Source organism: Mesoplodon densirostris, chromosome 5, assembly GCF_025265405.1.
Source record: "Mesoplodon densirostris isolate mMesDen1 chromosome 5, mMesDen1 primary haplotype, whole genome shotgun sequence".
NCBI lineage: Eukaryota > Metazoa > Chordata > Mammalia > Artiodactyla > Ziphiidae > Mesoplodon > Mesoplodon densirostris.
Window position 1 is genome coordinate 14,856,272 of NC_082665.1, and position 72,089 is coordinate 14,928,360.

General features: G+C 36.9%; 1 protein-coding gene and 2 pseudogenes across 1 annotated transcript; all 3 read left to right on the top strand.

The window, feature by feature from the left end:
* Positions 1-29,393: 29,393 nt before the first annotated feature.
* LOC132490408 (keratin-associated protein 13-2-like) lies at positions 29,394-29,966 on the top strand (annotated as a pseudogene).
* A 17,504-nt stretch (positions 29,967-47,470) lies between these two features.
* LOC132490409 (keratin-associated protein 13-1-like) lies at positions 47,471-49,207 on the top strand (annotated as a pseudogene).
* Positions 49,208-55,023: 5,816 nt separating this feature from the next.
* LOC132490410 (keratin-associated protein 27-1) lies at positions 55,024-55,642 on the top strand. The gene is given in 2 exon segments (XM_060098786.1): positions 55,024-55,457; positions 55,459-55,642. Coding segments are annotated over 2 exon segments (618 nt in total).
* The last annotated feature ends 16,447 nt before the right edge of the window (positions 55,643-72,089 follow it).

The window sequence follows — 72,089 nt, forward strand, 5'->3', positions numbered from 1 at the left end:
CTTGGTAGATCCCTACTTAAGTACATGATTCTGTCCCAGCTTTCTTACTAAAGGTGGGCCCAGGTTTTGAAAAGCTTGAAGTTTATAACTTCAGGGTCCTTTTTTAGCATAAAGAATACAACACTGTGAATATAATGGTAGAAATAAATATGAATACTACTTTAGAATAAAGATAATATTAACCAACAAAAACCTACAGGTTGACTAAAGACACAAATATTACAAAATCAAGACATTAATATATCATCTATAAACTTTCCCCAACATTTCTTGGCTGCACAGTCCTTGATCACCTGTACATAGGATGATGGTTTTATCAACATGATTTTATTTGGAAAGAATAGAAATATAATTCAGCTTTTCTCTAGAATTGTATATCACAAAACACTTAAATTATTTTTGATGACATGGAAAATTTTCTTTCAACATTGCCATTTGTTATTACTAATGCTGCACCTTTAACATCCTCCGTTACTTCTTCTTGGTCAGAGCTTCAAGCCTGGGGTTATGCTTACCTCTGCCAGGTGTCCTGGTTCACCTCCCCTCCAAGTCTTCTGGCCCTGGGGTTTGGGGGCTTCTGTGAGGATTAGCTTCAAAAGGCTGTGGACCCTAGGTTTTAGTGTCCTCCAAGCAGGTAGCAGAGCAGTATATTGGTTCAAATCCTTCTTCTTGAGGTCAAAGCTCCCTGAGGGCCTGAGGTCCATCAGGTTGACTAGAGGTAGCAGAGGCATCTCTCTGGATTCACCCACAGCTCCAGCACTACCACAAGGACACAGACGTGACACCCAGTCCATGGCAGCCCAGCTGGAGCAGCAGCTTTCTCCAAGCCTCCTTGGAGGAGTGCCAAGAGAGCTTTGGAAAAAGTTAGGTGAAAGAATCCTCAGGAGGACCCTCACACTTAAGCTTCATTAGGTTAAATCTGTCTCTGTCTTTGCCTTAGATGCCCTGCCCAAGATGTCTGAATATGCACTATTGATGTTCTCTTTGAGATATCAGGAACCTACGTGGAGTGCCCAGATCTCCCTCCAAGATACCTTCCATGGCAACGTCTCTCTCCAGTGCTCCAACCTAAGCTTTGATCATTTCATTGTTATAATTTATTGTTGTTTTTGTTATTTGTCTCTGATCTTCTTTAACTCCAAGTTAAAATACATAGGAACATGTCTGACAGATTTATCATATTCTTTGAGTATATTACTATATTTCTGACAATTTCAAGAGAAACGCACTGATATAACACACACCAGTGTTCAAATATGTGTTATCAGGAACTCAAGAAGTTAATGTTGTGGCTTATGGCACTGAATTGCAGGTTTATTTAATAAAAATACAATACAGCTTCCCTCGTAGCGCAGTGGTTGAGAGTCCGCCTGCCGATGCAGGGAACATGGGTTCGTGAGCCAGTCTGGGAAGATCCCACATGCCGTGGAGCGTCTGGGCCTGTGAGCCATGGCTGCTAAGCCTGCGCGTCCGGAGCCTTGCTCCAGAGCAGGAGAGGCCACAACAGTGAGAGGCCCATGTACCACAATAAATAAATAAATAAAATAAAAATACAATAAAATTATACTATATATGCTTAAATTATCAACTCTTCCTCAGTGTAAAAATATGTTTAATTGCCACTTAAAAAAATAAAGCACTATCTAGCATTTTTTTTTTTCGGTATGCGGGCCTCTCACTGTTGTGGCCTCTCCCATTGCGGAACACAGGCTCCGGATGCGCAGGCTCAAAGGCCATGGCTCACAGGCCTAGTCACTCTGCAGCACGTGGGATCTTCCCGGACCGGGGCACGAACCCATGTCCCCTGCATCGGGAGGCAGATTCTCAACAACTGTGCCACCAGGGAAGCCCTTATCCAGCATTTTTTATAAGTCAAAGAATGATGAAGTAGCTGCACCCACATCAAACAGCTACTTTTTAAAAGCTTATCTTATGATCTTTTAATTTTCTAATTTTTTGTATGAATTCCTAGCCAGTGGGGTAAAAATCCTAGCCCATGCAATGCTGTGAAGACCATGCCTTTCTCAAATCTCTGTTTCCTTTCTTGAAAATAGTTGCCTTATCACAAGTAAGAATGACTTTTTTACTGGCTCAAGGCAGGACCAGTGTTAAGTAAAATAATAAATTCAGCAAAATTTGTCTGTAGTAACACAACATTCTGGCCGCAATGATGCCCTTCTCTCCTCAGTACATCTCTAACCGTCCTTACATCAATGTGGTAATCAATGATACCAGTTGAAATAATACATCACAAACTCTCAGGTCCTCTATCAAATCCAACCTATATAGGTTTGTTTATTGTACAAGTGCGGGTCTCCATAGGCTTTTTATTAAACTCCAAATTGTTGCCTATATTTAAAAATCAAAAGAATCAACATAAAATGTGGATTTATGACTTCCAAAATTTCTGTCCCCAAAAGGGGACACCAGGCTCCCTTCCTTGTCATTACCTGGAACTGCATACAAGCTGCCCCATTCGTATGGGTGTGCTTCCCTCTAATTCTCAACAACTCTAACTACTCCGCTAATTTCAGTTACCATTAGTCATTGACCTGACACTACTATTTTTTTGTGTTAGTTAATGCCTCTATCATAAATAGGAGAATGAGAGATGAATTAGAAGCTTTGGGTGTTAAGACAATTTGTGAAATCCAACTCCCTTGTGCACTTGAAGGATATTCTTCCATGTTTAATAGGAAAATGCCATGTATCTGTGTTGATGGGCTGGAATATAAAACATCAGTTATGGAACAAATCACAAGCCAATTGGACCACCTCACTTAGGTTGATGATCCTCTGACTTAAATTCTTCAGATGCCAGCAGAATTTGAGTTGGTTTTTATATACTGGGCAAAGACTTAAATCAGTGGTGTCTTACTGCTGAATATGCAACAAACCATCCTGAAAAATACATAAACAATTAAAAATAACCGAGATGATTGAACTCCCTCCCAGGCCACTCCACATGTGATTCTGATTGTTAAATCAGAATTTAACTATTGTTAAACTAAAGGTTTAACATCTAGCTGGTAGCCCATAGGAGATGCTTATAGCTGTGTGAAATCATACTACATGCCTAACAAGGGTAACCACTTTTGTATAGGAATTGTCTTTCCAAGAATATAAAGCAGAACATTAAAAAGAGAGACAGGGAAATCTAATTTCTGTTTATAACATCATAATTCTATTGTAATGGGAGGTTTCTGATAATAATATGCAGTATTCCTTCTTCTTGTTACTGCTGAAATATAATAACTATTATGAACACTGTTGCTTGGAAATGTTGAAGATGGATTTAGTAACATTAATATCCATCCTGCAAGATGCGGCATCTTAGGGATTGAACAAAGGCTGCGTGTAACTACCCAGTGACACAGTGCAGATGGCCTCATGATGACTAATAATGACTGACTATAAATACAGGAGAGAAGAGCAATTTTGACAGACTATGATAGCTACAATTGGGAGGTGGAATAAACAGGGTTTTTTAGTTAAAAATCAGATGAATGGCATGTTGAATATACGAGTGGAACTGAAACGGTCCATGGCATATAGTAGACACTCCATAAATATATGTTGATTGACTGAAAAGGGAATTTAGATAGCAAATATCTTAAATGAAATAAAGCATGTAAGAAGGTTATGCAAATATTAGCTACTTTTTTTTTCTTTCTTTGATCAGGTAGCTGAGTGAAGGTTGAATATACCTATTAATAGATTTGGAAATTTTTCCCCTCAGAAGTCATGCTCAGACAAGACTCATAGGCTTGGCTTTATAGAGCTGGTATCAAGTCCTGAGCTAGTGGAAAGTAGTGAGATGGGGAAAGAGAAAATGCTACAAGACATGTGTGTGTGAGCACGTTTCTTCTCCTGCCACTTTGTGGAGGTTTGACCTCTTCCTGATCTGGGGTTGTCACCATCCCCTGCCTCATTTCTTTTTACTCAAAGTCTTTGCTGATTGAAGGCATGATGAGTGGCATACAGAAGGCAGACCCATATTTACTCTGTATTTAGTCATCTAACCTCTGGAAGGTAACATAGGATTGGATGAACTTCCTATTCATAAACTCTCTTCATCTCCAGAGGTAGGGGTAGGCGCATTGGGAGAATATGGGTGGGGAATACCTGGAAGGGAGAGCAGGAAAAAGGATGCTGAAGAGGAAAAGTTTATCCCAAGATGTTTCTGGATTTTCAGAGCCTTAAAAGTAGAGGATACTTGAGATTTCTTTGTTTCCTAGGCTGTTCACCCCTGTAATTAGGTGGAGCTCTAGACAGGAATGGAGCCCCATTTTCTCTTGAGCGGACTGGTTTTGTAGTGCTAGGTTGGCTGAACACAGCAGTGGTTGGATGATTGGAGATACAGACATAGCAGAGGCCATGGTTTCCCAATGTCTGTTGGAGACAACAGGAGAGAGCTCTGACACCCGAGAAACCTCTAATTTAGGGTCTTTGTTTTGGTTTTCTTGCTTAACTTGCAGAGTAAGCTGCTTAACTCTATTTATTTTCCCATTGCAGGGCTCAAATTCTATGATGCTAAAATTTGGTTCTGGCAACATCGCTCTTGCCCAAAGAGTTCTGTCCTAGATGAAGTAGACTAAGGTTTTGATAAGAGTGGTTAAAGGGCTGTAAAGCATAGTTTAGTCCATTTATTTATAGGGAAGTGTTATGCACAGGGTTCCTTCTTCGTTTCTTGTTATCTTTTTTGATATTGGATTTTAAACTTATCCTAAAACCACTATTTGATTTATTTCTAAAAACTTGGAATTTAAATAAAACAAACAAATATATAGGGCACTGTGGTATGAAGTATGTTTGATCACTCTGAATCTTATATTTTTAAATTGTTGAACTATAGTTGATTTACAATGTTGTGTTAGTTTCAGGTGTACAGCAAAGTGATTCAGTTGCATATAAATATTCTTTTTCAGATTCTTTTCCATTATAAGGTATTACAAGATATTGAATATAGTTCCCTGTGCTATATAGTAGGACTTTGATGTTTATCTATTTTTAAAAAATTTATAATGTTTTTATTGTGCTTTTCTTATTACAAAAGTATTTCATGCAGAAAATTTAAAAAGTATGGATAAGCAACAAATAAATATGTAAGAAACACTTGAATCTTATCACCTAAAAACATTCACTGATAACTTACTATTCTTTGCTCTTTTCATTTTTTATTTTTTAGATTTTTATTGAAGTATAGTTGATTTATAATGTTTCAGGTATACAACAAAATGATTATGTTATATATATTCCTTTCCAATTCTTTCTAATTATAGGTTATTACAAGATATTGAATATCATTCCCTGTGCTATATGGTAGGTCCTTGTTGGTTATCTATTTTATATATAGTAGTGTGTATCTGTTAATCCCAAACTCCCAATTTATCCCTCCCCCCATTTCCCTTTTGGTAGCCTTTAGTTTGTTTTCTATGTCTGTGAGTCTATTTCTGTTTTGTAAATAAGTTCATTTGTATTATTTCTTAGATCCCACATATAAGTGATATCATCACTTGATATCATCACATGATATTTGTCTTTCTTTGACTTACTTCACTTAGTATGATAATCTCTAGGTCCATCCATGTTGCAGCCAATGTCATTATTTCATTCTTTTCTATGGCTGAGTAATATTCCATTGTGTATATATACCACTCAGGATGTAAAACTCTGGTGAGATAAAACATAGATCTCAGAATCTCACCAGCACAGTGAGAAGCTCTGGGGAAGGAGCCTCGCATCCCAATTGATGGACAATGTAAGGTAGAAGCTAAAGCACAGGCTTTGTCATCAGAATCCCTGGGAGGCAAACCCTGGCACTGCCTTTTCTAGTACTGAGACCTTGTGCCACTGACTTGAGAATTTCATGTCCCACTTTCATCACCAGTGACATGCAAATAATAGTACCTCCCTCATTGGATCATTATAAGAATTAAAGGACATAATACACGTAAAATATCCAGAGTACTGCCTGGCAGTTAGTAAGGAATATATGTAAATCTTTGCTCAAATAAACAAAGGAAATGCTTCCCACGTGGTGTTGAGGAATCAAATTTAAGAATCACTGCTATAAATCTCTGAAGTACATTTTTATCATCTGAGTCATTCTTTAGCCACAGAGCCAAATGTCTCTGTTTTAATGAGAAACTTGGGATTTCAAAAAATACCCTTGTTTAAAACTAAGAGCATAACAAAGGCAACCCCATGCAGAAAGCACTGTTTTAAACCTATATGGGACTAATCAGCGGTTCACAACCAGTGATAAATGACTTCTTAACTGAATGATTTCAGGTTGTGCTCACATGATGTGATGCTTCTTTTATCCTTCCTTCTCCAGTTTTCCTTTCTTCCTCATCTCCATCCATCTCTTACTTTCCCCTTCTTTCCATTCTCTCTTTTTTCCCTTTCTTTTTATTTCATTTACCTTTCATCTTGGTTTAACTTTCTAAACTGGTAATACTCTCAAGGAAATGTTTCTATTTGTTTCATGGGTTGAATAGAATTGACGCTTCTTTATGTCACTTCCAAGAGTAGTTAAGCATTTCTACTCATTTCTCTTAGAATGCTTGAAATTTAATTAGTTTTATTGGTATTTTATTTAATTTTAGAATAGAAATATTTGAATGAAATCTTTCCTGTGTTATTTTAAATGTTGAAATCTCAGTGTAATAATGCCAATATTCCCAAAGTCAAACAATTTCAAGATGACTTGCAACTGTGGCCCTAATAAAACTGAGTTTATAACTGTACATATCTGGTTTACAGAGCATTAGTCTGTTTCTTACAGGGTGCTTTAGGAATATTCAGCTGTGCACGTCATGTCTTTTTTTTAGAATTTCATCATTTTTTTTTATTGAAGTATAGTTGATTTACAAAATTGTGTTACTTTGAGGTTTATAGCAAAGTCATAGTTATACACACAAATACATACATACATATACATATACATGTGTATATACACATATATATTCTCTTTCAGATTCTTTTTCATCATATATTATTACAAGATACTGAATATAGTTCCCTGTGCTATACAGCAGGTCCCTTTTGTTCATCTATTTTATATTTGGTAGCGTGTATATGTTAATCCCAAACTCCCAATTTATCCCTCCCCATTTTTCCCCTTTTATAACCATAAGTTTGTTTTCTAAGCCTGTGAGTCTATTTCTGTTTTGTAAATAAGTTCTTTTGTATCATATTTTTAGATTCCACATATAAACAATATCATATAATATTTGTCTTTCTCTGTCTAACTTACTTCACTTAATATGATATTCTCTGGGTCCATCCATGTCCCTGCAAATGCATTATTTCAATTGTTTTTATGGCTGAGTAATACCCCATAATATATATAAACCACATCTTCTTTATCCATTCATTTGTCGATGGACATTTAGGTGGCTTCCATGCCTTGGCTATTGTAAATAGAGTTGCTATGAACATTGGGGTACATGTATCTTTTCGAATTAGTTTTCTCTGGATATATGCCCAGGAGTGGGATCATTGGATCATATAGTAATTCTGTTTTTAGTTTTTAAAGGAACCTCCATACTGTTCTCCATAGTGGCTGCAGAAATTTACATTCCCACCAACAGTGTAGGAGGGTTCCTTTTTCTCCACACCCTTTCCAGCAATTATTATTTGTAGACTTTTTGATGTTGGCCATTCTGACTGGTGTGAGGTGCTACCTCATTGTAGTTTTGATCTGCATTTCTCTGATAATTAGTGATATTGAGCATCTTTCCTTGTGCTTGTTGCCCATCTGTATATCTTCTTTTGAGAAATATCTATTTAGGTTTTCTGCCCATATTTTGATTGGGGTTGTTTGTTTGTGTTTTTGATATTAATAATCCCTTGTCATCATGTCTTAATCTACCAGATTGGAAGGACATAGGTGAGAAGGATGCTGTCCTTTTCTCAGTTACTGGTTCACAATGGACTTTCAGTAATGTTTATTAAAAAGATGACTATCAGAACTCTCAGTATTGACTTTATTATTTTTACTTGTTGACAATTGAAAATACCTAATCATCGCTTCATGAACTGAGATTGTGCTGCCTTGTTCCTTAGGAAACAGAAATTAAAAAGCATGGTATCTTGTCAGTGTAAGATGGCAGAGAGTGGACAGTGAGCAGGGAGCGCTGCTTTGTTGCATGGTGATTATTGGATTATTGGCCATGAAAATAGCAACCTTCATTTTGTAAATGAGAAAAGAATGATTTATGTCTCTTAAGTAAGTGAATAAAACATATTTAGCCATGTCTGTGCAGGGGAAAATTAATTTCATTTTAATTATATAACTGATTAGGGAGACCCCAGAGGACTTTACCAGGATGTTTTCTGCATATACCATACCCGTTGTTAAAGGTCTATAAAGTTCTTTAGGAGAAAATTCACCCCAATTCCTCATTAAACCCAAAGAAAGCTGGAATTGGGAAACTGTATCTGATCAACCTTGTAAAGTGCCTCTTTTCCCATTTTTAATGACTGTCTCTTGTTATGAGTTGAATTGTGCCCCTGCAAAAATTCATAGGTTGAAGTCCTAAATCCTAATACCTCCTAACAAGACCTTGTTAGAAGATAGGACTTTACAGATGTAATCAAGTTATAGTGAGGACATTACTGTCAAAGAGGGAATCCTCCCTTCCCAGGAATTGAGTGAATGCAGTGACTTCCTATGCCCAGTGTCTACCAAGCTTTTTCTGACCACCAGGGAAACTTCCAGCCATCCTGTGACCATGTATGAGAGCTCGTCCACATCAGTGTGTCTGGAATATGAGACTGTGTGCTTGGGGCTGTGGACTCTGTGGTTTCCAGTCTCTGGGATATGGATCAGGGACTTCCTCACCTCTAGGGATGGACTGGAGTTCCTGGACAGTCCTACTGTTTCTCCAGGGAAGGTTGGTTGACCTTATTTCCAACCCATGTGTGTTCAGAAGTACACAGGTCATGTGACACATTTCCAAGATCTCAAAGAACTATTTTTAAAAAAATTTATGACTAAGGAAATTTCAGATCTGCTAACTCAGGAGCTGCCTATAAATTTCCAAGAAATTACACTTTTAAAATCCATTTTTAATCACTAACTCAAACTTTTTAATTCACCAATAATTCAAGCTACAACTAGGAATCTGAAAATTATTACTTTTGAAATTCTCTCTCTCATTCTCTTTCTTTCTGACTCCCCACCTTTCTCTCTCTCCCTTTCTCTTCCTCTCCCTTTGTAAGAACACATTTGTTATTTTAACATCTTTATTGGAGTATAATTGATTTACATGCTTGTGTTAGTTTCTGCTGTATAAAAAAGTGAATCAGCTATACATATAAATATATCCCCATAACATCTCTCTCTTGTGTCCCCTTCCCACCCTCCCAATCCCACCCCTCTAGGTGGTCACAAAGCACCAAGTTGATCTCCCTGTGCTTTGTGGGTGCTTCCCACTAGCTATCTATTTTACAGTTGGTAGTGTATATATGTCAATGCCACTCTCTCACTTCTTCCCAGCTTACCCTTCCCTCTCCCTGTGTCCTCAAGTCCATTCTCTACGTCTGCGTCTTTATTCATGTCCTGCACCTAGGTTCTTCAGAATCATTAAAAAAAAATTTTTTTTAGATTCCATATATATGTGTTAGCATACAGTATTTTTCTCTTTCTGACTTACTTCACTCTATATGACAGGCTCTAAGTCCATCCACCTCACTACAAATAACTCAATTTCATTTCTTTATATGACTGAGTAATATTCCATTGTATATATGTGCCACATCTTCTTTATCCATTCATCTATCAGTGCACACTTGGGTTGCTTCCATGTCCTGGTTATTGTAAATAGTGCTGCAATGAACATTGTGGCACATGACACTTTTTGAATTACGGTTTTCTTAGAGTATAGGCCCAGTAGTGGGATTGCTGGGTCATATGGTAGTTCTATTTTTAGTTTCTTAAGGAAACTACATACTGTTCTGCAGATTGGCTGTATCAATTTACATTCCCACCAACAGTGCAAGAGGGTTCCCTTTTCTCCACACCCTCTCCAGCATTTATTGCTTGTAGATTTTTTGATGATGGCCATTCTGAAAGGTATGAGGTGATACCTCAGTGTAGATTTGCTTTGCATTTCTCTAATGTTTAGTGATGTTGAGAGTCCTTTCATGTATTTTTGTGCAATGTGGATATCTTCTTTGGAGAAATATCTATTTAGGTCTTCTGTCCATATTTGAATTGGACTGTTTGTTTTTTTGATATTTAGCTGCAGAACCTGCTTGTAAATTTTGGAGATTAAACCTTTGTCAGCTGCTTCATTGGCAAATATTTTCTCCCATCCTGAGGGTTGTCTTTTTGTCTTCTTTATAGTTTCCTTGGCTGTGCAATAGCTTTTAAGTTTCATTAGGTCTCATTTGTTTATTTTTGTTTTTATTTCCATTTCTCTAGGAGATGGGTCCAAAAGGATCTTACTGTGATTTATATCATAGAGTCTTCTGCTTATGTTTTTCTCTAAGAGTTTTATAGTATCTGCCCTTACATTTAGGTCTTTAATCCATTTTGAGTTTATTTTTGTGTATGGTGTTATGGAGTGTTTTAATTTTTTTGTTTTACATGTAGCTGTCCAGTTTTCTCTGGACCACTTACTAAAGAGGCTGTATTTTCTCCATTACATATTCTTGCCTCCTTTATCAATGATAAGATGACCATATGTGTGTGGGTTTATCTCTGGGCTTTCTATCCTGTTCCACTGATCTATATTCCTGTTTTTGTGCCAGTACCATATTGTCTTGATTACCGTAGCTTTGTAGTATAGTCTGAAATCAGGGAGCCTCTTCCCTCCAACTCCATTTTTCTTTTTCAAGATTGCTTTGGGGTCTTTTGTGTTTCCATACAAATTGTGAAATTTTTGTTCTAGCTCTGTAAAAAATGCCAGTGGTAGTTTGATAGGGATTGCATTGAATCTTTAGATTGCTTTGGGTAGTAGAGTTATTTTCACAATGTTGATTCTTCCAGTCCAAGGACATGGTATATCTCTCCACCTGTTTGTATCATTTTTAATTACTTTTATCTGTGTCTTATCATTTTCTGCATACAGGTCTTTTGTCTCCTTAGGTAAGTTTATTCCTAGGTATTTTATTCTTTTTGTTGCAGTAGTAAATGGGAGTGTTTCCTTAATTTATCTTTCAGGTTGTTCATCATTAGTGTATAGGAATTCAATAAATTTCTGTGCATTAATTTTGTATCTTGCTACTTTACCAAATTCATTGATTAGCTCTAGTAGTTTTCTGGTAGCATCTTTAGGATTCTCTATGTATAGTATCATGTCATCAGCAAACAGTAACAGTTTTAATTCTTCTTTTCCGATTTGTATGATTTTTGTTTCTTTTTCGTCTGATAGCTGTGGCTAAAACTTCCAAAACTATGTTGAATAATAGTGGTGAGAGTGGCCAACCTTGTCTTTTTACTGATCTTAGTGGAAATGGTTTCAGTTTTTCACCATTGAGGACGATGTTAGCTGTGGGTTTGTCATATATGGACTTTATTATGTTGAGGTACGTTCCCTCTATGCCTACTTTCTAGAGGTTTTTTATCATAAATGGGTATTGGATTTTGTTGAAATCTTTTTCTGCATCTGTTGAGAACATCATATGTTTTTTCTCCTTCAGTTTAGTAATAAGGTGTACCACATTGACTGATTAGCCTATATTGAAGAATCCTTGCATTCCTGGGATAAAACCCACTTGATCATGGTGTATGATTCTTTTAATGTGCTGTTGGATTCTGTTTGCTAGTATTTTGTTGAGGATTTTTGCATCTATGTCATCAGTGATATTAGTCTGTAGTTTTCTTCTTTGTGACTTCTTTGTCTGGTTTTGGTATGAGGGGGATGGTGGCCTTGTAGAATGAGTTTGGGAGTGCTCCTCCCTCTGCTATAGTTTGGAAGAATTTCAGAAGGGTAGGTGTTAGGTCTTCTCTAAATATTTGGTAGAATTCTACCGTGAAGCCATGTGGTCTTGGGCTTTTGTTTGTTGGAAGTTTTTAAATCACAGTTTCAATTTCAGTGCTTGTGGCTCGTCCGTTTATATTTTCTATTTCTTCCTGGTTCAGTCTCAGAAGGTTGTGCTTTTCTAAGAATTTGTCCATTTCTTCCAGATTGTCCATTTTATTGGCATATATTTGTTTGTAGTAATCTCTCATTCTTCTTTGTATTTCTTCAGTGTCAGTTGTTACTTCTTTTTCATTTCTAATTCTGTTGATTTGAGTCTTCTCCCTTTTTTTCTTGATGAGTCTGGCTAACGGTTTATCAATTTTGTTTATCTTCTCAAAGAACTAGCTTTTAGTTTTATTGATCTTTACTATCATTTCCTTTATTTTTTTTGTATTTACTTCTGATCTGATCTTTATGATTACTTTCCTTCTGCTAACTTTGTGGGTTTTTTTTTTCTCTAATTACTTTAGGTATAAGGTTAGGTTTTTTATTTGAGATTTGTCTCAGTTCTTGAAGTAGGATTGTATTGTTATAAACTTCCCTCTTAGAATTGCTTTTGTTGCATCCCATAGGTTTTGGGCCATCACATTTTCATTGTCATTTGTTTTTAGGTATGTTTTAATTTCCTCTTTGATTTTTTCAGTGATCTCTTGGTTATTTAATACTCTAGAGTTTAGCCTCAATGTGTTTATATATTTTACATGTTTTTTTCTGTAATTGATATCTAGACTCATAGCACTGTGGTCTCAAAAGATACTTGATACAATTTCAATTTTGTTAAATTTACCAAGGCTTGATTTGTGACCCAAGATGTGATCTATCCTGGAGAATATTCCATGAGTCCTTGAGAAGAAAGTGTATTCTGGTGTTTGTGGATGGAATTTCCTATAAATATCAATGAAGTCCATCAAGTTTAATGTGTCATTTAAACTTGTGTTTCCTTATTCATTTTCATTTTGGTTGATATGTCCATTGGTGAGTGGGGTGTTAAAGTCCCCTACTATGATTGTGTTTCTCCTTTTATGGCTGTTAACATTTGTCTTATGTATTGAGGTGCTCCTATGTTGGGTGCATAAATTTTTACAATTGTTATATCTTCTTCTTAGATTGATCCCTTGATCATTTTATAGTGTCCACCTTTGTGTCTTGTAATAGTCTTTATTTTAAAGTATATATTGTCTGATATGAGAATTGCTACTCCAGCTTTCTTTTGATTTCCATTTGCATAGAATATCTCTTTCCATCCTCTAACTTTCAGTCTGTATGTGTCCCTATGTACTGAAGAGGGTCTCTTGTAGACAGTATATATATATATATATATATATATATATATATTATCCATTCAGCCAGTCTATGTCTTTTGGATGGAGCATTTAATCCATTTACATTTAAGGTAATTATTGATATGTATGTTCTTATTACTATTTTCTTAATTGTTTTGGGTTTGTTATTGTAGGTCTTTTCCTTCTCTTGTGTTTCCTGCCTAGAGAAGTTCCTTTAGCACTTGTTGTAAAGCTGGTTTGGTGGTGCTGAATTCTCTTAGCTTTTTCTTTTCTGTAAAGGTTTTAATTTCTCCATCAAATCTGAATGAGATCCTTGCTGGTTAGGTTAATCTTGGTTGTAGGCATTTTCCCTTTCATTACTTTAAATATTTCCTGCCACTCTCTTCTGGCTTTCAGAGTTTCTGCTGAAAGATCAGCTGTTAACCTTAGGGATTCCCTTGTATGATATTTGTTGTTTTTCCCTTGCTGCTTTTAATATTTTTTCTTTGTATTTAATTTTTGATAGTTTGATTAATATGTGTCTTGCCATGTTTCTCCTTGGATTTATCCTGTATGGGACTCTCTTTGCTTCCTGGACTTGATTGACTATTTCCTTTCCCGTATTAGGGAAGTTTTCAACTATAATCTCTTCAAATATTTTCTCAGTCCCTTTCTTTTTCTCTTCTTCTTCTGGGACCCCTACAATTTGAATGTTGCTGCATTTAACATTGTCCCAGACATCTCTGAGAATGTCCTCAATTCTTTTCATTCTTTTTTCTTTATTCTGTTCTGTGGTAGTTATTACCATTATTTTATCTTCCAGCTCACTCATCCATTCTTCTGCCTCAGTTATTCTGCTACTGCTTCTTTCTAGAGAATTTTTACTTTCATTTATTGTGTTGTTCATCATTGTTTGTTTGCTCTTTAGTTCTTCTAGGTCCTTGTTAAAAGTTTCTTGTATTTTCTTCGTTCTATTTCCAAGATTTTGGGTTACCTTTATTATCATTACTCTGAATTCCTTTTCAGGTAGACTGCCGATTTCCTCTTCATTTGCTTAGTCTGGTGGGTTTTTAGTTTGTTCCTTCTTCTGCTGCGCATTTCTCTGTCTTCTCATTTTTCATAACTTACTCTGATTGAGGTGTTCTTTACACAGCCTTCAGATTCACAGTTCCCATTGTTTTTGTTTTCTGCCCCCAGTGAATACAGTTGATTTAGTGGGCTTTGTAGGTTTCCTGGTGGAGGGATTGATGCCTGTGTTTTGGTGGATGAGGCTGTATCTTGTCTTTCTGCTGGGCAGGACTGAGTCTAGTGGTGTGTTTTGGGGTGTCTGTGAACTTATTATTATTTTAGTCAGCTTCTCTGCTAATGGCTGGTTTTGTTTTCCTATCTTGCTATTTTGGCATGGGGTTTCCACCACTGGAGAATGCTGGTCATTGAGTGGATCTGGGTCTTAGTGTTGAGACAGAGATCTCTGTGAGAGCTCTCACTGACTGATATTACATGGGGCCAGGACGTCTCTGGTGGTCCAATGTCCTGAACTTGGAACTTGGCTCTCCCACCTCCGAGGATCAAGCCTGACATCCAGCCAAAGCACCAAGACACTGTCAGCTACATGGCTCAGAAGAAAGCGAAGAAAAATAGAAAGGAATAAAAAAAATAAAATTAGTTATTAAAAATAAAAATAATAAAATATATTATTAAAACTTAAAAGTAATTTTTTAAAAAAGAAGAGAGCAACCAGACTGATAACCAAATCCACCAATGATAACAAGCACTAAAACCTAAACTAAGAAAAATATATAAATCCAAAACGATTCAGTTACATACAGCAAACCCCAAGTCTACAGTTGCTCCCAAAGTCCACTGCCTCAATTTTGGGATGATTCATTGTCTACTCAGGTATTCCACAGAGAAAGGGTATATCAAGTTGACTGTGGAAATTTAGTCCACTGTTCCTAAGGCTGCACAGAGTGATTTCCCTTTCTCTTCTTTGCTTGCACAGCTCCTGAGGTTCAGCTTTGGATTTGGCCCCGCCTCTGCATGTAGGTCACACTCTGGTGTCTGTTCTTCACCCAGACAGTAGGGCATTAAAGGAGTGGCTGATTAAGAGGCTCTGGCTCTCTCAGTCCAGTGGGATGGAGGGCTATGGAATGCAGGGTGAGCCTGCAGCAGCAGAGGCCTATGTGACGTTGCAACAGCCTGAGGTGCACTGTGTGTTCTCTCTGGGAAGTTATCCCTGGATCACAGGATCCTGGCAGTAGTGGGCTGCACAGGCTCCTGGGGAGGGGTGGATACTGACCTGTGCTTGTACACAGGATTCTTGGTGGATTTAGCAGCAGCCTTAGCATCTCATGCCCATCTCTGGAGCTTGTTTAGGTGGTGCTCTGAATCCCCTCTCCTCACACATCCTGAAATAATGGTCTCTTGCCTCTTAGGCAGTTCCAGACTTTTTCCCGGACTCCTTCCCAGCTAGCTGTGGTGCACTAGCCACCTTCAGGCTGTGTTCATGCAGCCAACCCCAGTCCTCTCCCTGGGATCTGACCTCCAAAGCCCAAGCCTCAGCTCCCAGCCCCCACCAGCCCTGGCGGTTTAGCAGACAAGCCTTTCAGGCTGCTAAGTGTTGGTCGGCACCAATACCCTATGTGAGAATCTCTGTGCTTTTCCCTCTGCACTCCTATTGCTGAGCTCTCCTCTGTGGCTCTGAAGCTTCCCCCATGCCCACCCCCCGTTTCTGCCAGTGAAGGGACTTCTTAGTGTGTGGAAACTGTTCCTCCCCAACAGCTCCCTCCCAGAGGTGCAGGTCCCATCCCTATTCTTTTGTCTCTGTTTTTTCTTTTGCCCCACCCAGGTACGTGGGGAGCTTCTTGCCTTTTGGGAAGTGTGAGGTCTTCTGTCAGCGTTCAGTAGTTGTTCTGTAGCAGTTGTTCCACATGTTGATTCATTTTTGATGTATTTGTGGGGCAGAAGGTTATCTCCATGTCTTACTCTTCTGCCATATTGAAGGTCCTCTCCTCCAGAACACATTTTATTTTCCCTACTTTCTGGATCATCTCTTTCTAGGATGTCACAAAATAATAGAAAAATTCCAGCTTATTTTACAATAATTTGCTTAACTTAGAATAAAATGTCAGGTTTATGTTTCTATTTATGTATTTCAGTGTGTTCTGTGTGCCTCTGGTCAGTCTTCTTTGGCATGAACATACATTGGTACTGCTTCCCCTAAGCAATACCATGTAACTGAAAGGTATAGAGTTTCTGGAGAATATGGAAGCCAGGTACCCCAGATATTGAAGTCATTGTTATAGTTAGATTCTTAATCATCTCTCCTTTTTCTCTATTTTCCTCTCTTGGTCTCTATCCAAACTTGGAGCCCGAAGCAAGATATTTTTTAAAAGTCCAAACAATAATTAGTGGCTCCCAATCTCTTGTGAGGTAAAGCAATGAGTAGAACTTAAGAAATGTGCTGAGGAAAGATCTTTCTTTCATGCTTGCTCCATTTGAGACCTAAGTGTTATCTCAAAGAAGCAGAATCCAAATTCAAACTAAGTTTAGAATACAGTTTTTTTTAATCCAGAAATATATTGCAGGCTCCTAACAAAGTCAGAGTTTGGGAGAATGTGGGAATGGATTTGCTACTAATAAGTCAGACTTTCTTCATTTTCTCTATTGTTTGTGTATCTATATATCAATTCATCTGTTCAAAGTTAATAAAATACCTATTCTGTGTAAGAAACCCATACTTATCAGAGCAAATTAAATGAATAGAAAGAGTAAATTAATGAATGAATGAAAAGAATGGAATTTGGAGTAAAATAAACCTGAACTTGAATCTTAATTCTATCACTTATAAGAAATGACTTTACATAAGTTGCTAAATTTTGTTTGTCTCTGCTTCTACATCTGGAAAATGTGAGTGATAATGACATGTATTTCTTAAGAGAATTAAATTAGTTTGTATATGTTAAATTCCTGTATGTAGTTGCTTTTTTGTTGTTTATTTGTTTGCTTAATACATATTGAATCTTCTACTTTCTTTCCTTTCCATCTAACCTCTATGCTACTCCATATCCCCTTTTTTTTAATCTCTCTGTACCCAGAAAGACTTTCTGGATTAAATTTTCCCAACTTCTTATTATTTGTGTCTATGCTTTCTCCTGTATGAGCTTGCTTCTGATTATTAGTAGTCCTGAACTTGTCTTTTTTATGATTTTTGTATGCTTATAATCTATGGCATGTAAACTGGAAACTAAAGTTTTCAGAGTTGACAAAAAAGGGTGATGCTGATGAATATATTTGAGCCAAGGGGATCTTGTCAGAGCAAAGCTAGAAAGTCCTCATGAGTACCATTCTTTTAGGTGGATCTAAAGTTCAACTCTTTGAATCAAAAGTTGAATCAGGGCTTCCCTGGTGGTGCAGTGGTTGAGAGTCCACCTGCCAATGTGTGTTCATGCTCCAGTCCGGGAGGATGCCATGGAGTGGCTGGTCCTGTGGGCCATGGCCACTGGGCCAGCGTGTCCGGAGCCTGTGCTCTGTAGTGGGAGAGGCCATGGTGGTGAGAGACCCACATACTGCAAAAAAAAAAAAAAAAAAAAAAAAAAAAAAAAAAAAAGTTGAATCAAAAGAAGGTGAAGATATTCAGGAAAGATTCAAGAATTTGTAATAAGTAGAGAATCAGGATGGAAGATTTTTTTTTCTATTAAGGAATATAGAACATTTTTGGTGTCATTGAAGCCTAGGGTTGCATGAAGTTGTAGTATTTAGATCTTAGGTATTGGTTTTTCTGGTTTGGTTCAATCATACACAGAGTACAGTCTGTACTGTACTCTGTGTATGATAATAATAAATTAAAACTTACTTTCAACAGAATTGGGTAACTGCAACCAAAATAGATCCTAAGCATTCCTCAACCCTAATTATTCCAATATTTCTCACTTTGTTCTTCTAATATTTTCTCATTCTTTAGCCTGCCTCCAATCTTTTACTCTTGACCCTCCCCACCATCCTTATCCATCTTCCTTGTTACTGAGACAGTATGCAGTTAAGAGTGTAGACTCAGATAAATCTATAATGGTATATAGTCTGTGCTCATCTGTGAGAAGATATAAATCATTATAGAACTACCGTGAGTAAAATAGGATTCCTTATTCACCATGTATAATGCTTAGCACAATATCTGGCCCATACAAAACACTCATTAAATATTATTCACTAATGTTATTTTATTAAGAGAGAAAATTGAGATTAGGCATTGTGTTAAAAAATTAGTCATTAGACCATCCAATCTATTTTACTTGCTTTTCTATTTTTAAGAACTAAGAATGCTTTCCTATATGTTTCTAGTTTCAAAGATCTCTCCAGGGCTTTCCCACTGTTTACACGAGTTAATGATAATTAATTCAGTAATGTCAGTTAAAGTGTTAATAATCACAAGTATAGTGAGGGAAAATTCACATCCTACATCAAATGGCAACTATAGTTTACAACTTTAAGTGAATAAATATATCTTAACAAATGTGTCTTACTATATAACAAAGATTTAGAGTCTCATGTTTCAAAGTCAAGAGTTCTTAAAACTATTATAATAAACATTTCAATATTATGGGAAATTAATTTATACTTTTTGGTAAATAAATACACAAGCCTCAACTTTATGATGAGGTTTAGAGTATATATAGATTTAGTTTACATTTAATAGCACTGGTATATGAATATTCTGAAACATTCTTTCTTATATATGTAAGCAAGATGAATTCGTCTTTCCCAGATGGTGCTTTACTTTTACAAAACACTTGTATCAAACGCTTCTTCTTATTTTTTTTAAGTGCTGTTGAGGTTTTAAAGCCTGTAACTTGAAATATAACTTCATCCTGATGACTCAAAGATATTGAGATTTCCACAAGTTCTATAGTATCAATATTATTGAAACAAACAAATAAATACTAAATCAACAAAAGGAGAACATGGTACAGCAACAAATAATTACATTTTTCTGATGAAAGCATTGTTTGCTAACACTTTAATTCCTGATAATACTTGATTTTCAGGTATTGTTTAAAGCCTTAATAACCATCTCTAGCGGTTAACTTTAATGTTTCCACTTGCCTAGGATATGGTGTCCAGTTGTTTGCCATACACCAATCCAGACGTTGCTGTGATTAACATATAAATCAGTAGGTCCTGAGTAAGGCAGACTACCTTTTGTAATGTGGGTGAGCCTCAACCAATGAATTGAAGGCCTCAAGAGCAAACACTGAGGTTTCTTTCAGAAGGAATTATCAAGGTTGCAACATAAAACCCTGCCTGAGCTTCCAGCCTGCTGTGTTATAGAATTCAGACTTGACTTCCTCATCAGTCTGAATTTCTAACTCATTTGTCTGTTTTGTAGGTTTCAGACTCAATCACATGAGCCAATTTTTAAGAATAAATCCCTCCCTCTGTCTCCACATGCACTCACATATATGTACACACTACAGATAAGTGTGTATACTGTATACATATCTTGTATAAAGACACATATTTTATATATATATATATATACACACACACACACACACACACACACACATATATATATATATACACACACATACACTCATATATATATTATATACATGCATCATACACATAGTTCTTTTGCTCTGGAGAACTCTAATACACACTTCAAGAAATAGATGATTTCCTTAATGTTTGTTATCCTTATCCTCTCTAATCAAATTGACCATGTGCTTCTCAAATCTTGCTTGAACTTCACTAGGGAGGGAATGTACCCTTTCTTCACAGTCAGAATAGGGAATAAAACCAATATTTCAAAACTTGAAATACAGTATAATTTATAAAAATTTTGAACCTTTATTGGGTATAACTAAAACAAATATAACATTGTACATCAACTACACTTCAATTAAAAAAATAAAAACGGGAAAAAATACAGAACAAAACATAGTCATAAGAAAACTGGTGTAGATTGAATTATCAGAACATGAATTTTGCCTTAAAGTCATAGAATTTTACCATTGTCAGGACCTTCAAAAGCCATCTAGTCCTGCCTCTGATGTATGTAATAGCCAGTGTTGTAACTCAATGTTGTTCCCATCACAATACACTAAAACTTATCTTTGTCAGTGTAAGAAATTAGACTTTATAATCCATGGTTTCACACACTAGCATTTCCTTGGTAGGTTCAGTAATATCTAATTCTGTGAAATATGTTTGTGTTTTGCTCAATTCCTAGTTAGGCACTTTTCTGTTTTGTCCACGACGCTGAATTCAAACAAACAAAACAATAAAATAAAAAAAAAAAAACTTAGAGTTGAATATGATACTGGACTCACTTTCTGGTCCCTTAACAATTTTTTCCAGATTATGCACATCTTTAAAAATTTTCAAGATGGAGATTTGAAAACTAAGTTTTGGAAATAGGAGTTAGATATTTTTCATTCCTCTCAGAAGAGTCAGAAGTGTTTATTAACTGACCAGCAAACTGGAGATTGAGGACTTCCACTAACCTCTGCCAGTTAAATGATCCATCCAGCCCCCAGGAAAGGATCTTCACTTCAAACGCAAGGTGAAACCTATCACCACTTTCTGTCCCTTAGTAACACACCACTAAATGTGACAGCAAGAGCAAATGAGGTAGAAAAGTGGCCAGGCATGTCCATAAAAATTATGGCAATAAGACAACTGAGGCATCTATTCAGCTGGAGTGTGTATTCTATTTTGAAGCAATAAAATTTAATAGGATTTAAAAGATGTTTGGTTTCTTTAAAAAACTTTTAATAAAGATAAGCAATAAAATTTGATTTGAATGAACATCTGAAAGAGGGCAGGTATATTAGTATTATGTTATTTTTTAAAGACGGTTTCCATTTTTCGATGGGTAAATGCAAGTGTAAGATCAGAGAGGCCTGTAAGGAGAACACTTTAGAAGTCAGCTATTCTGGCCTTTTCACTTCAAATAAAAGTTATGGATGATGCAGTTCTGCAGATGTAAAATGGGTCAATTTGAAGGAGGAAAAAGCTGCAGTCATGCAAGTGGAGTACCAGTATCAAGAAAAATCTCTAACAGTGAAGCAGGATGACCTCTGGAAAAGCAGCAGCCAAGAGCAGACTTCCATGAGTGCCTGGGAGAGAGGCCAGAGCAGAGAGATCAAGTGGTTTATCTCAAGTCCCTTACAGAAAAAATGATCTTTCAACACATACCTAGCAATAATGTTAACAGATGGATCAACTACTGAGTAAGAAAATTTGGAAAGTAAAAATGTTAGTGAAGGGACTTCCCCAGCAGTCCAGTGGTTAAGACTCCACACTTTCACTGCAGGGGGCTAAAGTTTGATCCCTGGTTGGGGAGCTAAGATCCCACATGCTGTGTGATCTGGCCAAAACATAATAAAATATATAAAAAAATAAGATGAGTAAAAAACGGGAAACAAAGAAATAAAAATAAAACTTTATAAAAATTTTTTTAATCTTAGTGAAGAATAGTTGTTATGAAGAAGAGCCTTTGGGGAAGGGCAATACAAGGGTTTTGTAGGTCTAAACAAGGAAGTTTTGAGGACACAGGAGAAAAGTGAACAGGAAGGGAAAAAGTTCTAGGTTGGAGCATATGGATTTCTACTCTTTCTATTACTGTCTAGTATTTGCCTAATTAGAAAGGTTTCAAAAATCTCTGAAAACTCGTTGCAAAGGAGATTGTCATCTTTAAGACCGAGCTACATTAATATGGTGACCCAGAAAAAACATCACTATTCAAGTCATTCAGATCATAAGCTACTTATGACTAGTAGGTATTCTAATATTTATTCTATTGTATGTAATGTTGGTATTCCTCTATTTCTCAAAAAAAAAAAAAAAGTTTTCCAGTATTGCATTTTTCCTCTGACTTATCCAGATAGTAATATTTTTTTTCTCTTAAACACTTTGCCTGTGTGTACAGAGCACACAGAGTATTTTATTAGTTCCAGGATGTACTTCTGAACTATTATAACTACTTTAGTTTGTTTTGTTTTTTCTTCCTTTCAGAGGGACATATTTATTAGCATTCATGAGTTATTAATTAGCATTTGTACAAAGTGCACAAAAGACTAATGAAAAGTTTTCACCTATTAGGAATAGGCTGGGGGGAATGTTAATTGGAATTGACTTATTCCTGAATTATTTTAATATTAATTCCCAGACACGGAGAGCTGGTCTGGAAAAGCAAGGACTTCTTCATATTAGAACATCTTTCTTTTTTTAAGCAGAAGCCAATTATTAATAGGAAGAGATAAATATTATCCATTCTAAAGGAGTTAAAAGCTGGCACTATAAGGAATCCCCTGTGTTGGGGGTGACACATACATCTTTAGTAAACTTAATAGGTATCCATTCATAAAGCATAGCTTATTTTACTTCAGTGAATCAGAATGATGGTTTAAATATTGCACAAGGGCACTTCATGTGATGCATGCCACACTTTGGATTCTGCATGAGAAAGATAATCATAAAACAAAGTCACTAAGTGCTCTGAAGCAACGTGCTTTGGAATAAAGCAACTTAATTTTCAGGTAGTTAAGGACCTCTCTTTCCAATGACAATTGTGAATGCCATTTCACTTAGTTAAACCAAATAAAATGTTAGATTTAAAAGAAGACAGATGGCAACAAAACCAGATTTAGAGAGCCCCTTTTCATCTTCATTTTTTCCCATTAATCTAAGTATGGATTATACAGGATCTTTTCTCTTTCTTGGACTAGAAAGTAAAATATACTTTAAACGTATAAAGACCAGTGATGCATGGAATCATGGAATTCTACTCTGGAACACTATTCAATGCAAATATTCTGAGATGTAAATAAAGATTTATTAGGCATTTGTATCTTAGTATAAATAAGCTTAAGATTCATTTCTGAGACAAGTTAAAGTTAAATTTGCTTTTTTTCTTTGCAGAGTATTTGAATCTTGACTGCATAAGGAAATCATAGCTCAAGCTTCAATTTTGTTTCAATCTTACTGAACAATTAAAGGAAATTTATTAAAATTCTCTGGGACTTTTTTTTTAATGTGTAGCTTGGTCAGAGGATGGTAAATACCCGTGTAGATCTAATACTTCAAGTAAGCTGTTTCAGAAACTGTTAACCATTTCTGAAAATTTACTTAAGCTATAAATTAATAATTGCTACTAAGACTCTGTCTTTCCATCAAAAAATAAAACAAAACAAACTATGAGTTGATTTAGGGCATAAGCAGAGAATAATGCCTACTACAAGACAGACGTATCAGAAAATACATGAAGATATTCAAATCTAGCAAACACTTCTATTCAAAATCTTTCTCAAAGAGGTATATTTATTGTTTCTTAAAAGAACATCCTCCAAGGAAACATTTTAGGCTTCCACTCTTTTTAAGGCAATCCATTGACCTGAAGTCCAGGATGCTATCTGCATCCCTTAATTCTGATCATGAGCTCAGACATGAGAAAGCCAAGTGTATCACAGAAGAGTCAGGATGAGTGCTTTGCCAATGAATCCACAATTTAATTAAACTAACTTAATGGAAATCAAGAATTATATGGATTTTATAACCAGGAGATCATTGAAGAAATCAAAGACAGAATAAAAAAATACATAGAAACAAATGACAATGAAAAAATTATGACCCAAAACTTGTGGGATGCAGCAAAAGCAGTTAGTTCTAAGGGGGAAGTTTACAGCAATACAATCCTACCTCAAGAAACAACAAACATCTCAAACAAACAACCTAACCTTATACCTAAAGTAATTAGAGAAAGAAAAACAAAAAAACCCAAAAGTTAGCAGAAGGAAAGAGACCATAAATATCAGATCAGAAATAAATCAAAAAAGAAATGAATGAAAGGATAGCAAAGATCAATAAAACAAAAAGCTGTTTTTTTGAGAAGATAAACAAAATTGATAAACAGCCAGACTCATCAAGAAAAAAAGGGAGAAGACTCAAATCAACAGAATTAGAAATGAAAAAGAAGTAGCAACTGACACTGAAGAAATACAAAGGAGAATGAGAGATTACTACAAACAACTATATGCCAATAAAATGGTCAACCTGGAAGAAATAGACACATTCTTAGAAAAGCACAACCTTCCAAGAGCACTAGGAAGAAATAGAAAATAAAAACAGGCAAATCACAAGCACTGAAATTGAGAATGTGATTAATAATCTTCCAACAAACAAAAGCCCAAGACAAGATGGCTTCACCATAGAATTCTACCAAATATTTAGAGAAGAGCTAACACCTACCCTTCTCAAACTCTTCCAAACTATAGCAGATGGAGGAGCACTTCCAAACTCATTCTATGAGACCACCATCACCCTGAGACCAAAACGAGACAAAGATGTCACAAGGAAAATTACAGGCCAATATCACTGAACATAGATGCAAAAATCCTCAACAAAATACAAGCATACAGAATCCAACAACACCTTAAAAGGATCATACACCATGATCAAGTGGGTTTTATCCCAGGAATGCAAGGATTCTTCAATATACACAAATTAATCTATGTGATAAACCATATTAACAAATTGAAGGAGAAAAATCATATGATCATCTCAATAGATGCAGAAAAAGCTTTTGACAAAATACAATACTCATTTATGAAAAAGAACCTCCAGAACGTAGGTATAGAGGGAACATACTTCAACAGAATAAAGGCCATATTTGAATAACCCACAGCCAACGTCATTCTCAATGGTGAAAAACTGAAAGAATTTCCACTAAGATTAGGAACAAGACAAGGTTGCCCACTCTCACCACTATTATGCAACATAGCTTTGGAAGTTTTAGCCACAGCAATCAGAGAAGAAAAAGGAATAAAAGGAATCCAAATCCGAAGAGAAGAAGTAAAACTGTCATTGTATGCAGCTGACATGATACTATACATAGAGAATCCTAAAGATGTTACCAGAAAACTACTAGAGCTAATCAATGAATTTGGTAAAGTAGCAAGATACAAAATTAATGCACAGAAATCTCTTGCATTCCTACACACTAATGATGAACAATCTGAAAGAGATATTAAGGAAACACTCTCATTTACCACTGCAAAATAAAGAATAATATACCTAGGAATAAACCTACCTAAGGAGACAAAAGACCTGTATGCAAAAACTATGACACTGATGAAAGAAATTAAAGATGATACAAACAGATGGAGAGATATACCATGTTCTTTGATTGGAAGAATCGACATTATGAAAATGACTCTACTACCCAAAGTAATCTACAGATTCAATGAAATCCCTACTAAACTACCACTGGCATTTTTCACAGAACTAGAACAAAAAATTCCACAATTTGTATGGAAACACAAAAGACACTGAATAGCGAAAACAATCTTGAGAAACAAAAACAGAGCTGGAGGAATCAGGTTCCCCAACTTCAGACTATACTACAAAGCTACGGTAATCAAGACAATATGACACTGGCACAAAAACAGAAATATAGATCAATGGAACAGGATAGAAAGCCCAGAGATGGGCCTCCCTGGTGGCGCAAGTGGTTGAGAGTCCGCCTGCCGATGCAGGGGATACGGGTTCGTGCCCCGGTCTGGGAGGATCCCATATGCCGCGGAGCGGCTGGGCCCGTGAGCCATGGCCGCTGAGCCTGTGCATCCGGAGCCTGTGCTCCGCAACGGGGGAGGCCACAACAGTGAGAGGCCCGCATACCGCAAAAAAAAAAAAAAAAAAGAAAGCCCAGAGATAAACCCATGCACATATGGTCATCTTATCATTGATAAAGGAGGCAAGAATAGGCAATGGAGAAAAGACAGCCCATTCAGTAAGTGGTGCTGGGAAAACTGGACAGCTCCATGTAAAAGAATGAAATTAGAACACTGTAACACCATACACAAAAATAAACTCAAAATGGATTAAAGACCTAAATGTAAGGACAGACACTATAAACCTCTTAGAGGAAAACATAGGCAGAACACTCCATGACATAAATCACAGCAAGATCATTTTTGACTCACCTCCTAGAGAAAGGGAAATAAAAACAAAAATAAACAAATGGGACCTAATGAAACTTAAAAGCTTTTGCACAGCAAAAGAAAACATAAACAAGATGAAAAGACAACCATCAGAATGGGAGAAAATATTTGCAAATGAAGCAACTGACAAAGGATTAATCTCCAAAATTTACAAGCAGCTCATGCAGCTCAATATCAAATAAATAAACAATCCAATAAAAAAATGGCAGAAGATCTAAATAGAAATTTCTCCAAGAATATACACAGATTTCCAACAAACACATGAAAGAATGCTCAACATCATTAATCATTTGAGAAATGCAAATCAAAACTACAATGATGGCTTCTCTGGTGGCACAGTGGTTGAGAGTCCACCTGCCGTTGCAGGGGACATGGGTTCATGCCCCAGTCCTGGAAGATCCCACATGCTGTGGAGCAGCTTGGTCCATGAACCATGGCCACTGAGCCTCTGCATCCGGAACCTGTGCTCCGCAACAGGAGAGGCCACAAGAGTGAGAGGCCTGCATACTGAAAAAAATAAAAACAACAACAAAAAAACCTAACAATGAGATATCATCTCACACCAGTTAGAATGGCCATCATCAAAACATCTACCAACAATAAATGCTGGAGAGGGTGTGGTGAAAAGGGAACCCTCTTACACTGTTGGTGGGAATGAAAATTGATACAGCCACTATGGAGAACACTATGGAGGTTCAGTAAAAAACTAAAAATAGAACTACCTTACGACCCAGCAATCCCACTACTGGACATATACCCTCAGAAAACCATAATTCAAAAAGAGTCATTTACCAGAATGTTTTTGCAGCTCTATTTACAATAGCCAGGACATGGAAGCCTCCTAAGTGTCCATTGACAGATGAATGGATAAAGAAGATGTGACACATATATACATTGGAAGATTACTCAGCCATAAAAATAAATAAAATTGAGTTATTTGTAGTGAGGTAGATGGACCTAGAGTCTGTCATACATAATGAAGTAAGTCAGAAAGAGAAAAACAAATACTGTATGCTAATATATATATATATATATATATATATATATATATATGGAATCTAAAAAAACAAAAAAACAAAGAACAACACCCCAAAAGGTTCTGAAGAAGCTGGGGCCGGACAGGAATAAAGACATAGACATAGAGAATGGACTTGAGCACACGGGGAGGGGGAAGGGTGTGCTGGGACAAAGTGAGAGAGTGGCATGGACATATATACACTACCAAATGTAAAATCGATAGCTAGTGGGAAGCAGCCACATAGCACAGGGAGATCAGCTTGGTGGTTTGTGACCACCTAGAGAGGTGGGATAAGGAAGATGGGAAAGAGACACAAGAGGAAGGAGATATGGGCATATATGTATATGTATAGCTGATTCCCTTTGTTATACAGCAGAAACTAACACACCATTGTAAAGCAATCATACTCCAATAAAGATGTTAAAAAAATTATATGGATATTTTATTGAAGCATAGTTAATTCAGAATGTTCTGTTAGTTTTAAGTTTACAGAAAAATGCTTCAGTTATACATATATGTATTTATATGTATGTGTGTATATATATATATATATATATATATATATATATATATATATATATATATATATATATACAAATGTATATTATTTTTCAGGTTCTTCAGGAATTGTATGAGTTTATCCAAATAGAAAAAGAATAAAAGGTTCAATTGATAGATTGGTGAGACTACTGAATATTGTTAGTATTTGGAGAAATCCTTTATCATACACTTTTGAAGAAACACTAAACTATTTTGAATAATAACCAGTGATGCTCTTGATACCTAATGGAAGTGAAGGAAAATTTATGTAACTCTACCTGGTAAGACCAGGACACACTGAACACATGGATAAGAAGGGGAGGATATCTGAAAATGTTATCACCTATAACTCTAAAGATCAAATCACAGCAAATTCCCAGGAAAAGAAACTGAGTAGTTTCTTTCTTAGTGTTTCTGTGTGCCTAAAGCATAATTAAGTATGTGATGGTGTGATAAATTACATTTAAGCAATAACCTAGAGAGGTATGCTTGTATAAAACGGTGAGCAAGGAGGAGGGAACATTTATCTGGACAGTGATGCATCCAGGTCTAAGAGTAATATATACATTTTTATTTTTACTTTTTTTATTAGTTTCTGCTTTATAACAAAGTGAATCAGTCATACATATACATCTGTTCCCACATCCCTTCCCTCATGCATCTCCCTCCCTCCCACCCTCCCCATCCCACCCCTCCAGGCGGTCACAAAACACCGAGCTGATATCCCTGTGCTCTGCGGCTGCTTCCCACTATCTATCTACCTTACGTTTGGTAGTGTATATATGTCCATGCCACTCTTTCGTTTTGTCACAGCTTACCCTTCCCCCTCCTCATATCCTCAAGTCCATTCTCAAGTAGGTCTGTGTCTTTGTTCCCGTTTTACCCCTAGGTTCTTCATGACATTTTTTTTTAATTCCATATATATGTGTTAGTATACAGTATTTGTCTTTCTCTTTCTGACTTACTTCACTCTGTATGACAGACTCTAGGTCTATCCACCTCATTACAAATAGCTCAGTTTTATTTCTTTTTATGGCTGAGTAATATTCCATTGTATATATGTGCCACATCTTTATCCATTCATCCGATGATGGACACTTAGGTTGTTTCCAGCTCCGGGCTATTGTGAATAGAGTTGCAATGAACATTTTGGTACATGTCTCTTTTTGAATTATGGTTTTCTCAGGGTATGTGCCTAGTAGTGGGATTGCTGGATCATATGGTAGTTCTATTTTTAGTTTTTTAAGGAACCTCCATACTGTTCTCCATAGTGGCTGTACCAATTCACATTCCCACCAGCAGTGCAAGAGTGTTCCCGTTTCTCCACACCCTCTCCAGCATTTATTGTTTCTAGATTTCTTGATGATGGTCATTCTGACTGGTGTGAGATGATATCTCATTGTAGTTTTGATTTGCATTTCTCTAATGATTAATGATGTTGAGCATTCTTTCATGTGTTTGTTGGCAGTCTGTATATCTTCTTTGGAGAAATGCCTATTTAAGTCTTCTGCCCATTTTTGGATTGGGCTGTTTATATATACTTGAAGTCCAGATCATGACATTAAAACTCAGAGAGTCTCCTCAGAGTAACTCAGCTGAACTCAAATTTCTTGTCACCATGGCCTACAACTGCTGTTTTGGAAACTTCTCCCGCTCCCTTGGGGACAACCTGAGTTACTCAGGCTCTTCCTGTGGCTCTTCCTAGCCCAGCGACCTCGTGTACAGCACTGACTGCTGCTCTCCCAGCACCTGCCAGCCCTCCTGTGTGGTGTTCAGTTCCCGCCTGATGTCCTGCTACTGCCTGAGGACCTCCATGCTCTGCAGACACTTCCAGATAACTTATTATGGGTCTCTGGACTGTGGGTCCATCAGAGGTTGCTCCCTCGGTTATGGACCTAGAAGCTCCTACTCCCTGGGTTATGGATCCAGAAGTTCCTCCTCACTGGGCTGTGGATCCAGTGTATTCAGACCCCTGTGTTATGGAGTTCATGGTTTCCCTTCCCTGATCTATGGATCCAGGTTTTACTACCCAACATACTTGGCTTCTAGGAGCTTTCAGTCTTCTTGTTACAGGGCAACCTATAGATCAGCTTTCTGTAGGTCAACTTTTGGAGTTTCCAGACCTTGTGAGCAAAATGTTTGTCTCTATTTAAAGCTGCTATCATAACCTTTTTCAGAAATGTTAGCTAACTCTTCTCTCCATCAGCTCTTCATCCTTTCTCTAGCATCAAGCACTGGCTGACAGACTGGTTCTTTCAGTGAGATTAATGAATGACCAAAATTTGGAGTCCATGTCTGTAATTTTGTTGAAACAATTGGTTCAGAATTACATAAATATTTTCTTACAAGATACATGGAAATTCAGTTTTGTTTGACCTATTAAACTCATTCACTCTTGCAACTGATACGTTCTCATTGTTCTTTATTGGTTTTAAATTTGATATATAATCTATCTCTGAGGCTCCAGGCCTTCAGAGTACTTCTTTCTAGGAAAGGGTTTGGATTTGTTCAGGAAATGTTGTCAAGCCTGGTGCATGGGAAATTTTCTGGGCCCTCCATTGCCTAAGGGCTAACGAGTGTGTGTCTTCCAGCAACAAAACTGGTAGGATTTTTATTATTGAGTATGCCCATAATTAAGTCAATATTCTCATTATGTTTTCAAGAAGGACACCTTGTGCCGACAACCATATATTATTTTGATTTTACATTTTCAAAACAGTATTGAGTTAGAGTTTGTGCAGAAGATGTCACTTCTGGTGATGAAATAGTTATAGTATAACAAATATTTGTATAAATTGGATATATTGGTATGAAAAAGAGAAAATATGAAATACCATGGGTTAAAGGGCATTATTGTTGTCTTTAAATATATAGGAAATGGATTATTAAGTTTGTGTGTGTGCATGTGTGAGAGAGAGAGGGATATCTATTCAGATCTGAGAGAGGATACACTTTGGGTTTCTTTTAATTTGAACAAGTTATTTGTCTCAGCAGCTAAATGTAGGGCCAGAATTCAGTTAAAACTTTTTCATAGCATACTTAGTAATAACTCTCCATGAGTGGGAAAATAAATATCAAAGATTACCATTTGCTCCAATCATGTGCTATGAATGTTTATGAATTTACCTTCCTTCATCCTCAAGCTTTTTCTATGTGAATTTGAGAAAAGTGGGCCTCTTTTCACTTATACTCAAAGGCAATCATGGCTAAGCATAGGGGTGTGGGAACCAGGTCCCCTGTGTACAGAAATCTGCTCAAGAGACAGAAAATAAAGAAGTAGAGAAGAGGGACACAAAGGTTCCTGCTGATCCAGGAGTCTCTGGTTCCCAGCATCCTTTAAGCCAGTTTTACTAGTCCTTCATGCAATTTGATTATATGGACCAATAAAGTCTTCTTTTGGTTTAAACTAATGAGAATAAAATAATATTTCTGTTACATACATTTAATGTAATAATTATAACTACATAACTATTATTATAATTAATAATAACATGTCATCCAGGTGCAGAGTTACTCACTGACTTTTGTATAAATAGACATTTAAATTTTTTATTAGTAAGATGAAAAGATCCTGTGTGTCTGAATTATTGCCATTAGCATTGAGCAAGAATTCTTCTTGAAGTAATGTGGAATGAGTAACATGTGGACTAAAGAAACCATTGGGAAAATGAATTCAAAGGGGTCACACTAGCATGGCCCATGAGAAAGTCCTGGGAATACATTCAGCAAACCTAATGGAACTAGAAGCTTCTAACTTCAAGTAAAGGAAGACCCCAGGCCCACCAAGGAGTGATGAGTAGAGAAAAACATTTAAAACTGAGAACAACCCAAGATGGAAGGAAGGGATACCCAGTGACATAGAGGATCTAGTTCTGGAATGACTTGGAGAATTTCCCATTCTAATGGAATCTTTGAGGTGAGAGGTCAAAAATAGAAACAAGGAGCCAAAGCGTAGGAGAGGAAATGTATACATTAGAATGCCTCAGTATTTAAACTTTTCAAAGTATAGTGTGAAGATTGCAGGGATCAGGCAAGATGAATACTCTTTTCATCCTTCATTTTCTGCATTGCAATATTTTCTTAGTATCTCATCACTGATAATATCTCTCTATATTTACCATTTTTCTTGTCTTACCTATCCCTCCTGCCCTCCCCCCTCCCATCTCTCTCTCTCCCAGTGATTTTCCATCACCTATGTACACTGTTTTTCTCCACATCCCCCCTCTAGACACCAGCTAACAATAGGTAAGTGACTGACTTGGATGATGGTGACAGAGAGTGCAAGGGAAGACTGGGATCTATCAGATGTTACAAAAAAGCTCAGAGTGACATAGGGCACTTGTCTCTCCAGCTCACTCTGCTTGTTCACAACTACCTCAAGTCTAATGCCCTTTAACGCCGCCAGCTGTTTGTTCTGAACTCAACTCACTAGATGTTTTGAACTTTAACCTTACCTAGAGTTCTTCTCTGAAAAATGCACAAGGGAACTTAGAAAAAACCAAGACCTTTGTCTTCCAAAAGTTTGTTCACATCTAGTGAGAGAGACAAATTTACTCCCATTATCTTGGTGGGAAGGGTGGGTGTGAAGGGTGAGTGTGAAGAGTCCTTTAGGAAGAGCCAACTGCATAAGCTATGGCACAGTTGCTTGAAAGAATATGATGTGGGGTTTAGGGAGGAAAACTGCAAGATCTTTTTTTTCATTAAGTTGTGAGATGTGGACAATGAGAGGTAAGAAATTACATAATCATTAAAAGTGTGATTGCCTAACCCTACAGGTCCAGGAAAAGAGACAGAAACAACACTTATGCCTGAAAAAAACTGAGCTTTGTGTCTGGGGTGACAAGATGTCGATGATCAACCTTCAGATTTAATACACAGGAATGATTTGGGGGCTCATGTTTTTCTCAGTTTGCAAAATCAACGTGATTATTTATGTGAGTGGGGACTCATTCAGTTGCAAATAGCAGTCTAATAAAATGCTAACACACACAGGGCAGAGTTCAGGGATGCAGTCTATAACTTGAGAGACAGTGCACTCCAAGAGAATGTGAGTTACAGTTCAAGTTTAAAATACTTTACCCAGCTACTCAACAGGAAATTATACCCTTCACCATGTCTTACATAGTGCTGCTCTGGGAATTCCCCTAACTGTGCCCTTAGAGATCTTATGATATCCTAGTGTCCTGCTATGTTTTTTCTCATCCCATCAAATTGGTTTCCGGGAGCATCTCATTCTTATGGGGACACTCACTTCAGGCTTGGACAGGTGATGGAATCCTTCAGTGTTTCACCTCAGTCTCTCCACTGGCCTCACCCTAACCCTGGTCCTTGTCTGCATATACCTCTGCTCTCTAATCATGCCCTGTGTCGCCTGTCACATGCATGTCACTTGAGAACTGCTGCATTTTGCAGTCCCTGCCAAACTCCTGACAAACTCCAAACTCCTGGAGTCTTTGGTCTAAGTACACAACGGTTGCCAACTGGGGTTTGTGGACTCTGTTTCTGCTGTCCAACCTACATTCCCTTTATTTATTTATTTTTAATTAATTTTTATTGGAGTATTGTTGATTTACAATGTTGTGTTAGTTTCTGCTATACAGAAAAGTGAATCAGTTATACATATACATATATGCATCAACAAAGGAATGGATAAAGAAGATGTGATATATACATACATTGGAATATTACTCAGACATAAAAAAAGAACAAAATAATGCCATCTTGCATGAACACACGTTCTTCTATAAATTGTTTGTATATTTTACTAAGAAGTCTGTATATATGGATTACTCATCAAACTGCTGCATGATCAAATTTTTCATGCAAAGGCTATACAAGCTTCTAATGATGTTAAACCCTTCCTACATAATCAACTGTTGTCAAATATGAACATTCTCTTACTGGACTGTGGTGTTTCCCCTGGATCAACTGTACTTGTTCTAAGATCCCCCTTATAATAGGACAAGTAGACATCTACTTAGAGAAAAATAGCCTTTGTCCTTTAACCCTTCCATTTGATTAATCCACTAGAAATTATTAAATCTTAGAATGTTTTATATCAAGCCTTATTTTTGCAATGAAGTAGATCCTTACAAGTGAGTAGAAAATGACAGAGAAAAATAAGATTGTGGAGGTTTATCTCATTGGCACCAAAACTGTCATTAGTGTCTGTATTCTGGTGTATTCTTTGAATACTCTGGGTTTTAAATAAATATTTCTTTTCCTGTGAAATATATGCTAAATTTTCAACTTATAAGAATGTGGTTATATATAGGATTACTATAGGTAGATTAGAGTTCTGACATCTCTTAATTTTCTATCTTTTTTATGATGCCATATAAAGGTAAATAAAGTAAAAAAATATGTTTGGAGTTAGGCTCTATTTCTGATTCTTCTGCTAACAAGATTTTGATTTTAGGGATATCCCTGGTGGCCCAGTGGTTCAGAATCCGCTTGCCAATGCTGGTAAATGGGTTCGAGCCATGGTCTGGGAAGATCCCACATGCTGTGGAGCAACTAAGCCCATGAGCCACAATTACTGAGCCCGTGTGTCATAACTACTGAAGCCCGTGTTCCTAAAGCCTGTGCTCTGCAATGAGAGAAGCCACCACATTGAGAAGCCTACACTGCACAATGAAGAGTAGACCCCACTTCAAGAGTAGCCGTGGATCTCCACAACTAGAGAAAGGCTGCACACAGCAACGAAGACCCAGTGCAGCCAAAAATAAATAAATTAAAAAAAAAAAGAAATAGAGACATTATATTTAAAAAAAATTTTTTTTGATCATACACACATCACTTAACTTCTTTGGGTATCATTTCCTTATATGTAAAATGAGATGGCCCTTGATGATCTGTGATCCCTAATAGTCCAACATTACCGACATATCCATATTTTATATGATAATAGTAGGTTAATAGTGGCATGTGAGAGGTGAGCTGTTCATGTCTCCCATAATAGTTTAAATTCTTCTATGTTGTCCGGGGAGGGAAAAACAGAAGGAAAATGTTTAAAATGTGATACAATGTAAAACATAATAGGGTTAAGAGAGAACTTTTCAAAAAAGTAAAATCAAGATCCTCATGCAAATGAAAAACACACATATTAAATATTTTACTTAACTCATTAATGAATGAGGGGATCACCATTAAGAAACCACAAATGGTTCAAAGGGAACTCAAAGAACACACTTATATAGGCTGTCAGAGCTGCTGAAATAAATTTACAAAGATAGATACAAAGTGGTTACTGTACACAGAGGAAAAAATCAATGGAACTCCACTAGACAGAAACGATTTTTATTTTAACAGACAAGAATCATTTGCATTATTATCAATTTTCTACAGTGTATAGAATTAATCAAGAGATGAAAAACATTGAAAAGAGGCAATAACCTGAAACATGATAGTTCATGATAGATCGGCTACAGGGTAATTCATTCCAATGTCCCTCATTTCAAAGTCTCAGAGTTTTTTTTTTTTTTTGTCTGACAACAAAACGTGAAATCAGTAACGCCCACTGTAAAACATAGTAATAGATGTATTGCAACAGTGTAAACATCATTTTTTTCTTCATTATAGAAACTAAGGAGAAAAAAGAAATTACATGATATCATAGAAGGATCTAGTCTATTTTATTAGTGTACTCTTTTCTAGTGGCACTGCATCTGCTTGTAATTTGGAGGAAAAGATGATTACATAAGGGTGCAATATTTTGACTTGATCTTTCTTCCTGTCCTATTCCATCCTTCACGTCACCTCAATCCCTACACTACTACTGTCAGCTTTACTCATCTTTAAAAACCTCGGATTTAATTAACTTAAATAACATACTTAAATATGAAAGAGCAAAATGAAGGTCCATATTTCTGATTCATTACACTTTTTAATTTTTCTAACATTAAAAAGTTAACCATTAAAGAAAGAGTTCTTCTTCTGGATTGTGGTCATGGTTACAGGAAATCTAGACATGAAATATAATTATATAGAACTATACACATACACAAATGAGTGCGTGTTTAAACTGGTAAAACTGAATGAGATCTGTAATCTAGCTAACAGTATTGCAGTGATGTCAATTTCCTGGTTTTGGTACTGTAGTACAGTTGGATAAGTTGTCACTTTTGGGGAAGCAGGGTGAAGGTTAAAGGGATTCTATGAACTATTTTTGCAAATTTCTGCAAACCTATAATTATTTTTTAAAAAGTTTAATGAAAGTTAACTGTATGTTGAGAACATAAGTAGGCTATTGATTGGCAAAATGTGTTATAAGTTGTATAATGGATGTTTCTGGAAGATTTATATAGGCACACTAAAGTCTGTCAGTTAAAGTGACAGGATGCAGTTATCACTGATGTATGGGAGCTCCTAATCTGCTAAGGGTGAATGTGGGGCTTGGGAATAAAGTGAAAGGATTAGACCTTGCCCAGAGTTTTTCTTTTCTTCCATGTTCCATTCTTGTCTGTTTCAGAATTTTTAAGATTTCCCCATGAATCTCTATTTTGTTCCCTGATGGAATCAGTCAAATATTTCCACTCCCATCAATCCCAAATGACTAAAGCCCCACTTGCCAATGTTTATTTCTTGGAACACTGTTCTTAAGGGATATTAGTAGATGAGATACAGTGTTTGCATTTACACAATGAATATTGGACAAACCAAGTTAATCAGGCTTGCTTTCTTCCCCTTTCAGAGTTTTTAATTATGCTTAAGCATATTGTGAATTTCCAAATGAAGAGGGGAGAATTAGTGTTTCCTTCCCTCTCTTCTCCATGGTGAATTTGGCAGAGACACAGCATGAGTTTTCCAAAAGTTTTTTGGTCCAGATAATATTGTAATTTTTAGTAAAAATTAATTTTAATCAAAATCTAAACTCCAGGTAATGAGTTATTTCTCTTATTTCAGGGAATTTCTGCAAAGAGATAATAACTAAATTTGTTTTTGAAATACACATTCCTTTTGGTACTTTACCAGAAAAATAATCCCAGTCACGTAATTGAAGAGGAAGCTGTTATCACACTCATAATCATAAAAAGAAGTGAATAGTGGCTGATTCTGTGCTTTTAACAGCTTACTCTTCCTGCTGGGCAAATGACCACAGAGGTTAATGTCTTGACCATAAAATTGATTCCAGGGGGCTACACTTTCTGTGGATGAATATTGGATATTACAAGGTGAAATGGTGTCCTTGATTGTTCATCTTCTCCAGCTTATAAACCAAATTTGAAAAATGCTTTCACTTCAACAATTTTAGGGTGATTTTTCATGGTCTATTATTGCACGAGGTAAAGCAAGAAAAACAAACAGTCAAACCACATTTAGCACAACCTCTGGAGCTACAAACTTCATTCTGGGATAGTGATGTGGAAATGTTCTCTTAATCGATTGTTGACATGTGGGGAGGAATGCTTTGTGCAGCAAGCCTGTCTTTATTGAAGTCATAAGATGGAATTCTACCCAGCAAGTTTTTAATTTTCAAATTCTAGACAAGAATGTGGTGTGAATTCTAAAATGGCTTGCCTTTACTTTCCTACCCAACACCTTTTGTCATGTGGTTTAACACTTTGCCTAGGATATTATTCTCTTTTTCTCCATTTTAATCCGATTTTTAAGTGTTCAAGAGCTTAGTAATAAAACTTCGACTCATCTGTGTCATGCACTTGGTCCTCAGAATTTGTTACCTTTATATTGTGGCTTAACAAACAGAAGTTAGGCTTGGGTAATGAAATATCTGAAGACAGAGAGATTTGGTCTCATTTTCTGGCTTTATAAAGTTTTTATTAAAATAATTTCTTACACATTACTTAACATATCAATATGCTTTTTTTCCTGAAAAGTGAAAATAATACTACTTAATTCTTAGAGCTGTTATGAGGAATATATATGAGAATTATGTAATGAAGAGTAGGAGTGTTTAGATTTTGAATTTATGGAAGGTATTGTGCCTCAGACGTCTTTGTTCATATGAGCCCATTTCTCTTGATATATGATGTGATTATCATAAATTTGGCAATTAGTGTTAACATATTAATCTCCTTTTAGCAAGCAGGAAGAGCATACAATAGGCTTTGGTCTGCATTACTGAGATTTCAAAATGTATGCAAAGGGCATCTCTATTTCAAGCATGAGCAAAACAACTACTGCTTTTTCAAATATGGAGAAAAATAAATGTGTGTTCCAAAGTTTACTTGTAACTAGTTTAATATAGTTTCTTGCCTAAATCTTCACTGACTGCTATGTTGGGTGAGAGCAAAACAGGCAAAAAATATTCAAACCTTCCTTAAAAGAGTCCTTACCAGTTGAGACACTACTTTGGATAAATCTCTATAAATCACTGTAGCATATGATGAGAGACACTGAAGTCAGAAAAACATGACTATGGAAACAAAGCTCCACACATTAGCTCACCAGATCCTATTCTTGGGGGTAATAGTACCAGTCATGTCTCTATCATGATTCTCTTGGGAATGCCAAACAGAAAATTGCTTGCTAATGGTGTTGAAATTCAAAACAAATGAATACCATAAGTTATTATCATTCCTTCTTGAACTTTGAAGTCTTGCCAATATGAGTAGAGAATGAAGGCCCATTGTCTTCAACTTGCTGAAAAAATGTAGAATTGATACTGTCCAAAGAATTCCTGCCTGTTGTTATGCACACGGCTCCTGAATAGCAAGCCTCTATGGTAAGTCATAACATGTTTATTAGCAGTGACTCCTTCTTCCCAAAATGTAACTGCAACTAGGATAGCTCATCTGATATTAGGTACAGAGTCGCTAGGGATCAAGCTCATTAATAAGACAAAGGAATCAGTGCTGTCCTGTCTATTAATGAACTGACATCCCAACCTGAGCCTGGGCTCCCTTGCGACCCTCCAGATAACGAGATCACTTGATCCTCAGGATACCTCAGTCTGGGTCCCCACTTTGGCTTCCCCACCTAGAGAATTTCCGAGTTTTCATGCTTCAGAGTGAGTCCTTAGAATATGTAAGCATTTTGATAATAATGTTTTTTTTTTCACTTGGACATCATTTTGTCTGCTTTGAGAGTGAACTCATTTAAACTGGGTTTAAGAAGAAACACTATGTATATTTGAATCCCTTGATTCTAACAGTTATTGGCTATTTGTCTTGTACATATTGTGGAACCTCTCAAAAATTTAATTTCCTTAAATGTAAAATAGAGATGATGATAGTATTTATATCACAAGATTACAATGAGGATCAAATGATAAGATATGTGATGTAACTAGAAGAGTTCCTTGAATACAGAAACCACTCTATAAATGTTACCTATTATTAGACTATAAATGTATGTAACTTATGTCCAAAAAAATAAATGCATATGGCTCCCTTGACCTAACTCTCTGGTGAGCCATAAACATCATATCTTTCATTTGGCCCAAAACCAAATATTTCTGCTCTCAATTCCTAAACATTTTAAATACACAATAAAGTATACAATAGTATATTCCATTCCCTCCCAAAACTCATAAACATGCAAATAAATATGTTTTAATCATTTTCTTTATATAATTTTTTACTTTGGGTGTAACCTGATTTAGCATTTTCTTAATCTTTTATTTGTTTATTTATTTATTTAATGTTTCTTTTATACTGTGATTTTCCTGGACAATCTTATCTCTGTGCCTTTAACTCTTGGTCTTCACTAGTGTCTGTCTATCCTCAAGCCACCGAATTCCTATAGTTAGGTTAATCAAGGATCTTTAGATGTAATGCCCACCTTCACATAATACAGAAATGCGACTATCTGAAACATTGTTTTGGAATTTTTTTATTTGTTCAACAATTTTCAATGTGCTTGAAAAAAATAATTTGGTCTTTGCTTTACTGTTTATAAACACAGCACCTAAGGGGCCATTAAAAATTTACATGCTATAAATTTGATAGTAGATTATTTCTTAAAAGTATTTGGGCTAAAATTTCCATCTTCTTTTCTAATATAATTTAAGTCCACTTATATGAGGCATTCCATATTCATCCAGCTGATAAAGAGAGCCAAGCAGAATTATTTTTCCATAAAACATTTGATTATTACAGAGTATCGTGATCAGGCAATGATATCATTGTCTTTTATGCACCATTTATATCACACATATCAGTTGTTACTGAGCATAAGTACGTACTTTATAATATGGGACACTGCATCGGGAATGATTGAGCAAAGAATTGCAATAAAGTATAATGCTGAAAATCAGGGAGGAAAGAAAAGAGCTATATCTCAGCATCCTGTAAATGACCCTCTGAGTCACAAATTAAACCAGCAATGATGACCAATTATTTTGAGCATGCAACAATCATCTCAAGTCCAAGGCAATACTGTAAACTGTCTTTTGGCTATAAAATACAAGTAAACATATTTATCATGGTGTTAATCTAATTGATTGTAATTAGACAACACACTAAGGAGATGTTCTTGTGCAAATTTTAGTGTAGAAATATACTGAGGTTGGCTGTCAAAAACATCTCACTCACAGGTTGAGAGCACATAAGCCCTTTAGGCCAGCAGGGAACATTCAGAACTTCCCTGACACTGTTAACAAATGAAGTAGATGTAGTGATAATATGTTACAGCTGCTAGGCTGGAAACTTCTCTTCCTTTTCTCTTAGAGAATTCCTGGTCTACCCAGTCTTGTCCTGTGGCCCGTCTTACCTCAGCCACTTTGTCTACTCACTGACCTCTGTTCTCCCAGTCTCCTCCAAAAAAGGTTTCTCTCTAATGACTCTCAAGAGAGCTGTTAGAAGCCCGTCAGCAGCCAGAAATCATCTGTTTTCCAGACACTATGAATTCAATGGCTCCCAGTCTTTAAATTGTCCATCCTCTGATTCCCAAAACCTGAATTATCTTCCCAGGTTCTTCCATGCAAACTACTTTCTTACTAGGGATGTCCTGCCAACTTAATACAAACCAGCCTAGAAGCCTGGCTTCTGTAAAGCAGCTTAATGCCTCTTCACCCTTCTACATGAAATGCTGTTTTCTATTTTATTCATTTACCACAATCCCCACTTTAGGATGGACTGACCACCAACTACTTAGTTTCTCTCAGAGATACATATTCTGTCATCATTACACAATCAGAGTAGTCAAACTTTGGAAACCACCTTAGAGTTTTATATGTCAGATATTAAAAGAAGTTACACATAAGAGAAATCATGAGGTTATTTCATATGTTCTTGTTCTCCTACAATGTGACAGAAATGCTGTTATTGAATACATTTTCATGGAATTCAAACACATTCATTTTTCCTTGAATTTTTTAAAGAGTTTTTGGCTGACTGGGGTTGCATTTTTTTAACTACTTGGAAAAATTACTACTTGGATAAATTTAGTCACTGATTTTATAAAAAGCAATCTGTAAAACCAGAGCTAAGACAATTCATTTGCATAAGTAGGAAAATATTATAGTCTAAAATGACTTCTAATTAGAGAATTGTTATTTCCTATGTAAAACATAAGATTCAAAGTAATTCACAACGTGTAAATGCAAAGGGCATAAGATTCTATTCGGCTTTATATAGTAGCTGAGGTATCTTTAAGAAGAACAAAAGTGATTAGATTTACTTGCATGTAACACATTTTAAAGTCACCTATCTTCTCTTAACATACTTCTCATTTTCCAGAATCAGATGAAGGCATACCTCTTTTGGATAGGGCACTTTCTTGGTCCCCTCCTCATCCTCACCACCCACAACAGTGCTTTGTGCTCTAATGTGTGCTTGTTGAACTGACTTGAAATGACTCTCTCTAGCTTTCAAATTCCATGTTAGTATATTGAGAAGGTTGGACAAGGTGGTTTAGTTTGACAAGGGTTTATTTTTTAGCTTCTACAATGTACTGGGCACAATTGAAACTGGTCATTTCCATATTAAATTACAAAACAAAGCAAAACAAAATGATAGATATAGATACACATATAGATATATAATATTTGATAGTGACATGCTTAAAATCTAGGAGGACCATCTAACTTGACCTCCCTCCAACATTGGCTACTTTTCACTGCTTTGGTTTATTTATAATGCATTTTTAAGGGTGATTTTTTTTTTTTTTTTTTTTTTTTTTTTTTTTTTTTTTTTTTGCTGTACGCGGGCCTCTCACTGCTGTGGCCTCTCCCGTTGCGGAGCACAGGCTCTGGACACACAGGCCCCGCGGCCATGGCTCGCGGGCCCAGCCGCTCCGCGGCATGTGGGATCCTCCGGGATCGGGGCACGAACCCGTGTCCCCTGCATCGGCAGGCGGACTCTCAACCACTGCGCCACCAGGGAGGCTCTATAATGCATTTTTACCTTGATTTTGTTACACTCTCAATTTTCTTTAGATTTTACTGGCTATTCTTTCTCAGTCTTTTGTAGGTTCCTCTTATTTTTCCAATTCGTTCAATAAAAGGTTTTCTCAGGGAGCCAAACAAGGCCCCCTTCTCATCTCATTTAATACATGTTGTGGAGCTTTAATAACCATCTTTATGGGAGGCAGTCAAGCACTATAGTTAAGAATATAGGCTATTGAATCACACTGCCAGGGTCTGAACCCGACCGGGGGCCCACTCGTACTCTTATGTGACCCTCCAATCCATTCTTCTCACTGCAGACAGAGTCATCTCTTTAGGAGGCAAATTTGAACTAATTATGTCAATATTTATAACCTATCAGTGACTTCTCATTGTTACAGATCCCCATTCCCTTGTCCAAGCCAATGGGGACAGATGAGTTTTGGAATCCAGTTGTTTCAGACTTTAGAATGATAATAGAATGCATAAACTGTATGTGATATAATAACCGAGGTAGTATCTAGGGAAAAAAAAACCCTATAATCAAACATATTTGTTTATTTCTGAGGCACAATATATCCACACTAAGAAGAGGAAGAAAAAAGTATATGCACAGTTTCCATTAGTTTGATCATGTCATTCTATCCAGAGAACAGAGAATGCCTTCTTTCACCACCAAATTAGTTCTAAAGGATGTTTTTGATTTTCAAAGTGTTTTGGACTTTTGAAGAATGTCCAGAGCCCCTTGTCATCTGGCTCCTGTCTGTCTCCAGTCCCGCCTGTTATCTTCTCTCTTCCAAGACTCATCGCTGATGCTGAACTTCTTGAACAAAGATCCTCTTGCCTGACTGACTTCTTTGCCTTCAGTCTTAAGCTGAGTGGAAGCAATCTAGTATCTTTTGAAGATAAAATTAGGGCATAGAGACACTAGGTATGAACTAATTGGGGGTCAGATCATAAGATGATTTGTATTAAAGACTTAGGAAATTGAATTCGAGTTTGAAAAGACCAACATAGACTTTAGAAAAAAAAAAAACATTGTGACAAATGCATAGGAAATAGAGTTGAGATAGGCAAGACCAGAGGCTCTGGAGACCACCTATAATAACAGACAAATAGTTGAGTTATGGCCAGATAGAAAAACAAAGGATTTTACCATTTTTGGAGGTTAAAAAAATAGCAAGGTATGCTTATCCAAGATCAAATATGGGAAGTGAGGAAAAGGGAGGTCATGGATATATCCCAAGAACTGCATAGATGGGTTACTGTAACTATAATAGTGTGCAAAAGAATTAGAAGTTGTTCTAATTCAGAAGATGGCTTAGGAGAGCAGTTGAGCCTCTGCTGGGTTTAATATTTTTGTGAAACATCCAAAGGGATATGTGGATCAAGCAAAAGTTTGGAGGGAGAGAGACAGGATAAGGTAGAAGATAGGTGATGATAATCCCATCAATTCCCTAATTTATCCATTAAGTATTTGTTGAGAAACAACTATATAACTTTGATTATTCTTGAGCTGAGGATTCACTGTTGAACAACACAGAGTATATTTTTTATCTCTCCCAAGAGATTACAGTCAGAGATGTGCCACTTAAGAAGGGTCATAGACCAGGTGAATCAATGGTGTTATCAAACCTATGATTTAGTTAAGCTGACATCTTTTAATCGTGCAAGAGTTCTTAATGAAGGAAGCAATGCACTCATTTACTTGACATATATTATTTGCCTCACGGCAGATGGTAACTGACTCCCATGGACTGGTTTGTTTAGGTTGCACTGCTCTAGCCTAGAAGACAGTCTAAAAAATAAATATGTTATAAAAATAATAAAATTAATTACAGGGATGATAGCTATCATAACAGGAGAACCTAAGTTATCCTGGGATATGGTAGTTAGGAGGTAAGGAAAGGCTTAATTATCCAGAAGAAGGAACATTCAGGGCACAGGAAACAGCATGTTCTTTTGGTAGGAAAAAGCTTGAGCCATGTTAATTATGGAACAGAAGCAGTGTGTTTGGGAGAGAGGGAAAGGGTATGGTGTGAAGATGAGGTTAGAGACATGTTCATGCAATCTTACAAACCATGTAGAGGATTTGTGTTTATCATACGTGTATTAGAAAACAATGGGGAAGTTTTAATCAGGACAGTGACAGGACCTGATTTTTGTTTAAGGAAGATTGATCAGGCAGAGATAGAGAGAAAAGATTGGAGGAGACATTTTTTTTGAAAATGAAATAGTCAATGTTGAACATTTTCAGTAGTCCCACGAAGAAAGGAGACTACCTTGAACTAGAACAGTGGTTCTCCACCAGAACTGCTTTAGCCCTTAAGCAATTTTTGAAGACATTGTTAATTGGCATAATGTGTGTGTGTGTGTGTGTGTGTGTGTGTGTGTGTGATGTGTTACTGGCGTCTAGTGGATAGAGCCAGGGACACTGCCAAATATCTTACAATGAACAGGATACTCCCCACAAAAAAGTAATACCCAGTTCACAATGTCAGTGATGACAAGGTTGAGAAACCCTAGACTGGAAGGAAGGCAGTAAGAGGACTGGGGAGATTTATGATAAGTTTAGAAAGTAGAATGGGTCATATTTAGAGTGGATTGCATATATTAAGAGGATTTCAAAGTTTCTGAGTTAAACTACTTATGTGGTTCGAAATACTGTTTACTCAGATGAGAAAAAAATATTTTTTTCTCCCTAGGGAAGAATAAAAGTTCAATTTTATACACATATAATTTTGACAGCCTTATAAAATCTCTAAATGGAAATGGCTAGTAATAGGATATCTGGGTCTAGAATTTTAATAAAAGGAGGTGTGTACTGGAAATATACATTTGAATGACACAATATGGACAGTATTTCAAGTCATGAATGGGAGCTACCTCCCCTGCAGAGAGAATAACTGGTGAGATCAGCAGTAAGCCTCAAAAAACAGGAAGCCAACTAATGGTAAATTGAATTTGGTGGAAGTTAATTAGAAAATCAGGAGTGTGATGTCACAGAAATTCATAGATGAACATATTTCAAGATCAGGGACACAGTTAACTGTGTTAAATGTGGTTAAACATTTGCATAGGATCATCCCCAAAATGTCCACATTTAGCAGAATAAAGGTCACTGCTGACCATACCAGTGAAATTTCAGAAGAGTGTTAAACCAGAGAAAAGCAACATGGTTATTGAAAAGACAATAAGAATTTACATAGTTGACAAACTGATCACACAAATCTTTAGAGAATTTTGTCTTTAAAAACAAGAAAAGCTATATAATCACGGAGGAAATGACACTAAGATTTTTGGGTTGAAGATGGTTAGCTATGTCTGTAAGTCTGAGAAAACAGAACCATTAGAATAGATGGGGATGAAGCTGTTGGACAGAGAAAGAAATGATTGATCAAGGCCACAAAGGTAATTTTGCTTGGCCTGGAGGTGAGGGGCAGAGATCTAGGGTCACCTTAAGCACTAAACTGGTTATGATTAATTTGGGGATTATATTTAATTATGAAAGAGATATTTATACTCAATGTTGTATTAAAGGTAAGTTTTAAAAGACAATTAGTGTGCACGAACTTACTTTAGATGAATGTAAAAATAGAAAGTTAATGATTTGATATATTCCTTCATTTCATAAATAATTTGGAGCACTCACTGTGTGCCAGATGCTTGATCAAAGAAAACTGAACCCCGTTGCTGATCCTGAGGAACTTCTGGGTACTCCACTCTTACAATGTATGTGACTGTCCTGAAAGTTCAAACGACTGAAATCTTACTCAGTCTGCACAATCCATTTCAAAAGACATCTCTTCCAATTCCTCCGTGTGTGTGTGTGTGTGTGTGTGTGTGTGTGTTTGTATGTTTGTTCACCTAAATGGATAGCTAAGATACTAAGATCCTTATTGCAGAAGAGTTTAAACAGTTGAGATGAACACCTGTCAGACATGAGGAATTTGATTTTGGCTTTGAGGGATGAGAAGGATTTGGGGAAGCAAGTAAGACAGTGGGTAGACTATTCCATTGGTGCCAGATAAGCAAATGCTGAAGATTAGAGAAAAGAATCACCGGGAAGCAAATAGAAAAAATCGAATTACATAAATAGGTTTTTGCTTTCCAATTTCTAAAGGATGCCTTAAGGCAGAAGTTGGATATTACAATAAGTGAGAACAAAAACATTTCTAATTCTAAGACTTTTCTAGCATTGATTTTTTATAGTGATAAGGTTACTTTTAACTACTTAATATGAAGGTACTTTTTTTCTGCTTTGTCTTTCTAGAATGATGAACAAAAGAGAAGCTCAGCAGGGAGCGAAATGAATCACTCTCTAAGGTGTCTCATTTCTCACTCCCAACTGAGTTGGCAAAGGTTAGCACACTATTAAAATTCAAGTTGTTGCAAATGTATTTCATTGGTAGTCAACTCACTCAAGATATACTAGTTTTTAGCAATTATTCTCAGTGATAGTCTATGTGTTTGCCAAAGAATCTCTGTGTCACATGGAAAAGGAATTCAATAACTCCATGCAGGATCAAATATGAGTTGCTTAATGATGATAAGCTAAATGAGAAGACAAATAGAAGAAGAGCTTGAAATAACCATCTCCATGGTAACTTTGAATGTTAAAAAAAATAACTGAAAGCATTAAGAATCTGGTGGCTGTGTTTGTTTTCCATAAAAGAGGTAAGAATGTATAGGTAGGCACATCTGACAAAATGCAAATGTTATCACATTGAAATGTTTTTCTCACCTCGGTATTTATTGTGCACGTGATTCTGGGAGCTGATAAGTTAAGCTTCAGCACAGCATTGTTCTTCCTGCTGGCTTTGGAGGTAGTCACACTTGGGTTGTTAAATGGGTGATAATTCCTATCTCATAAGGTGGTTGCAAGGATTAAATGATCCCACAATCTGCAATGTTTTACACATAGTAAAGGCTCCATAAAACATATATAAATATCTGAGAGGGAGGTGCTGATGACCATTAGGAGTAACAATTTTCACACTCAGGCACAAAATCAGTCAATCTCAGTGAGGAAGCAAGGGCACCATCTTTATGCATCAGGACCAACGTCTTTGAAGGCAAACCACACGTAATTTCTGAAAGAGAGAGAGAGAGAGAGAGAGAGAGAGAGAGAGAGAAGCAGAGTGGCTTCTATAAAGCAGAATAATTGAACAGCAGTTAAGAAAACATAGGAATGTGTTCAGTTATAATTATAGCCTAGATTAATTGACTATTTTCATGACAAGACATGCACAAAAACAGGGAGGGTCTGCATCACACCCAGTGTACTGAGGATATATATATATATATAAACATGGCTGGGAGAAGCCAAGGATATCAGAACATCTTCTCACAGTAACTCAGCTGAACCCACATCTCCTGTCAACATGTCCTACAACTGCTGCTTTGGAAACTTCTCCTCCCACTCCCCTGGAGGCTATCTGCACTATCCAGGCTCCTTCCAGCCCAGCGACCTGGTCTACAACACTGACCTCTTCTCTCCTAGCACCTGCCTGCTGGGCTCCTCCCTCTACAGTGGCTGTCAGGAGAACTTTGATGAGCCCACCAGGTGCCAGATGTACGTGTGGTGTCCAGTCCCTGTCAGATATTCTGCTACCATCCAAGGACCTCCATGCCCTGCAGTCCTTGCTGGTCAATTCACACTGGATCGCTGAGCTGTGGGTCCAGCAGAGGTTACTGCCTGGGCTATGGATATAGAAGTTGCTACTGACTAGGCTGTGGATCCAGTGGCCTCAGACCCCTGGGTTCTGGAATCTGTGGCTTCCCTTCCCTGAGCCATGGATCCAGATTTTGCCGCCCAACATACGTGGCTTCTAAGATCTGCCAAACTTCTTGTTACCAACCAACCTGTATATCTGGCTTCTACTGCAGATCAATAAAGTTAAGGGTTCTAGACTGTGACTTCACAGTTATATCCCTCAAAGTTAATCTCAGCTATTATCTGGCTGGAGTCTATATTCTACTACCTAGACAAATGATAATTTTAAAAAATCCTATTAATATTAAAATAATTTATCTCAGAGAGTATCCATTCTGTTTCTTCTATTTCCCCCCTTACTTCTCTAGTTAAAAATAGTACAAGAGGTCTCTTTTCCGTTCAAATAAACTCATTTAATCTGATATCAGTTCATAAATCTTACTATTAATTTTTTTAAAAGATGTCTGTTGGGAATTCCAAATCTACTATTATTTGTGTAAAAAGAAGTATTTAATTTATGGAGCAGATTCACTGATTGGAAGAATTATCTGCCAATACAGAGTTAGTTCATTGGAATTTTTGGCAAGTGAAATCAGAGTTTGGGCAGGAGATTATCCTAAACTCTTCTATGAGTGGTCATTTCAGCCTTATCAGGATACCTTACTTTGGTTAAACTAGTCTTGGGTCAGATCCAAGAAGAAAAGTTCCAGAGACAGCAGTGATGCTTCAGCAAGTACTAGCTTGGCTGTTTTAGATGGAGGAATTGTCAAAATACTTTTTATAAGACACTTTTACAGATTTATGCAAGCTCTAATGGAATTCTGAGGTTACAATATTGACTGACTGCAGTAACCTGTGTAATGAAACAAACATGTTAAGTATGGATGAAATTAACCACATATTCATTTTATTATAATTAAAGGAATATGATTTCTGAGTCATTTTTTAATGTTGAGACGTCATTCTCTTTCTTCTATTTTATCAGTATAAGGCCAGCTGTTTTCATAGAAGTCTCCTGAGAACTTCTGGAAACATGGCAGTATCATGAGTAGGAAATAGCTGAGAGGGAGGACTCCTTGATATCATAGGTTTATATTTGGATATGATAACTAGATAGTTTACTAAGTTTTCTTGCTTGGGGGAATGAATATATCTACATATGAAAATATGTAAGTGGAAAGAAAATATGTAAGTGCATGTGGGTAGCCTATTGTTCATTGCCCTCATAGTTGTTTTTCTCCTCTCTCCTCTTCCCACAAGAACTGAAGTTTGCTTGTGTATCTCTTCTTAACTACCCACAATCATTTCTTTATATCAGCATGACTATGTCCCAGGTTTCAAGATTGAATCTGGCACCCCAATCCCTACTGAAAGTGAATCGTTCAGAATGGAGCATGTGATCTGACTTAAACCAATGGGAAAAAAGGAATGATATGGAGAAGTGCTTATGGTAAAGTTCTTCTTGTGGAGGTTTTTATTTTTTTAACATCTTTATTGGAGTATAACTGCTTTACAATGGTGTGTTAATTTCTGCTTTATAACAAAGTGAATCAGCTATACATACACATATATCCCCATATCTCCTCCCCCTTGCATCTCCCTCCCACCCTCCCTACCCCACCCCTCTAGGTGGTCACAAAACACCAAGCTGATCTCCCTGTGCTATGCGGCTGTTTCCCACTAGCTATCTATTTTACATTTGGTAGTATATATAAGTTTGGTTTATTTAAATGCTTTATTTATTATTATTATTTTTTTTTTTGCTGTGTTGGGTCTTCGTTGCTGTGCACGGGCTTTCTCTAGCAGCAGCGAGCAGAGGCTACTCTTCGTTGCAGTGCATGGGCTTCTCATTGCAGTGGCTTCTCTTGTTGTGAGAGCATGGGCTCTAGGCACACGGGCTTCAGTAGTTGTGGCATGCAGTCTCAGCAGTTGTGGCACATGGGCTTAGTTGCTCCACAGCATGTAGGATCTTCCCAGACCAGGAATTGAATCCATGTCCCCTGCATTGGCAGGCAGTTTCTTAACCACTGAACCACCAAGGAAGTCCATTGTGAAGTTTTCTGAAGCAACCATGTTTTCCTTTGGATTTTGTCATATCATATGTGGAATGCTGCATCCATTTTGCATGTGGCCTGAAAATTAAACCATCACATGAAAGAAGGTAAAACCAAGAGAAAGGCTGAGGAACAGAGCCCAGACCATCTTACTTCTGGACTTTGGTAAACATGAAACAATCAATGTTATTATTTAAGCCAGGGGTCCCCAACCCCTGGGCTGTGGACTGGTAGTGGTCCACGGCCTGTTAAGAATCGGGCCGCAGAGTAGGAAGTGAGTGGTGGGTGAGTGAGTGAAGCTTCATCTGCCGCTCCCCATTGGTCCCCGTCAGTCAGTCATATCACCACCTGAACCATCACTCTCATTACCGCCTGAACCATTCCCCCTCCCCAGTCCATGGAAAAATTGTCTTCCACAAAACCGGTCCCTGGTACCAAAAAGATTGTGGACCCCTGATTTAAGCCATTTTGAATTACAATTTCTGTTACTTGTAACTATGGTTCATTCTTTTTTAAAAATTACTCATCATTAAAGGCTACATAGGCACTGTGTAATCAACTAACTTTTCTTGATTTTTTATTTTTTTCTTTTTGGCTCTTTGAATCAAAGTCTGATTTAATTGAATTGTCAATGACCAAGGGTTATTTCAAGAAGCACAATTATTTAGAAATAGATTCAGAGAAGAAATGTTGTCACACGTAAATCCTTTTATTATCACATTCTAAGAGAATCTATTTATCATTATAAACAGAGAAAGTTGGCAAGAGATTATTTCCATATTCCACATAGGATCATTATTATGGTCATAATGTCATAATTTTGAGTATTCCAGAGCTTAAAATTTTGTGTGTTTGCATTACAGTGTCTGAGAAGTGTTACATGGTATTCGACTTATTTTACAGAATGTTATATCTAAAGGAAGTTGGATATTCCCCTCAGCACACTCTTTTGAGGTAGACCAATGTGTTCTTGGCCAGAGAAACATATTTTTTATTTATTCTTGGAGTTATTCTCAAATACAATAGGACTATTAATTTATAGTTGTGGATTTCTACCAGCATGAATGGCATCTAATTGTCTACAAACATCAATCTTTTGTTTGTCCTTTAAAATTTTTCATAAATACTCTTAATAAAGATTATATGGCTTAAATGAAAGTGTGGTTTTCATTCAGTAGATAGGTTTGACAAGATGCCATTTAATGTCCTTTTCAACTCTAAGATATTGAGATTCTGCTAGGAAATCATAGAATGTGGTAACTGGAAAGTACTTTGGAGATCTTCTCATCTAAACTCATTATGTTGTAGGATATCCAGAGAGGCAGAGTGATGTTCAAATTCATGCCGTGAATTAACAGAACCAACAGGGCTAGAAGCCCGGTTTTTTCACTCTTAGTCTAGTATTCCATTGCTGCACACTGTATCTAGGGTTGGAAAAAAGGAATGGATTTAAATTAACTCTAGGTGCTTTGGCATGTTTGTTTGGTGCCATAAAACTAAGGCAAAGAGAGAGGGAATAAATTGTGGAAGAACTTAAGTGAAGCATATTACTGAAGGGTAACTCTAATTTTTGAATTTTTGTTTGCTTTGATACAGCTGAACAAGTGATTAAAGTCCAACATAGCCACATAATCGAATATAAAAACAATATAAACTATTCAACCTGATAGCTATCAAGCTCTTGAGAGATGGAGACAGGTTGTCTAGGCCTTTAATGATAATATTAAACACAATCCAACCATTAAAAGGGTGGAATGTGCAACATTTACAGACACAAACGACATAATCTCAAACACAATAAAGAGACTTTTAAATTTTACCTTATAGTATGATATCAATCCCAGATTGATCCTGCCATAAGAACAACACCTTGGTCTGTATGATGATCCTTAACCTGATCAGAAATAATTGCTATTCATTTATCCCTCAATATGTGGCAGGCTATCTAGTATCTTATATAATATATCATCTCATTTAATCATTAAAACACACTTATGGGGTTGATACTCATAAATTTAATTTTAAAAGTGAAGAAACCGATTCAGAAACTGAAGGTTAGAGTTTATGGTTGTAGATCTCGGCTTAGAATACTGGCAGTCTGACTGTGAAACCCTTATGTTTAATCACTTCTCCACAGCAAATGCTAATATTCCACCCTCTGGTGGCTAGGAGGTACCACTACAGCTGCAACCATGTATACTTCAAGACCAGGAAATTGTTATTCAACCATTTAGTAGCAAAGTATCCAGTCACCACAAGAAATCAGGTGATTATTTCTACCTATTTCTCAAGAATTCTATGAAATAGACTACATAATTATCATTATTCAAGTGTCTACAAAATTAATACTTAGTTTTTAGTAGGTTGAATGAAAACAATTGCAAGGTGGCCAGCTGTCCTCACCTACATCGTTCCATTGTAATAAGCCAGGTAACTCCCTCTAAAAATTCAGCACCAGTCAAAATCCAAATTGTATGCTGAAATACCTACTAATTCAATACTCAGTTAAATAGAATGTGCAAGTTAGTGCCTCATCCCAAAGAGAAAAGAACTCATGGAGTGGCTTTATTCACAAATGACAGACCTACTCACAAATGACACTATCTTACATGTGGAGATTTGGAACTGCACAGACATTTACTAATTGACTACACATTGTGAGGTTAATAAGAAGGCTGACTGCTGGGGAAAATTGTGTGAATGTTGGCCTAGAGGATGTCCTGTCTTTGCCCCTCAGAATTTATCAACAGGACTCTGTGCTGACAGTGAAAAGTGGTGCCCTTTTTCTTGGTAAAAGCTTTCAAAAACATTCCTATGTGCAATCAAATGTTATTTTAAAATAATTGACTCAGTTTGTGCCATGTTAATAAGAGGCTTCCTTAATGATTTTGTTCTTATTTCACAAAGGGGTAGTTGAAATGTAGGCATGGTTATCATTATTTCTTTTTCTTTAAGCTCTGTACCCTTGCCAATTCTTGGGTATGTTCAGGTTTCAGAACTGTATTCCTTCAGACATTAAATTATAATCTGAGTGAATTTTCATTTAGCACCTTCTATTCATTAATTTTTCAAAATATGTTTATGGAGTTCTTATTATGTAACAGCCAGAAATGGTGTTCAGTGTTGGGAATATAATAGAGAAAGATATATATACTTCTTGACTTTATGGAACTCACAGTGTAGTGGCAAAGACATACTGAAGAAACAAGTAAAATGGTTATAAACTGAGATAAGTTTTGTGAAGAAAAAAATGATTCTCTGAGAATGGTATCTTTTTTAAGTGGGATGATGAAGGAAATCACTTCAGTTGAGACACAACAAATGAGGAAGGGAGCTGTATAAAGAGGGGGAGAAGGCAGTGAAGGAATGAAACAGGCAGCTGCACATGCAAAATACTGAGGAAAGGAAAGTCTTGACATGGTCAAGGAGCTGAGTAGAGACCTGGGAGAATAAAGCGTATTGGGCAGAAGAGAAATGATAAGATTTGGAGTTAGAAAAATAGGCAGCAGCTGGATCTTAAAAGGAGCTGTAGTCCAGGCTAAGGGGAATGGATCTTATTTTTAAGCGCAATGAGAATCCATTTAATGCATTTAAGCAGGAGAGTCATAGCTGCAATAGAAGCCTCTGTGTAATGCTAAATATAAATGTGCAAAGAATTAAATTAGCTGTTGTAGGGTTCATGTGGAACACATACTGGGATATTTCATCACACAGAGTGGTCATTCAAAATTATAAATAATTTGCATCTATTACAAAGACATTATACACAAGTTGTGTGTACAGCCTGTCAAGCTGAATGTGGACACTCAGAAGTGTCATTTTAAATATATAATATCCCCAGACCATTATACATCAATGAGGTGCTTGTATAAGTGTTGTTCAAAGTTTCTCAATGTTCTTGGTTTGCTTCAGACCCAAGAAAGGCAGACCAGAGTGTTGTGCTAAAAATATACTTCTGTTGTTTCACTGTCAGAAGCTGAGCTAAATAAATCATAGAATGTGTTACAGAAATTGTGTCGGTAAGTTCTGTGCTATGAGTTTGAAACTATGCTAAATGCAGCATGATAATGTGAAAATGTAGGAGCTCATCATTCTGCCGTCAAAAACAAAACACTGAGTAAACAAAAATGAAAAGCATACCTGAAACAGGTTTGTTAGAAAGCAAATTATCAAGAACAGCTATAAGTAAATACATTACTTGGTGTAAAATATAATCATAATAAAGAACGTGTCAGAATCCATTGGTAATTCAGAGGAATAAGTAATAACATCTAACCAGGAAAATCAGGGAAAAGCTTTATAAAAAGACAACATTTAAATTTCACTTTCAATAAGATGAGAGGAGCAAAATGTCAGACAAAGGGAAAGACGTTTATAGGGCAATGGCCGCATTCAGTACTTTGGGTGAAGAGTAAGAAGGATAATGGGGGTGGGCTCAGTCAAATCAGCCTCTTGGGCTTCCCTGGTGGTGCAGTGGTTGAGATTCCTCCTGCCGATGCAGGGGACAGGGGTTCGTGCCCCGGTCTGGGAAGATCCAACGTGCCGTGGAGCCGCTGGGCCTGTGAGCCATGGCCACTGAGCCTGTGCGTCCGGAGCCTGTGCTCCACAACGGGAGAGGCCACAACAGTGAGAGGCCCATGTACCACAAAACAACAACAAGAAAAAAAGAAACAGCCTCTTACCTAAAATGTCTTGATCATATTATCAAGTTCTGCCAAGGTGCCATTTCTCAAAACTCCGGTCGTGAGTATTAATCAGTATTCAATTGGCCATTTCCACATACATTTCTTATTTTCCATTTACCAGTAAAGAGAGGCATGGTGACTAAGGGAAAAAAAATAAAAAAATGTTAGCTTGGTGACATGTTGGGCCTCATATTCGAGAAGCCCCACCCTGATGAGTCAGCTTTGGGGCTAACATGAAAGCCACTTTGAACATTCAAAATGGACTGGCTTCTTTGTTAATAAGGCATCATCTTCATATATAACTAAACAAAGTGCTAATGAGATGTTATCCTTCAAATTAGCTTAAGCAATGACGTAGAAAGAGTTGTGAGAAGAAGCCAATACCCAGTTTTTTGAGCATATAACCTCCTCAGTAATGAATTTAATCTTCAAATCAGCATGTTGGATCCTTGGGACCAACTTCAATCAAAGATTTTCACAGTATGACCCAGAGATCCAGCCATTCACTCAAGAGCTTCTATAATGTCCCAACTCTCTCTGTCATCATACATGAATCGAATGTTATAAACTTTGAAGATGGATGTTTTTTACCTAGCAGCTGCCACGGCAGGACCTGCCTCCTGGACAACTTTCAAGAAAACTTCAGGGAAACCACAAGTTACAAAGTACCCAATGGTGGACAGGAATTACACACACAGGAAAGCTGTGTACAAAGTGCCTTCCTCCCCAGGGTTGTCCAAATGAGGTGTTCTAATTCTGGGGCATGTGAAAGGACAGTATGCCAATCAAGAAGTTCCTCAGTTGTGTTGGAGTGTGTTTCTCAGCTTTGCTAGTCAGGAAGTAGCCAGCAAATGGGTCTTGTAGTCCACAGCTGCCAACCTGTGAGCAACATGGCAAAATCTTGTCCACTCAAGACACATGTCTAAGATTTGCCAAACTCTGGACTGTGACTTTAGCCAATGCCAATCTCAGAACCCTGAATCCAGTTCCTGTAGTCCTCCAGTCTACGTTGCACCAGAGCCACAACTCCTGGAATCATCTTCTAACACTTATGATCCAACTTGCTGTGTTACTGGTGGTTTGCAATTGCCTCGTAAGTGAAGAATGTGTAGGGTAGATTTATTCGAATTTGGATAAATTGATTTCTGAGATACTTAGGAATTTTTATTTCTTTTAACACGAATTATTTTTGCATGTGTTTGAATGAACATGTCCTAGACTGTCTCCAAAGAGAAGAATTTTTACTTTTTTTTTTTTTTTTTTTTTTTTGCTTTTTTGGGCATTTCTAGTGGTAAGCTGGGGTAGGAAAGTAGGTTAACTATTTTAAGTCACTAGGACACTATTTGTTATAGGACAATGAGAGTTGCCACCAGGGACTAATATGAATACTTAAAACATCCACATTATACTTTGACTACTGATTATTATCCGTGGAAACTCTTAGCATTGAATCTGGCTTATAATATGACATGTTATATTATAATAAATAAAGGTAATGTGCTACTAATATCAGAAATCCATGTAGTGTTGGAGTTTAAAGACACCTTGAAGCCCATTTAGTCTTGTGAATTCTGATGGGTTCAACTCTATCAGAGGTTGCTCACGTAGATAATAGCATCATAACCACAACCCACACCTGTGTCTCCTCGCTGCCCATCACTATTTTATTTGTATTACAGCACTCTTTTAGTTAACTATGACATTGAATCTATTGCTTGACTAGTACAAGATAATTTTGAATTTTACCTCCATAGACTTCATAACCATGGATCCAGAGATGTTTGAATATGATAAGTTCAAGTTTAGCATGTATTTTTCTTCCTCTTTTCGCTATTGAAGTGCTTTTCAGTGCTTTATTCTTTGTATTAAATAAATTCACTTTATGTACATTAAAAACAATTGTCACTATTATTTTTATTCAACACATTTGTGGGGTTTATGTTATAGGGTTTTTTTCCCCCACTGAATGAAAAGTATAAATATTTGGAAGAAAAAAAAGAGAACATGTTCCCTTACCATTGTTTGTATAGTATGGACCAGAATAAAAGAACACATTGGTGGTAGTCACCAGAGGATGTGGAACATGCTCTGAAGATCATGAAACCACGGAGTCTGAATGTGTGAAGACTCATCAATTTTGTTTAGAACAGATTGGCTGTTGGGAAACTATGGATGTGCTCTTAAATAGAGTTCTGATTTTCAGGGCAACATAAATTAGTGACTAAGAGCATGGACTCTGAAATCAGATTTCCTTCGTCTGATCTTAGATGCATTGGTGAAGGCTGTTTGAATCCCAGCTGTGGGACTATGTGCAAGTTTTTAAACCACTCTCCGTTTCCTCAATTTCAAAATTGCAATGATAATGGTAGGACAACTGTGAGATCCAATAAGTTAATCATTTGAAAGTGCTTAGCACATGACCTTGTCTATAAGAAATGTTAAGATTTAGCAACATGATTATCGAGCTCAGAGACTTGATATGAAGGGTGGAGGCAGGGATGTGTAGATAAACCCAGAAACCTACAGTATATTAAGAAAGCTATTCATCCAAAAAATGAGAGATTAAGCTGTTTTGTATCTGGAAAGACACAAGCAGCACCTTATACTAAGGAAAACATTTCAAAACCACATGCCATGCTTTGCTGAAGTGGGCTGGCAAGTATCTCTGAATCTATGACAAAGTTAGTGTTGATTAACGTGCCAGCTCTGTGAATAGGTTAGTCAGAGGTCACCCCCAAAAGGAAGATTTAAACCTAAAATCCATAAACCACCACTTACACAGGTGTTTCTGTAGAGGGATGGAGCTGAGAGGTAGTTGAGGCAGGTCTGAAAGAGGTTGAATGAACACTGTTTGATCCCATCAATAGCAACAGAGCATATGGCAGTCACAACTTCAGAGTATCCATGCAGCAAGAAACACTGACATAAATCTTCTGGCCATAGCAGCAATGGCAGCAACACAGCATTGGCAATGGTAAGGAGACTTCATCTGCATGGCAGCCTCTCAGGATTCCAGTCACAGCCAATCATGCAGACATACATGAACCTTATTCACAGTGCAGACATTACCAGTGTAACTCAAATAGGGAAGAGTTCCACTCCTCTGAGCCAGTCATTCTTTCCAGGCTTAGCATGATCACTCACCTAAGGAGAAGTTAGCTGAAGAAGAAAGCAGTATCTAATCTAACCCTACATGGAACACACTGGAACTCTTTATAGAGAGAAATTTTGTGGACTCAGGGGCTAAAGACACTTGGTTTTGGAATGAAGACTGGTTTGGGGATGTGAAGAAATGTTTAGTAGACAATTTAGTGTAGTGGGAAGAGAATTGGTCTTGGATTACGACTAAGCCTTGTTTAAATACAAATTCTGCCATTTCCTAGCTATATGCCCTGGGACAAGTTAACATTTTTAAGACTCAGTTCCTTAATTGGAAAATGGAGATAATGCCTAATTCATTAGAAGATTGTCACAACTAAATGATATCATGCCCACCGAATGCTTACTACAATGTCTGTGTCAAAAATATGCAAGATATCATTTGGTACTTTATATGATATTTGCTTCTTGGACCTAAGCCTCATTCTCATGATTTCTCTATACTGAATTTAAATTTTAGGACAGAGACTAAGAAAATCTTTTCATTATATCTGCAAAGGACATAAGTAGTATGGAGCATGACCCAGATAATCTGTGTAGCATTCTCAAAAACCATAGAAATGATTCACTGGGTACATGCTACAGAATACTCTTCATAGATCAAGGAATTTCTTCTTGACTGAACAGAAAGGCTTCGGTAGGATTTGTGTATTGACATTGCTTACCTTAGGTTCTTCAAAATGTAGATAGCTTAACAACATGCTTTTTTCCTAGAAGCCAAGTATAGTGAATTTAAAGAACATTTCCTTGTCTATTCAGTACTGTGCCAAGAACTATAATATACCTCTTATTAATTTGATTCTAATTATTTAACAATCACTGTGTACATATGCTTCATCATTTTAAACTCAAGCCACCCAGTTGGATAAGTACTATTTTTTAGTTTCCATTTTTTTTTCAGTGAAGATGAAGACACAGATAAATTAAATAGGTTGTCCAAGATAATACAGATAGCAAATGTATAGCCAGGATTTTAATCCTGTGAGTTGGACTTCAGAGTTTGAACTATAAGTTTTGACTACCTGATTATATTAGATTTTTTTTTTGTCACTAGACTAACTGAAACATGGGTAAAAGTCTCTTTGTCATATGCAAGGTCTGCATACAGAATTTGATTGAAAATTTTTGGTCTGGTATATTACATTTTTGTGAGTCTATAGAGGCTACAGTCAGAGAACTAAGTATAGTTGATTGGACGGTTCATTTGTAACTCAGGAATAAATTCAAGAAAGGAATTATGCATATTTCATTGGAGTCTGTAAAATGTTATAGATTTTCAACATCTTAGGAAAGAGCATGAACTTTAAATCATATGAAACTAACATAACCTAGGTGTCAAGGAAGGTGTTTGGATGCTACAGAGTCAGATTTTTCTAAAACATGAGATCGATGGTCTGAATGTTGTTAGCAATTCTGTTTTTCATATCCATTAGTCCTTAGCTGTTGTTTTTCTTTGTTTGTTTTTGTTTTTTTAAAGTTAATTAATTAATTAATTTATTTTTGGCTGTGTTGGGTGTTCATTTCTTTGCGAGGGCTTTCTCTAGTTGCGGCAAGTGGGGTCCACCCTTCATCGCGGTGCGCGGACCTCTCACTGTCGTGGCCTCTCTTGTTGCGGAGCACAGGCTCCAGATGCACAGGCTCAGTAGCTGTGGCTCATGGGCCTAGTTGCTCCACGGCATGTGGGATCTTCACAGACCAGGGCTCGAACCCATGTCCTCTGCATTGGCAGGCAGATTCTCAACCACTGAGCCACCAGGGAAGCCCCGTTACCTGTTTTTAGTTAAATAATTATCCTTTTGAAAATGTTGAGCTTGTCATAGACACTAATGGGATAAGAGAGAGTATTTTGTTCCATGTTGCATCAGAGTCACTGACACCTCTCCTGCAGCCAGAATAGTCTTCTCTAGTTCTGTTTCCCATTTCTACCTTCAGAGAATTCCTATTACATCCTCAGTTAGAAATTCTTTCATGTCAGGAACTGTTCCATATTCTTGCCCTAGGACCCAAACAGAAAGAATGATAATTGATAGGAAAAAAAAAAAGCTAAGAAAAGAACAACCAACCAACACAAAGCAAAAGCATTATACTTCTTTGGACAATTGATAAAGCATCACTACTAGTTATATCAAGTGATGGCTTTGATAAGCAATAAAATATACCATAAGCAGATAGGTACAAATAGACTAAACACTTAAAAATTAAATTTTGAATTAAAAAATACCTTTTTGTGGTTGTGTAGTACTAAGTCATTTGCCTGACTTTTACATAACTGTCTCTGGCTTTATGAAAACAAATTCATTAATGACATTCAAAGAGAGTTATTCCTTGGAGGCAAGAGGCAAAACCAATGTGGTTGCATCCAGACACAAGAACCAAGAAATCTCAAAGGTAAATACTGAAAATGGTCCATTACTATTCCTCCATCTCTCAATATGGTACTGCTTCAAGTCCAGGGCCAGTGCCCAGGCAGGAGTTCAGTAACTACTAATTGTCAAAGATAATGAGAAAAGAAAGCTGAAGGTTCAATAAAAAGCTAAGAATAACACCTCCTGTAGCAGTTCACTGCCTTGTCAGTATTGCTTCATGGACTGTAGCATGTTGTTTATTTAAATTGAATGTGCAGATTGTAACACTTGGATTTAAAAGCTCTCTTCCACCATAAATCCTGTCAACCTTTACAGTAGGGTTATTAAGTGTTGTTTTTGTTTCCCCTTGGAATGAGCTACATTCACTCTGACACTCTCTATGTTAGGAAACCAATGTAACAATGCATGTTGAGATCCTCAAGAGCAAAGTGTCTTCCTCTGGACTTCATATTTTATTAAATGAAGCTGCAGGAGAAAGTGAAAGAAATACATTTAAAATTTTAGCTATATTGATACTCACAGGTGCTCTACTGTATTTATTTAATGATTGGATTTACAGTAAATCATAGTAAAACTTTGTAATGGTCACAGGTGTACTTACCATATTAAAATTAGAATATCCATTACTACTGAGTGAAATATTTTTCAGAAATCTTTCTCAGGAAACAGAAACAGAGGTCAGTGTAGTTCTTTCATTTTTCAAGTCTATATTTGTTCAGCAGATTGTTTACAGTGGGCCTGCTCCCATTTCCTGTCTCCCAGATGCTGCAGCTGATGGTGGCTTGGTCCCCGGGAGTCTGGTTTAATTTCCTGCAGTAAATGACTATGGTGATCAAAGCATTGATCTTGAGATGGTACTGGAAGGTCTTCTAAAGTAAGGTTAGCTCTCTGGGGCTCTCAGGCTACGAACAGAATGCTAGGCAATCCAAAAAAAATATGCTACACTCTGACCCCCGAGCCACTCTGGAGGACAAATACCATCTGAAGCTGTGTTCTGTTCTGAAACATGTCCAATCAGGGTTGTGTCTCCCATACATCCATCACGTAGCTGAGTGAAATGCTGACGTCCCTGAGTATTTGTTGTAAAGGCCAATTGCCCAGTTGTACATGAATTCTTCTTATGGTCCCTCATTGCTATCACAGTTACATTTTCATAGAATCACAATTATTTCTAAACATTTAAGAGATGTTTACTGAGCTTCACTTATACAGTTAGTAAATATTCTTGCCGAGGTTATGTGATTTACTTAAGCAGCGTCAGGGCTAGAACTCAGGCCTAGTGACTCTCATTCTGGTGCCCCACTGGCCATAATCCAAAGTATCCCTTGTGAGAAATTTATTAAAAATATTTAAATGTACTAAGCACAATAATTTTAATGACCCATATATGTACATTAAAGGCCGCACATAACACATAAAAACCTTTACTGGATCATAAATGTGGCCTATCTTAAATTAATATCACAGATGTAATAAACATTAATCTATCCTCAGATTTTCAAGTATCTTTTAATGAAGGTTGGAATATTGTTTTTCTAAATGCATGGTTGCTGAATGGTAGATAAGACCATAATTTTTTATTTTTGAGACTCAGTGGGTACTTTTCTATGGTTGTAATTTGTCATATTTCCTGACTTCTAAATAACTGAGTTATGTTTATCAACATTTTTGAAACTGGGAGTCAGAATAAAGCCTGCACTGGATGCCAATTCTCATCACTTAAAAACTTCTAGAAGTCACAGCACAAGAGGGAAATAGCACTATGAGTAGGTAATTTGCTTAGAATCCACACAAAAGTCATCTTGTCTTTCAATAATTTCTTAGCTAACAACTACAGCTGTCATTCCCCCAGAGGTTATTATCATGTTTCCTTGTCCCCTCTAGTAACACTTCCTCCATGTGATCCTCAGAGGTGTTAAAGCTGAATCTGGCCTCTGTAGTCTGACATGGGATTAAATCTCAGAGACAGAGTTTTGGGTGAAGTAGGAAAGAATAACTTTATTTCTTTGCCAGGCAAAGGGGACCACAGCAAGCTAATGCCCTCAAAACTGTGTGTCCCAACCTGGGGGGAGGGGTAGTGAGACGTTTTATAATAATAGTTCAAAGAGGATGTGATCAGCTCATGGACAAGCTTCTGACTTGTTGGTAGTGAGGTAAGTGGGGTCAGCATCATCAACCTTCTTATTCCAACCAGTCTGGGGTCAACATGCTTGTGGGCAGCATACTATCCTTTAATGTTATTTTCTCCCACCTGGTGGTGGTTTTAGTATCTACAAGACAGCTCAAAGATATTGTGATGCATATCCCTTGATGGTGCAGCAGGACCCTGTCCCAAGGCTGCACTACTGTTTCTTTTGACTGCCTGTCCCTTGTCTCCACATTCCTTCCCTTCCCTAATTAGCAACACTTTGAATCTGCTGGCTGGAACTCAGGGAAGGTCATGGAGGCTGAATAAAGCCTATTTCCTGTAATCAAGTAATGGGGGACACAGAAAGGCTTTTGTGCCCAGGAACCCCACAGGGCCCTGCTCAGTGTCAGTGTCCTCTGCTTAGCAAGTGGCAATTATGGCAGAACCCAGCTCCTGAAGGACTGCCAAGAAACTGGAAGGGATCCACCAACTGCCAACCAACATGCCTGCACACAGCTCCTGTGAAACCATGTCCTACAGCTTTCTGCTGATGGTATGTTCAGAGTCTGCCATACAGTCATCACCTGCCTTTATCTTCTGAGGTCTTTACTCCCTACTATCCAGCAACCTGCACTCAAAACTTTGGGCTACACGGACAGTAAAAGGCTTCATACAAGGTCTCGTGGCTATTAACCTTGGGCTGTTACTTATGGCTCATCCATGACTGAAGTACAGCAGTGCTGACCCCTAGTGGAGTGCTTTAGCTTGTTAACAAATAAGCTACATTATTCAACAATTTTTGCCTCTGAGTTCCATATCTTACACTTGGAGGTGTTTTGAGTAATCCCTCATAGTTACCAGTTCCTAAATAAAGTACCTAAAGAGTACTACTTAGCCTAGTTGAGAAAGGTGGGCTCTCTTTTATTTTTTTATTTTATTAATTTATTTTTTTTTTGTGGTATGCAGGTCTCTCACTTTTGTGGCCTCTCCCATTGTGGACCACAGGCTCCGGACGCGCAGGCTCAGCGACCATGGCTCACGGGCCTAGCCGCTCCATGGCATGTGGGAACTTCCCAGACTGCGGCATGAACCCGTGTCCCCTGCATTGGCAGGCGGACTCTCAACCACTGCGCCACCAGGGAAGCCCGGTGGGCTCTCTTTTAAAAGACATGTTATATGACTACATTGTTCTAAAGAAAAATTTTCTATACCCAACTAGCTCCGGACGCTCAGGCTCAGCGGCCATTGCTCATGGGCCTAGCTGCTCCGTGGCATGTGGGATCTTCCTGGACCAGGGCACGAACCCATGTCCCCTGCATCGGCAGGCGGACTCTCAACCACTGTGCCACCGGGGAAGCCCAGTTTGTCAGTTTTTTTAATGTCCTTTAAGTTTTTAATATGTTTTCAATATGGCATCAAGTTGCTTACTTCATCTTCTGATAACTTTGATTGATTTCCACTAGTTACTGCTGCATAAATTTGTCATCATTATTTCCATATTATTATGATTATTGTATTTCTATTAAAAATTTCTGTCTTAATAAATGATTGCTAAAACAGAGTTAGTTAGGACATTGCAGTGCCACAGTTTCAGCTAGAAAGGAGAAACTGGTCAGAAAGGGCAATAAGAACCATAAAATGTCCAAGATTTTACCCTATTTGCAAGCTAACAAGATAGCCTGTCACAGCTACATGGATGCTGGCAGAAGACATGCAACACCTGGAACAGAGAAAAAGACTTTATTATTCGTGGCAATAGCAGAGCCAGAGTGTTAGCCTTTGCAGCAATTTCCTGAGCCTCAATTCACAAAGGCCAGTAGTAAGATGGCCACATGATACCTGTATATGTAGTGAGTTGTTTTATAGGAGAGGAATCTTGAGCTCAGGAAACCTGAATCATGGACATGAGAATGGACAATAAGCATGCCTGTCACTTGCCCCAGAGAGAAATACTACTTCTATTTTCCAAGGCTGTTTGCTATACAAATGTTCTTGCAAAGATAATTCAGAACAGAGGGAACCAGTGACTGCTCTAAAGACCGGCAGAAATGCAAGAGACCTATGGGGACGTTTTCCCCACAATATCCAACACGTCTCTACACTGCACTGCTTCTGTTGCTGAAATATTAGCTTTCCTGTGCACTGAGGCCGAACAGAAATACAGAGACAGGGATTTTGGAGGAAGAGAGAGATGGCTTCATTTTTCTGCCAGGCAGAAGGGAAGACACAGCAGGCTAGTGCCTCAAGAACTATGTCTCTCCCTCCTTGGGAATCAGGGAAGATTTTATATGTGGGGCTTGCTGTCTGGGGTACATGATAAGGATCAAAGTAGTGAACATCTTGCATTCTTCCTTTCCTTTGCATTATTTCAAAACAGTCATAGCTAGCATCAGGGGGCCTGGAAAATTGGTGTCCGGCAGTCTGGTAATTGCGTCTGTTTGCCTCTGGTTTATTGGCCGGTGAGCTTGTTTCTGACATGCAAAAACTATAAGGGGTGATTTGTTACAAGGGACGTATAGAATGTAAGTGCAGGGATATAATAATGTTAGGAAGTGAGAGGCACAGGATGTAAGTCACACAGAGTTAGGGGTGATGGGTGCCAAATGTAAATTACATAGTGTCAGGGAGTGAGGTTAGCTTTGTAAGTACAAATCTAGTTACTACAAATTAGTGACAGTTAAAGTAAAACAAGGAGTGATTAACACTTTCAGGCCAGATTATGTTTCTTCTCTAGCCTGTTCACTCTTCCCTTTATTTCCCTTGTTCTCAGGGAAGGGAAAACTTCAGTTCTATTTTTGCTGCAACACTTCTCATGAATTTTCCTGTGAGTATGTCATTCCACTGGCTACTCTGATTAATCTGACCAACAGAGGCTACAAGCAAATCTATTCAATATGTCTTCCTCTGTATTTCAGTAAAGTTACTATTAATAGGTCCCCAAGCAGCATGAAATGGGTAGAGATTCCCTTTGACAAAGATTCTAATCAGCATAATCATCAGTCATGGGATCTTGTAGCTGAAAGAAGTCCCAAACCTACTAGCACTTCTATACGTACAGTTCTTCACAATCAAGGGGAATCTCCTTTGGAATTGACAGAATGGGGAAGTATAGGCCTATAACACTTGAAACAACAAAAGTACATTGAATGGACCCAAAAGGCCTCACCTACAAGGTCACATTATCTTCTCTTTCTTTCAGTTTCTTCATTTCTTTAATTTTTTGCATGAAGATTAAAACCTTAAGTCAGTTCATTCATACCCAAATCTAATGTTGAAATGTTAGGTATTGGATGATTATTATGAAAGCCACTGTTTTATTTATCATAAAATTAGGTCTTCCATAGTCTTAGTGATGTTTCATATCATTATCAAGGAACTTACTGATTTAGGACTTTTTTTAAGGTAAAGGACCATTTGCTACATAATCCAATCCACAAGTATTTTAGACAGGAAAGAGTCCTCCATTATTATTATTTTTTTCCCTGGAATAGAACTGAATTTCTCTGGAGAAGAACTCCTGGTGATATAAGGTAGATGAGAATGGAACATATCTCCTTTTCCTACTTCCAACATGAAAAAAATATATATAAATATATATATGGTTACTATTTATGGTAACCAATTCTCAGGTTTTTAGAGTATTTCATCACAGATTAACTTACCTGATTATAAAATAAGACCATCTCTAGAGGTATTAGTCAAGGAAAGATATGAGAGCTTTTAAAATATTATGAGAAAACTTCTAGGAAAATAAAAAAACCTCTTCAGCTTGGGGAAAAAGAAAGCAAGAAACTATTCTATCAGAACCGGGAAATAGCCTGTTATAAAGACCAGGATAAAGACCTGAATCAATTAAGTGTCAGTTTTTTAACTGAAGAAGAGTGATTCTCTATATTTTATGAAGTGTTATAAAATAATGCTTCAGAGGAAAAAAGGTTTTAGGGAACTCAGAGTCTTCATTTGTCCCTGCTGTTCTCTCTGGCAGGATAAAGGTTTGCTAGAACCAAACTCCCAGAAAGCAGCTATTGATTTTAGTGGGACTGCTGAGCTGCTGACAAGTCATAGCATTGCTATTTTGATCTCATGCTCTATTAAAAACAAACAAACAAAAAACAACTAGAAAACCTTTACACTCTAAAATGATAATTTTTTCTTATAAAATCTTTTTCTGGAGTTCCTATGTACCTAGAGAGTCTAGGGTAAAAAGTAGCCAGGAGAGGTGCTTATGCTATGAAAGGAAATAGCTGAACAAGGGTCTTCTGTGACCAGGAGGTGAACTGAATACCCCTGGCTCTAAAGTGCATTATATGGGAAAAATCCAAGACAAACACTATAAGAGACCTATGCCTCTTTCTTTCTAGGACGTTTAGAGTAAGTCTTTGCTTTCACTGTGAAAAGCTCTCAAAGAACCAAAAACAATGATTAGTTCTAATTTATAAAACTAATGGCCAAAAGGTCGAAGATATACATCGACATCCAATGAACAGATTAGGAAACATCAGAAAGTATGACTTAAGACAGACTCTGCCAGTCCCTGATAAATTTTCCTTCACTGCCTTTTACCATCACATACATTGAACTACATGCAAGTCTTCAATTTGATATAAACATATAATGGAAAAGAATCTAAAGAAGAATATATATATATATATATATAACTGAATAATTTTTCTGTACACCAGAACCTAACACATTGTAAATCAACTATACTTCAATAAAAAAAGAAATATTTGAGATAAAGTAAGAGATGATAAAATGCACTAATTGAATAGAGAAAAAAATTGACTAAAGCATTTTTATTCATTTCTAAAATAAATGTTTACAAAAAACAGTGAGCATGTGGGGCATTTTTAGCAATACAAGCATAAATAAGGCTATAATGTCTTTAATATAATTATTACTGAGAAGCAAAAATAAAATGTAGGGCTTCCCTGGTGGCGCAGTGGTTGAGAGTCCGCCTGCCGATGCAGGGGACGCGGGTTCGTGCCCCGGTCCGGGAGGATCCCACATGCCGTGGAGCGGCTGGGCCCGTGGGCCATGGCCACTGAGCCTGTGCATCCGGAGCCTGCTCTCCACAACGGGAGAGGCCACAATGGTGAGAGGCCCGCGTACCGCAAAAATAAAATTAAATTAAATTAAAAAATAATAAGATGTATACTGAATAAAATATAAGGTACAAAATGATTAGTATAATAGGAGATAGGTAATGTAGAAATGAGTTCAAAGGGAATAGAAATTATTTCTGCTTGGGCAGTAGTGAAAGTGTTCTGGTAGTTGTTATGTTTGACTTGACCGTAAAGAATAAGTAGGATATGGATAATGAGAGGATAGAAAAGCATCTAAGAAGCAAAGAGGTAACCAGCAATGTTAGTGAGTCATTCATTTTCAGTAAATACTGAGAATGGCAAATGGGGTCATCCAAAAAAAAAAAAAAAACCTGAAGGACTTATGACTAGCAATGTATGTTTTTTGGACCCATATTATGAATAGCTTTGAATGACAATTTAGGGATCTTTGAATTTTTTGGGGGGGGCAGCAATAGAGAAGTGTTCAAGATAAGTGCAACCAAGGAAGAGACATTATCTGAGCTAAACTTCACTATTAATCTCATCTTTGGCAATATGATAGAGATAGAAGTATTAATGAGGATAATTTTATAAGTTTAAGCCCATGTGACTAAGAGAATATGGTACTATAAGCAGATATAGAGTTCATGGGAGGAGGAATCAACTTGGGAGAAAGCACTGTGTACATTGTGTGCATATAAATATTTAATTTGAAGTATAAGGTGTCCCAGTGGAAGGATCTAGAAGACAATTGCAAATGCAGGTACAGATATCGGGAAAGAGAGCAAGCCTATAATTATTAATTCAGAGGAATTCATGAAGAGCTATTAATCGTATGCTTAAGATTAATGAATGCAGATTGATAAGAATGCAGAAGAAGAGGCTTAAGAAGGATCATATTCTGGGGAATAGAAGGAGAAAAGGGAAGTAGATAAAGACAAAACAGGTATTCTATGGAACAGAAATAGAACCTTGAGATTAGAGCATTGCTGAAATAGAAGGAGAACAATGTTTCAAAATAGAAAGTATGGACAGCAATGTCAAATGTGCCATGGAGTTCAGAACAAGGGCCAAGATAGCCGTTGGGTAGAGAATTAATCATTGGTGATCTTTAAGATAACAGGTTGAAATGTTGGTGAGGATAGAAATTAGATTTCAAAAAAAATAATAATGAGTGGAGAAACATAGGCAAAAAAGTCTTTAAGAAACGAGGTTGTATTTCTTAGATACAACATCAAAAATACAATCTATAAATTAAAAATTAATAAATTGAACTTCATCAAAATTAAAAATAACTGCTCTTCAAAAAGCCACTATTACAGGAATAAAAAGACAAGCCACAGACTGTTAGGGAATATTTTTAAATCATATATCTAATAAAGGAGTTCTATTTAAAATATTTAAAGAACACTCCAAACTCAACAATAAGAAAGCAAACAACCCAATAGAAAAATGTACAAAACATAGAGCAGTTTCTTTATTAAAGAAGATATAAAATAAGCAATGATGGAAAATGGAAAATAAGCAATGCCTATGCTCAGAATCATCAGTGACTAGCAAGTTAAAACCACAATGAAATACTACTATATACAGTTAATAGAATGACGAAAATTTTTAAAACTGTAACTATACCAAATGTTGGAAAAAAACCCGAAACAACTTGAACTCTTATACACTGCTGGTGGGAATATAAAATGATGCAGTCACTTTGGAAAACAGTCTGTTCCTTAAAAGTTAAACATTGACACATCCTATGATCACGTCATTCCACTCAAAGTGTCTGCCCAAGAGAACTGAATGCATGTGTCCATTAAAAAACTTGTATACAAATGTTCATAGCATATTTGTGTTTGTAGTTTCCAAAAACTGCACACAACCCAATTGTTCATCAACTTATGAGTAGATAAACATATTATATTATATCCATATCATGGAACACTGAACAGCAATTCAAGGAAAAACTATACCATTTGGATGAATCTCAAAATAAGTATACTTAGTGAAAGAAAGAGAAAAAGAATATATACTCTACAATTTCATTTCATTTAATAAAATGTTAGAAAATAGAAACTAGCACAAAATGGCAGAAGGAAGATTAATGGTTGCCTGGGGATGGGGTAAGGGTGGAGTGAGGTGGAGAAGGATGGAGGGGAAGGACTACATGGGGCATAAGGAGATTTTTGGGAGTGATGAATATGATTATTATCTTGATTTGGGTTTAAACAAATGTCAAAACTTAACAAACTGTACTCTTTAAATATGCTCAGCTTATTGTACGTCAATTATACCTCAATAGAGCTGATAAAATATATTGGCACAGAGAGGAATCTGAAACATTTGAATAGGGATGCTGTGAAGATTAAATCAGTTAATACATGTAAAACATGTAAAACCATGTCTGGTATGTAATAAGGACTCAGTAAATAGTAACTAATAATGTGAAAGGGACACAATACAAGGATTAAATATGAATTGTGGGAAGGGTACCTCCACCTACACTGTCTTTAATACAGGAATGAAAAGATTCAAATGATTTTCTAACATCATGGAGGGAAAGTTCTTGTGTATGAATAAAGTAGGAATGAGTGTAGCCAATTTTGTTGAAATCATGAATAAGCCATGGTTTCCATACTCAAGAATATTATAGTAAAAATTCAGTTGAAAGTAGATTACAGCCTGACAACTTTATCAGTTACCGCAAACTCTACATTACTTAATTCTTTCAATTGATTATAATTTTGTGATTTTACACATGGCATCCAACAGGGGGTGCTAAAATTAGAATGCTTCATTATGTTGCAGATTGCAATATACTGACTTCAGATAATTAACTGGTTGTCTTCTCTAAACCAAGCTAAGATGAATACTAATCAGAATATTAGGATGGGCAGGAGAAAAAAAGCTTGACAGAAGGGTCTTCAGTACACTTGAATCTCTTTCTGTCTTCGTGTTCTTTTATATTCCTTGAAAGTTGACTTTCCCTGGTGAAAATGGATAGATGTTGATAAAAGTATGTAAAAGAGATTCTTGACTAAGTAATGGTCAATTTTTATTTGATAAAGAAAACTTAAGTTATATTTTGTGAATGCTATATTTATTAAGGATCAACTAAGTTTCTCCACATACATTGAGAATAATGATCACGCCTACTTGAACGGGATGTAGGGAGGATTAAATCAGTTAATACATGTAAAGCACTTAGAACAATGTCTGGTATATAATAAGGACTCAGTAAATAATAGCTAATAAGTGTTCTGTCATATATTCAGAAAATATGTCATGTAAAAAGAATGTTTTTCTTGCAATGCAAAGAAAGGTGTGTGTGTATGTGTGTGTGTGTGTGTGTGTTTTCACACACACACACACACACACTCCTTTCTTTGCATTGAAAGAAACAGTGGGTTTTCCCTCTTTCCAATCTGTGCTGCAATTTAATCATAGCTCTCTCTTCTTGAAATCAGTTACTGGATCACTGTGCCTGTAGGACAAAATCTTAACTACTTCCTTGATGATTGAATTAGATTTAGCATGTGAATCTAAGTTTACTTACTACAACTTGCCTGTAAGAACCCTCCACTGAAAACACAGTCAACATTTTTTTTCTGTCTTTATACCTTTTGCCACAGCCTGAATTGTCTTCATATTCTCCTAAACACCTGCCATTCCCTCCCATCCCTCAAAATTAATATCAAAAGCCAACTTTAGGTAAAGCCCATGAACAACGTTTGCCCTTCTCCATATACCATTTATAGAACTTATTAAACAGTGACATGGATTGTGTATCCATCTTATCACATCTACAAGATTGGATGTGTCTGGAAGCAGAAATCAATAGTATCTTGGTATCATTGTCAACGTTTATCATGTTTTGCACATACAAAATGTTCAATAAATATTTGTTGAATGAATGAGTGAATACAAGGGAGTCATTTATTGGCATAAGTTTATTGTTGCAATGCTCTGAGGATTTTTTGTGTTCAGGAAAAAGGGAAAATCAGTGTTGTTTTTTCTAGAGCAGGAGAGGTAAGGACCCCTAGTTCATTGAAGAAAAAACAACAAAGTGGGTAAATCTGGTGGAACACACAGGATACCCAGTTCCTCAGTCTCTTCCTGGGCTCTTGCATCAGAAGAAGAGCCTGAAACATGTAGTTTATAAAAGCTCACTAATGAGGTACCTGCTGTTATGTCTGCGTGAGCTCTACTTGTATACTGAGAGAGTCATTATCAAAAAACGTCAGTTCAACATTTGTTATATTAGGGGACAACCCACATTCAAGGCACTTCTAATTTTTGAAATCCATGAATATTTTTGCAGTGTTACCTACCCACAACCAAAAAGTGAGAGTCTCGTGGAGGTGCTCTAAGGGAATTAAACCCAAGGTGGTACTCTTTGGAATGGGTTAAGAATTCCAAAGCAAGAAAATGAATTATTCTGCTATAGTGTTTTGCAGTTTACACTTAGTTTTTCTTACATCTCAACATACCCTAAAATGACACTGAAAATAGGCATAAATATTTCTGTTGTTTCATGAACGGATACTGATAGTGACTGGGGATCAGAGTGATTATGCAAATTGCTCAGGGTCACCCAGTTAGTAAATGATGGTATCAATGTATCTCTATATACTGTCATATTGGATAATGGGGAATAAAACATTTTAGGGGTCAAGGACAAACAAACAAATGTTTGAACCCCCTTTGTTTAAATGTTTCCCTTCATATCAAAACTCTCTATATCTCAATTTTTCTCATGAATACTTGAAATGTTAAAATTTACTGTAAAGACTTATGAGGATAAATTGACATTACACATGTGGGTATGCACACTG